Source organism: Ammospiza caudacuta, chromosome 1 (genome assembly GCF_027887145.1).
Source record: "Ammospiza caudacuta isolate bAmmCau1 chromosome 1, bAmmCau1.pri, whole genome shotgun sequence".
In the NCBI taxonomy this organism is placed as follows: domain Eukaryota; kingdom Metazoa; phylum Chordata; class Aves; order Passeriformes; family Passerellidae; genus Ammospiza; species Ammospiza caudacuta.
The window spans coordinates 141271604-141343692 of record NC_080593.1 but is presented as its reverse complement, the minus strand read 5'-3'; the positions used below and the strand labels follow the sequence as shown (position 1 = coordinate 141343692).

The window sequence follows — 72089 nt, the reverse complement described above, 5'->3', positions numbered from 1 at the left end:
TGGACTTGATTATCCTTATGGGTTTCCTTCAGGTCAGGATATTCTATGATTCTATCATTCTAAGATTTATCATTCCATATCACATAATCTATGGAATTACTTGTTTTCTTATGAATTTGTTTCTCTCGAACTAGGTGAAAACAAAAGCAATATTTTTTGTAACACTTAGGCAAAGAACAAAAGACTGCTGGTAGAAGAATGAACATTTTCTTTCAGTTTTATAAACTGAGATGTTGTGAAGCTTAAAATAAAATGTACCATATTGTTATAAAAGCAATCAAATTTGTTTTTCAAATTATCATAGGCTTAAAAGGTACAACCTATATGCAAAATATTCATATAAAAAAAGTCAGTTATAGTCTCCTAGCATAAATCTTTAATTTTAAATAAGTTTGTTAACACTACACTCATTCATCTGCTGGTGCAAATATTTTTAATCTTTCCTGAATTACAAGAAGGGGAGCTTACACTGGAGATTTCCATCAGCTGAAGGTAACCTGCATTTCACTTCAAGTTAGTAAGTGAATTTCTAATTTACAATGGAAATGACTCATCAATGTCTTGGATGAAGGAGCACCTGCCTGCTCAGCAAGTTCACTGATGACACAAAGCTGGGAGGGGTGGCCAATACTGTGCAGCCCTTCAGAGGTACCTTGACAGGCTGGAGAGATCACAGAGAAAAACTGTCTGAAAATCAACAAAGGCACATGCAGGGTCCTGCACCTGGGGAGGAACAGCCCCAGCTGACACACGGACCAGTCCAGGCTGGGGGCTGACCTGCTGGGAAACAGCTCTGTGGAGAAGGACCTGGGGGTCCTGGGGGAAAATAAACCATCCATGAGACAACAGTGTGCCTGTGTGGCCAAGAAGGTCAAAGCAGGTCGAGGCAGGTGATCCTGCCCCTCTACTCAGCCATGGTGTGGCACATCCGGAGTGCTGTGTCCAGTGCTGGGCTCCTCAGTATAAGAGAGCCCTGGAGCTCCTGGACCAGGTCCAGCAGAGAACTACCAAGCTGGCCAAGGGCCTGGAGAATCTCTCTTATGAGGGATTCTGTTCAGTCTTAAGACTTTGGAGAGGGGATCTCATCAACATCTATAAGCATCTGAAGGTAGGGTGTCAGAGGATGATCCAGGCTCTTCTCAGTGATGCCAAGCCATAGGACAAGAGGCAAAGGGTAGAAACTGCCCACCTCCTGTGGGATGCCCAGGAAGTTCCACCTGAACATGAGGAAGAACTTTAATGTGTGGTGACCGTGCACTGGAACAGATTGCCCAGAGAGGCTTTAGAGTCTCCTTCACTGGAAATATTCAAGAACCCTCTGGATGCAATCCTGTGCCATGTGCTCTGGGATGGTGCTTCTTGAGCAGGGAGGTTGGAACAGACAACCACTGTGGTCCTTTCCAACCTGACGCATTCTGTGATTCTGTGAAAGTAGAATACTTGCATACATATTTCTGTGTATATATATGTGTGTATGCATATATGTAGACATAAATTCAATATATTTATGAAATAAACAAAAAATAATAAAAATTGTAATGAAAGAAAAAATAAATCTTAAATAAAATCTTTTAAATTGTGTTTTGACTTTTTAAAAGATATGTGCCTATTAAAGATATTTGTGGTTATTTTGCCCTTTTTTTATAGCATAACCTTGGTTTTGAAAGTTGCATAGCAACTAATCCAAAGCCAAGCAAAAAGAATGTGAACCTGCCTTAAAGTATCTGTGACAGTGTAAAAAAATAATTTAAAATCTCTCACTCTGAAATATTTATTTGGAATTACATGATTCTAATGAAATGTAATGGAAGAAAATCCTATAATGTCTATGTGCTTCATGTACATCCATAAAATAATTTCAGTTCTCTCCTGACCTGACTCTAAATCTGTCTCTTCAGACATGCACATTGATTTTTAAGACATTGTGGCACTAAGCATGAAACATTCTTGATCCTTTGCAGTGCTGTCACTGAGATTGATAAGCCACATTATGGTTTGGTGGCCATTTAACTCTTGTGAACTTGACAGTATTTCCCTGGAGCTGGAGAGCAAGAGAAACAAATGGCAAGACAAATGTGGTGGACTTCAGCTGTGCTCAGGATTGCTCTATGTACGAAATGCAGGTTTTCTGACAGCATGACCAATCTCTTCTTTGTTACCTCCTTGCTAAGGAATAGAGAGGAGGCAAATTTTTCATTTAAAGCTATGCAATTCAGATTTTTTATTCTCTGAAATAAAAAAAAAATAATAAAAAACCCCATAAATTTTCAGAACTTCAGTGTCAGCAATGAAGATCTACTGATTTTGATAACACATAAAATTTCGACATGTTTGACTGACCTGAAAACAGCATCACAGATGCCCAACTGACCTCCTCCCTCTTCCAGGCAGCTGTGAGGGCATAAGGAACTACTTAACTGAAACAAAAAACTTCTATGTGCTCTTCGATCCTTCAGTAGCAGTCCAGATTCTTGAGCTGAGTATAGTTCAGAACATAATTAAATCAAGAAAAAAGACCAGAACTCCCATGAACCAGTTCCTGGAAAATTTACTGTACATATATTGACAGACTTCTGCTAACTGATAAAACTTGACTCGGTCGCCCACAAACAAACTCCCAAGCCATTTTTGATGCTCAAGAGCATTCAAGTCAGCTGCCCAGTGCTGGCAGCTGGGGACACTAAGCTGTGTCCCACTGCAGGTGGAGGCGTGGGAGACACCCTCAGGCATCACAGGTGAAGGCTATGGTTAAGGAACAGGAGCCCTGGATTCTCAAGGGACAGCTTGCTCCATCTGTGGCCCAAAGCTCAGTTTAAGGACAGAAGTTCAATCTCAGTTTTGTGATCCATCCTTATTTCTGTCCTTCATTTGCGCGATTAGCAAATGGATGCCTACAGACCCCTGTACCCCTCTTCATTTTGGTACAAGGGTCTGAAAAACTTTAATGTGTCTGTTGTGTTTGAACTGTCAAAACTGCTACAATGTGGTTGTGAGAGTTTCTGCCTTCAACTTTCAAGTACCTCAGGATCTTTTGTCCTAAAGCTATATAAAATCCAGTGTTTCATATCTTATTTGTCTGGTTTATGTAGCATGAGAGTGGGAGCATTTGTTGTCCTAGGGAAGGATGTGCAACCTTCGCAAAGAAATTGGTATATAATTGTATTTTATAAGTGAATTTGTTGCATAATAAATATTCTGTATAATACTAACTGAAGAGATAAAATTCAATTGTGATGTAATTCAGCATTTGCAAATAGAAGCAACAAAATGTATTAATTAAAAATCTGATTATTTCCTGATGCTAGAGTGTTGTAAAATAGAAATATTATTATGATTCTAATATTTAGAATAATTTAATGATTTAAATCATTAATCATTTAATCAAAATGTTACTTTTCTGAGGTAATTCTATTCAGCCAAAGTCCATCAATACAATTAGCTATCAGTTATATAAATTGTAGTGAGAACAGCTGTATAGAAAACTACTGTAATTGGAAATATTTGAATTTTTTTTCAGGAAACAAGAAACCAATTTTAATTTATTATTTAGTTTAATTTACTGCACCTCTCTAGCTTTGTGTTCTCTTCAAATAGTAATATAGGTATGCTCGACTGTGCTATTATTCTGATGTGACAAAGTGCCACTAATTTCACAACTTTATTACCTGAGGAAAAATTACATAGACACATAAGATTCTGTAAAGATGCAGAATTCCTTCAAGATGTAGAAGTTTAAGTAGGGATTTCAAAACTGAGGTTCAGTAGTATTTAGAAATCTTCAAAATATTTCTTCCTCTTCCATTTGTGAGTTAAAGAATATATTAATCATAATCTTGCAGAATAGTACTGTGCCCAGGTTCCCAGCATCTACAGAGGATGACAAGAAGACTGGCCTGGCTTGCCACCTGCATTAGAACCCAAGCACAGTCTCAGATACTGATGGAGCACACCTTTTAGAACACATGTATTGCATGTGTAAGTGCAATAAAATATGTCATTTTTACTGAGGCAAATCTGTACTTTCCATCTACAGGCTACCTATGAAGCAACAGTAAATAGAGAAGGCAGCTCCAGGCTCCAGCATTTTATTACAGAACAACCACAGGATTTCCCTGAGACTGAGGAAGATTTTCTTATTAGTTAAAAGAAATTTGGTATGTATCTCTCAGACTTCCAATGAGTATAATTTCCTGCCAAAAAGTCACTGTTATATACATCTATAAACTTTTTTTGGATTATATGCTAGGAAAAAAAAAAAGTGTGTTTAGTAAATCACAAGTTAGTTACAGATTCTGTGTCAATGTACCAGATAATTTCCTTTGTAATATCTTTTCATGCTTAAAAAGAATGGCACAGTTAACAAGCCTTTTATATAAGTTAAATATGCAGATAAATATCCTAGGCTGTGGAAGTCCTAGATACAGTTCTTTACTATGCTTGCATGAATATTAAACTCATCATGAATCCCTTCAGTTTCTAGATAGGTGGTTTTCACAGATTTTCCTGCTGACACTGATCCATTTTGTATGAAGTACTTAAACTTGCATGGTAGCAGATACTGCCAAATAGTTTCTCTGTTTAAAAGATGAAACAGATTTTAAGGCAAGTGCATTGAAGGAAATACTTAAGGAAATACTGAACTAGGAAAACATACTTTTTGCAACTGGGCCGTGCATGTGTGCAGTCCTTTGGGAATGTGTTGGACATCTGGCACTTTTGAGAAGCATCAGACCTACTAATGGCAGAATGACTGTGTCATGCATTCATAATAAATCCGGTGTTTCCATATGCAGGGCATAGTCTGGATGGTGTGTGCTGGTACAGTTCACCTCCCTATGGCCCTACCCAGAGATCTGCTATTCCAGTTAAAAATTCTGTACACATATCAGAAAGTTGCCTCTGATAAGTACCCGTCAGATGGCAGATGTAGAACAGCCATCTAAAACCTCCTATTCAAGTTTTTGAGGTAGGGAAAAAACTCAAAAATTAAGTCTTAGAAAAAAAAGTATGATATTAGCACCTTTTACATTCCCTTTCACTAGATTGATGAATATTTAAAATAAATATTTAAATTTAAGCAGCCTCAAGTGAAGAAAATAATGAAATGCCTTCCAAGTACTGTACAATATGATGTTTGAGACAATTCATTTGGATAATAGGAATCTAACAGAGAGACAATATTGTGAATCCAGTCCTACCATACTCTCAGTTTGTGCCTTAATTATTTGCACATAGAGGAACTCTACATAGCCAAACATATCATTTTACTGTGAACTGTGTCAGTTTAACTTGTGTCTCAATTCATAGCTGTTCAAGTTGTAATTGAAAAATCTAAATGAAAACTAATATATGGAAAGCTGCATATTACCACTCATAATGTATGTAGCATTGAAAATATTGCTAATACTGTTCCAGAAATTATGTTTATTGACAATTGATTTAAGGGGAGCATTACCCAATTTAAAGCCTTGATGTGAACAGAACGTGTTTTTGGAGAATTGGAGAATAAAATAAAAAGACCTATGGTAGAACTTGCCATCACTGTGCTAAAGAAAGAACAAAACTGTAGGCAGCTGAGACAAGTAACTGCCTTTGCTGTCATGTCCTGCTGATCCATCAGCACTGACTGCAAAAAGAAAATGATATAAACAGGTTATAGGGGCATGTCTCTCCTTAATTTAGGCAATGTCTTCAATAAATCACAGCATGCTTTGAAACAAACTGCTAGGACTCAGTCTGACTGCCAATGTTTCTCTAATAAACCAAGCCATGACTATTTGATATTAATTTAGGCACAGCTGAGGACCATCAGAGATAACACCAAACCTCAGAAGCCTTTTGCTAAATCAAAGGTCACAGAACATGCTATAAACTGCCTGTAATAGGCCTCAGCTGAAGTAATTACCTGAACAAATGAAAGGACAAAGAATAAAACTGAAAAATAGCTTAAAGTGAAATGTATGTGTATTTATACTAATTGTGAGCAGTTTTCCAATGTTTTCCAGCTGCCAATAAAAAAACAAACCACTAGGTCTACTCAGACATGCAGGATTTGAAAATCATTATGATATACAGATGACAAACTACTGAAACAGGCCGCCTAAGCAGGTTGTAGAATTTCCTTCTATGGAGTTATTTAACAATAATCTGGACACAATTCTGAGTAAAATTATCTAGGGGACCCTGCTTGAGCAGGGACATTGGGGTAGATGACCTCTAGTGGTCCCTTTCAACCTTACTGATTCTGTGATCCAAGTCCAGACGAGAAAATGACAAAATACTGGGCTTAGCTGTAATCTAGAAGGGTACCAAAAATGAAGTAACCATATGAATTGTGAAGTATGAAGATGCAGATGTGTGGGAAAAGGGAAAAACACATAGATTCAGATAACCTAGCAGAAGACACTAACTGTGGAGAAGAAGGGTGAGAAAGAGCTGATATAAAGAAAGATCTTAAATCAAATCATCCAGCAATCTGAAAATTAGTTGGATTTACTTTGGTCTTCTTTTGGGAAGGTGAGAAACCTACAACAGTTAGATATCTCCACAGTTTCTATTCAAAATACATAGGTCATCTGTCTCTAGTTTGCAAGGTTCTCATCCTTGAACTAAATATTTAGTGTAAATTGAGTATCCAGATATTAAACTGCTTACATCTTATTTGACAAAAAATATGCAAGTGTGAAAACTGAATATACCACAATACCAGCATACCTTGTTAATAGTGATATAATGTAATTGTTCTGCTGGTCCAAGAAAATTAATTTGAAATCAATTAAGAAATTAATTAAGTTAGAAAAAGAATTTCAGTGTTAAATAAAATTTAAGACAATTTATTCATAAGTGAATAAATAAGATAAGACAATGTCTTAACTTTTTCAGAAGCTTTTTTTTTTACTTTATAAGCTTAAAAAATATTTGATTTTTGCTGAAAGTAAGAAGTATTCAGCTGAAGATTTATCTTTTATTACATTCATGGACACACTGTGAATGATGAGCAGGGCCAGATTTATTTCATGTTTGTGGGAAGAAAAGAGAGCCCTGATTAGTATGAGCAAGTGCATATTGTCTGTCACAAGCCACCTACGTGGTGATGTGTTGGTTTTATTTAGCAAATCTGGTTCATACTGCTGTGTGTTCAGGTTGTAGTCTAATTGGAAAGCTGGCAAGGAAACATTTGTACTTTTGTGACCTGTTTAGAATATGCCAAAGGCGTGCAGCTTTTCACTCATTTAAAAACAACCATAGTACACCAGAGAATTTCTTCCCTTTAGCAGCCAAAAGTGTTTTTGGTCACCAGAGACCTAATCTGCTGATTAAAGAACACAGATGTCCACAAGCTGTAGATAATTCTGATAAACTTGCCAATATCCCAAACAATGTACTGAATTCAGTGTAGATTGACAAAGTAAAAACCTTAAAATTGTGACAAACACTGATTTAAAAATTGTGACTCTGATAAATCAATGAACGCAAATTGGTGGCTACTGTGATATTGTGTAATGTAATGAGTAGACAGGCTTTCATAATTTTTCATTCACATCACAGAATGAGATACCTGAGATCATTAGGTATGGTAAAGTAAGCTTGAAGATTCTTGTTAGAATTCCTTTCCTACTTGTAGGGAGCTTTTGCCACTTTTATTAAAAGGAAGTGTTATTTATGAATTTAAGAAATAAAATTAAACTCTTCAAGATTAATATAAATCCAGCAGGAATTGTGCAGTAGTAATTCAACTTTAGTGGAAGTTGGAAAACTGTATGGTAGACTTTCTAAAGGTCTAGATAAAAAAGAAAATGTTAAGAGAGTAGGAACTACAGAACTGAAATATAGTTACTTGATTGTCTTTCAGTGAAAGGATAAAATTTAGGTAGAATAAATTCTGGAGTTGTTAATTACTTTTATTTTGGAATTTTTTGTTTGTTTGTTATGTGGTATCCTCTTAGAGATCAAATTTCTTATTTTTTAAATATACAATTTAAAAAAGTAATTGATTTGGAAAAAAAATATCCCCAGGTATAAAAATCCATTATTGCTTGTAAAAAGCTTAGAAGGAGATGATAAAATCTGAAAGTGTTCTAAAAGTTGAAAAAAGAAAGTAATGCGATTATTGAAAGAAAGGTTATTGAAAGAAGGAGTGCAGACGCATTTCATTAAAGTCAGTAAAGAAACTGCACTGGAGGAGGGGAATAGAGATGAGAAAATTGTGTGAGTCACTATTCTTTGACTATGTGCTCCACTCAAGGTAAATAAATTCAGACATTTCTTCTGTGTTAAGGTGAATCAGTTGCACTAGGATGGACAAAATAATTTGAACTTTTTTCCCACACTGAATTACTGATAGAATCTTTTAATCAAAGACATCAGAGCAAATGATTAAGCTTCCTATCAAACAACCATTTACTTACTGAGCAATACATAACATGATGACTGCATTATGTTAGAGAAAATTTACATGATTTTATTGAGCAGTTAAGTTACGCTTAAGTCTAGAATGAAAATAACAGGCATTCACTGCAAGCTGGGATAGAGCTTATCACAGAATCACAGAGTGTTTTATTTTGGAAGAGGCCTTAAAGATTGTACAGTTCCAGCCCTTTGCAATGGGAAAAGACACCTTTGGGTAGAGCAGGTTGTTCTAAGTCCCATCCAGCATGACTTTGGACTCTTCCAGGAACAGAGCATCCACAACATCTCTGAGCAACCTGTTCCAGTATCTCACTAGCTTCACAGTAAAGAATTTCTTACCTAGTCTAAACCTACCTTATTTGAATTTAAAGTTGTTTCACCTCATCTTATCACGACATGCCCTTGCTCTCCAGCTTTGTTGTAGGCTCCCTTCATCTACTGGAAGGCTGCAATTAGGTGACCCCATGGGCCCACCTCTTAAGGCTGTCCAGGTCCCTCCGGATGGCACCCCTTCCCTCCAGCATGTCAACTGCACCACGCCGCTTGGTTCCTTGGAGAACTTAGAGAGGCTAACTGGCACCCAAGCCCAGTGCACAACCAGCTGCCATTTTCTAGAGATGTGAGAAATGACATTCAGTGTCCACGGCCTACTCTTCCATAGTGCCCTTGGTCAGACTGGGGCACCACCGACTGGGCTCAGCACAGTGATACCCTGTGAGTTGCAGTAAGCAGGACACCGGGTACCTTTTTGACAAGTATTTTACAGCATCAAGTTTCTTCTTTATTATAATGTTTTGCAAAATTAATTTTCTGACACCAGAATTTAAGGCACTGCCATGTACTTGTTACTTCTACAAACAATTTTATGCCAAGAGCATAGTGCTGCAGAATTTGCTTACATGAAACATAAATATTCAAATATTATATTCCTGCCTGTTCAGCAGTTTATTGTCTATGGTTGCAATGTTGACAGCAAATCAGAGATATCTATTGTTTCTGACCTTATTACTGAGACAGAATATGTTTTATCAATTTCCTTGTGAAACAGGAAGGCTTTACTACATTAAGCACAACATATTATTTTTATTATCTTTTCTAAAATAAGATATTTTTTCAAGTTTCTTTCATTTTTAAAGGCTTGTTAAAACTAAGGAGTTTTTTCATCTATTAACAGAGAGATTTATATTACCAGATTCATCAGGCATTACTGGTCATATTGTAAAATTGTATGTTTCTATGCTTTACTTACAATTAAGTAATCTTAAAGAAAATAAAACTTGAAGCAAGATTTTTTAAATGGGAGAGAATTATACAAAATAAAAATTCCAAACTCTGTTAATATTTAACATTGTCAATCTTTAACTGAACTTCAAGACAAGTATGATCTGTTTTTTAAGTATTCAAGCACTTTGTTGCACTGCAAAAATTTGTTCAATAAGTCAAAATGTTAAAATGAACATTTCAAGAGTGAAATCATTGCGTCAGAGCTTCTCTATCAAAAGATTTTAAAGCCATTGTACCAAGAGGAAAGAGGACTAGTTTAATAAAGAGGAAAAGTTGTTGAAAACACTTAGAACATCCAGTTCTGTAATTTTTTTCTTCAGCTTTTACACCCATATCTGAGTATGTTTCAAAGTTGGAGGGGGAGGAGTGGGGGTTGGATGGGGAGTTTAGAAATTAGCAAATAATACAGTAGTCCCCTCAAACTTGGTTCAAGTAAAGACTGACTTGTCAGGTTTCCTTTTGTTTTAGGGGGAGTAGCCAAGAGAAGGTCCCTTTAATGGAATCCATAATCTGTAAAATTGAGGAATGATAAATGATGATGTTGACCTTAAACTCCAGCTGAGCTTTGTTAGCTGCCTCCAAAGCTGAGACAAAAAGGAATTCAATTAGGAAAGAGAATTTAAACAGCATTAATGTTTGAACAAGCAGCACACCATTTTAAAAAGGTAACAAAATATTGTAAAGGGCTAAAGTGCAAAATTAACAGATAAATTGTTAGACAGCAGGACTTGATCAGTTTTCCATGAAGACATATCCAATAACATTTAAAGCTTTCTAAGTTATCTAAGATACCCACATGGAGCTGGCTGATGTAAAGCTCATTTGAAAGAACCTGTAAAGAAATCTCTGACAAGACTTTGAAATGTAACTGATTTTTGTGACAAGAAGCATTTCCAATCACACCTTGGGCAATATTTTTATCACTTGCCTTTTCTACAGTAAATGTGAAGAAAGAATATTTATCATTGACAGATTAATACTTATAAACTTGTCATTATGACATACCTTTTCCTTTTGTCAGTAAATTCATGAGAAACCACTGGCTAATTTTTTTCAGACACAGGGAGTTAAGTTGTGAAAGGTATCAATTTAATGCGTTACTTATCTTCAACTGCTACACATCTATTGGTATTTTTCCATGACCAGTTTGTTCATACACAAACATTTGAATCCATATGTCAGGTATGTTCATTTGTTTGCTCTCTATCAAGTTAAACTTTTCTACTGTAGTTTTGTTCCATCAAAGCCTCCAAAAAGATTTCCTGTTATTCTCATCTGATGATGGCAATATTACTAAAAAAAGCTCCATCCAGCCTGAAGAGATCGTCAAAGATGTTCTGGCTACAAAAGCATTATTTGAAAAGTTTGCATCATATCTGTTTGCATCTTGTCTGTGCCTATTTATCACAGATATCAATGAAGTTAGCACAAAAAGAATACAGAAAGAAGCCAGAGTTTACAAGTCATGGCTGCAGCACAGAACTCTATATTTGTGCACAAAGTCCTTGGACACAATGTTGAACTTACTGAGTCAGTGGTGAAACTCACAAAGAAGTGTCTGATTAACAACATTTATACAACAGTGTTTCAATAGCTAATGTTTGAAATAGTGTCATTACTCTCTTTCCTGTAAACTACCAAAATGATGATCTTTGCAAGCTTAAATATTACATACATAATTTTTCTTTACCTGTCTATTGTAAACCTGAAACAGTAAAAATTTAAGAGGTTTAAATTGGTAATAATTTAATTGATAGAGAACTACTAATCAAGCTATAAAAATAAATCAGGACACCTGACTAGCATAAAATAGTACCTAAATTATCCTTCATCAGAGTACATCTGTGTAAGTAAGTCAGGCCAGATATATAACTTCTAACTTTGCCAATGCTAATCAGTAGAGAGAAATGAGTCTTGGCACCCACCATATCACTGAATTGAAGGCTTCAGGTGACATCTGTCATGACCATATTCCACTGCAACTGACACCTTCTGTGGGCACTCCCAGTAGAACCAAAAATAGTGAGGCTGCATCTGGAATTCTGAGTCTGGACCTGCTCTCCTTAGCACAAGAGCCGTGGAACTCCTGGAGCAGGTCCGGCGGAGGGTGACAAAGACCATTAAGGGATGGATCATCCCTCCTGTAAGGAAAGGCTGAGGGAGCTGGGCCTGTTTGGCCTTGAGAACAGGGACTAAGAGGGGACCTCTGCTGTTGAACTGGAACAAGTTTTCTCCTTCTCTGATAATTGAGTGCTGAAAAGCAGCAATATTGATCTTGGAAAAAGAACACTTAAAAGATAGCAGTGCTCTAGCATGGCTCCCAGCTAGCTATCATTATCAGAGAACATGAGATTTTTCATTCAATTACTCTACCAGGATGCCATTGCTCTGTTAGCTTTGTTAAGGGTTAACTTTCAGGGAAAACAAACACGAAACGCTATCTAAAGAGAGACATCTATGCTTGGAAGGCCTTTTGTAATTGCTGGAAAAGTAGAGATATACTGTGGTTTTTCTGAGCTTAATAGACCTCTCCCAATTACACTTTTGAGTCACAGTTAACTGGGTGATGATCTGTCAAGGTGGTGGACATCTGACTTCTCTTCCAGATGACATGAACAGTAAAGATGCCTTTTGAACAATTGGTGTGAAGGGGGCTTTTGGTAAAGTTTTCACAGAGTCACAGTCTTCTATGGCAATGCATATTCAAGAGAAGAAGTCTGAGATAATGGAAAAAATTGAGCAGATTCATTGTTACAGGGGTCGTATGCAGTCTGTCTGTTTTAACTGTTTTGTTTCTTTATGCAGCCTATCAAAACATCTTTCAAATGTTGAGTTATGATTATACTTTTTTCCAAGTAAAGTTTCAATTGAGGTTTAAATGACTGATGAGCATTAGTAAACTTGGAATCACTAAACCGTGAAAAACATTTGCTTTGACAGAAATGTATGGTGATAAAATGTTCATTTAGACTGATAAACTAGTTTTTATGTTTCAAATTCAGAAGAACACAGCAAAGGATGAAAATAAATGAAATATAAAATGAAAATAAATCACAACATCTACTGAAGAAGTAAAGCTGAAAATTTGATATCAGATCAAACTATTTGAATTGAGAATGACTTAAACAAGCAGCAGACTGAATATATTGAATTACATTTCTGTGTATCTTTTTATAGTTTTTAATTAAATAAAAGTAGATTCTAATTATATCTGAAGACAGCAGCTTAGAAAAGACCAAAAATCTCACCCAGCAAAGGAGTGATAAAAGCAATTTGAAAGTGCAAAGGATTGCATATGCTTCAGATCTCCCTTCTTGTATTCTATGAGCTTGGAGCTGCAACTTTCCTTATTTCTTATGTCACTGTCTTGGACATTAGGATGGGCTGCAATTCTCATAATATTAAAAACAATTGCTGGAATCAGTGAAAACTGTGCTGCAGAAAAATTTGGTCCAATTGTCCAGAAACAATTTTTTTCTTCTTTTTCTTTCTCCTATACTCATCTCTCTCATTTTTGAGATTAGTATCTTCTTAATAATTAAAATAATCTTGATTATTTTATTCTCGTCTGCTTCAGACTCAATTTTAATCCACTGAAAGTATAGTTTCAGTGCTGATAACTTTCAAAGTATTATTACTTATAGAGTCTTTCTGTTTCTTTTGGCATTTCCTGTATCTAGTGTCTCCAGGTAATTTAACTTCTATATTATTTTATTATGCTGCTTTTCATATTTCTTCTTCTTTTATTAAATATAAAACTTGCTTAGACTCAGTGAAAGCTGCCTCATTCATCACAAGAAAATGCTGTTTGAAAAATCAGATTTGGAGAATATTGATATTACTAAACTTCCTAGGTAGTAAGTTGTTGGAAATTTGTCTGTTAATGGAATCATGTTGCCATTTCATTTATTATAGTACCAATAGTATTGATTTCTCCTTTAGGAGTTTTGTGTCTTCATCCTCTTTTTCATACAATTTATATTTGCAGTACAGTTGTTTTTGTTTGGTAAGAGGGTAATTGTTATTTCAATATTTTCAGGCCTGTCCTTAAGAAATTAAAATTTAGTTTCAGTCCAAACATATATGTATGCATGAGAATTAAATAAAAATATTGTCATATAAAAATATATGTATTTAATTACCATATTTAGTAAGGTCTATTTTTATCCACATTACTGTAAATTTTTATGTGTTACAGAAAGATATGAGTTCAGGTATGAGATTTGGCATTCATTGTATATTCCCTGTGTCATGCTCCTGTGGTATCTTGATGCTGTGACACTCATTTTGAAGTTTTCTCTATTTGCCCATGTACCACTTCTGCCTTCCTCAAGGGGATGTCCAAATGATTAATGTATAGCCAATTACAATAATAGTAAATAATCCAAAAAACTGTTGCATAAAAATTATGAACATGATGTGCTTCAACACATATAGAAACTATTTATGTGGGTTTAACATGTCCAAATACTCATTAGTTTCTACTTGAAAGTATTTAAGCCTTTTCAAATTTCAAAATTCATTTAATCACATAAAATAAAATAATAAACTAAAATAGAACATAAAATCAAACAAAATCAAATGTTGGGGTTTTTTTTTTCATTCACATAAATCCATGACTGTATATTTATGTGATTTTGATTTGGGCTAAAATTTAATGTTCATTCAGATTAAAGTGTTTTGAATTCTCACAATACTGATGAGATAACTAAGTGAAAACTGTTCATGTTTATGTACATTAACATTTGTCAATTTTAGCAAAATATCCTCACAGACTATCCATGGTAAAGGGATACTGAGGCTGTATAAGAAAACTAATACTAATTTAATTTAAAAATATAACCAACAAAAATAATTACCATGTATTTTCCATGTCTAAAATCAGACTTAACATTTCAGTCCTAAAATATTGCATGAGTTAAATGGCTTCCATAATCACATTCATCTAGGAAAGTGATGCAGATGTCAGAGGAGATTTACCAAGGGAAGTGGAGAAGGTGGCTATAATGGTCCTCTAGTCAGCACTAAATAGTAAGATAGATGTCCATGCCAAATATAGAAAAAGTTTATTCTTATCTCAGAATTTTCTCAGGGCATATCTATTTCCTACATAATACTACTGTGTATATAAACAGCTTAAAAGCAAAGCTGTTCAGGAATTTACATTAAAGTTTTCTTTTTTTAGAGAATATTGATTTATTGAAAGTAAGATTCTGAGGAAGACTCAGAGGTGCTCTTATGCTAGCTTACTGCAGAAAGATTAAGAACATGTGGAAAAATACTGAACATCATATGAGAAATACAGATAAAAACTAGTCCTCTTGTAAGAGTTTTTCATTTTTCAGGCAGCTGTCTTGGGGGTGTAAACTTTTGGACAGCCTATTCCATTCACTCTAAGTGTTGGCTTATTCCACACTTTCAGCTCTGCTTGAGTGCCATATCCTACTTGTGATATTCTTATCCAGGCGGCCAGTGACAGATATTATAAAACTATCTACTGAACAGTTGCTGCTTTGGTGGAATTGTGGTGCCAGACATCACAATTGTTTGCTTGTTTGTTTGCTTGTTGTATGTGAGAAACCTGTAAAGTTAAGAGTGCAATGTCAATGTCTTTGTCTGTGCTCTCTGCATCACAGAAATGCTCCTCTGAGGACTACTTTGGGAAAGTATGCTCTCACTAGACTATATTAAGACTCAAAAAACATTTCCTGAATTTAGCAGATATGTGAAAAAGAATTGTTTTATTGGTTATGTTAATTCAATGCAAAAAGTTTAGAAGATTTGCTGTATAATGCTGTCCTTATGTCTTTCTGAGCATTCTTATTATCCACAGTACTTCTTTACAGAATCTGATTTTGTATTACTTCTCCCCAGATGTATTACCTTGTACATTTCCAAGCTGAAACATCTTTCTTTTTTTCCTGACTGTGTTTCTTCCATCACTTATTAAATTGGTCCCACTGTTTCTCTCAAAAATAGGTGGTTTCTTAACATGCTATTCTTTCAGAATGTAGAATTTAAATAAAGGATATGTAAAACTGAGTAATGATTTTGTGATGATATAGTAAAATATGTCTCTATTAGAGAAGTATAGAAAAATGCTTTGAAGTACTAAACTTTTTAACAATACATGACCCATAAACTAAAATAAAATTTTAGAGCTTTTTAAACTGTCTCCTTGCAATAAGGAATTCTAAACACATTTTGTCACTTAGTTTTTAAAAAATGCAGAGTACAAATTCTCTACAAGTGCAATCTGCAAAACAGAAAACTGCCATGGGAAGATGACTGAGGACAAAATTAGAGAAATCTGGGAAGTTATATTCACATTCTAACATAATGTGAATATAATGTTACCAATAATAGGATGGAAAGGTGAACAGCAGTTGCTATTTTCTGGATGGAATGCATTTGGCACGCATGAAATTCCAAAATGATTCCCCATGCAACACAACTTGCACCCTTAAGCACATCCTAAGAAGGATGGAACAGAAGGTGGAGCAGAGAGGAGAAATTGCAATCATGCTCTGTTGAAATCCTTGCAGGGATGGGAACTCAATGGCATCATGTGGCTGATAAACTGCACAGCACCTGCCAACCAAGGCACATAGAAGATGTCCTGCTGAATCAGCAACTGTGGCAAAATATTTTTCTGCAAATGAAATCGCTTCATTATAATCCAATTTTAATATTAATTGATGCCTCTATCCCAACACTACCCACCTCCAAGGTACAACCACTCCTCACTGAGTGTGTGCTCTATATTTTATTAACTATATCTTTAACAGAGAAGTGACAGAATTTTCCACCTATCAGTAACACAGGTCACTCAAGCTAAAGTGACTACACCTAAGCATAAAGACATGGTATAAAAGTAAGTCAAGGATGGGGAAAATTTAAAGACTCCATTCTAGCTTCTGGGGTCAGATTGAGCCTCTCTTTTCCCTTATAGGGATGCATATGAGGTAAGAAATTTACTCTATGTATGTTCTATTATTATCTCTAGCTAACTTTCATTGGTGATTTGAGCCTGTCTGTATATTGCTTTAAGTACATTTTTGCAATCAGTTACTATCAATGGAAATTTTTGAACCTTAACCTGACACAACTTTCTTTTATCACAGTCTCTATTAATTAAGTGGGTTGTTCTGTAAACTGTCTTGCCTAAGTCCTGCAAGGCTCCTAGCAGTCAATAACATACTCAACACAAGTGGAAGATCCACTAAGGAGTCCCTCTTTCAAAATTGTAATAAAAGATTAGGTTCTGATGTACTATCTGCACATATGCCTGAAAAAGTCAATCAAGTGCCCCCAGACACAGTGGACTATCAGAGTCCCCATATCAGGATGCTGACAGGTGGGTAAGTCACAAGGGCTTTGGCTTTCCTGGGGCATTAGCAGACTGAGCAAACATAAAGGGTTCAGAAAGGATTCATTACCCCAGCCACCACCTTCATGAGAAAGCTGGGATAATTAATAATATCACAATTGTGTTCCTCTATACAGGGATATGACGTTCCCAGTTTAATAGACATAAATGGCAACATTTAAGATCATATATTCAGAACAAAGACTACTAATTTTATTTTGAAGAGAGGTACCAAATTATTATTGTAGGTCTGCCACTTACCTCTTAGTGTAAGCGTGGATCTTGTACCTTACAATGTTGAACAGCAAGGATACCATGGCATGCTACTGGGTAGCTCACAACCTTGAATACAGGGAGTAATAAGACACATAGGCAGCATAGGTTAACATCTTTGAGTGTCCAGTATGTGACAAATGCCTGGCACCTTCTGGATATATAAAAAATATGTAGCTCATCATATCAGAGAGACTGGCCACCTGTGGTCTAATGGTTGGAAGCATATCTTGAAACATCTAAAAATTTATTTTAGAATGCATACATTTCTTTGCTTCTTTATGAAGCTCAGGTAAGACCAACTGGAATGTTAAAGATTCATGTTCTGTTACCTATGGAAGAAAGCAGACTTTATTACCACTGAGCTGGAAAATGAGCCTATGACATATGGCTTACATAGCTAATGTAAATTTGAATGAGGAATTAACTGATCTCTGACTTGATAATTACACATCCATAGCTAAACATGGAAGAGATACAATAGTGCTGAGCTTCCTGCTAAAGTAATAAGTTATAACAGCCTGCTGTGGATAGCCAAGTGCAATAATGAAAAAAGACACATTCTTAGCAGTGGGATTAGAATGATTAATATTTATACATTATTAGTATTTATGATAAAGTCTAAAAATACAATTTTGTTGCTGCTGTTTATTATTTCAAAAGTCATTCTACTAGATGCTGAAGGCAGTCTCTCCTGGATGGGGAGCTTATGTAGCTCTGAATATGCCCTTTCACAGCAGACTAGTAACAGGATGTTTTTTTTTCATAGTATCTGCAATATATCACAATAGCTTCAGTTCTTTCTGCCTGCTGATTTAGTAATGAAATATATTCTTCAGCACTTCATTGTCAGGCATTTGGAAAGTGTTATGCAACGTTCTTTATTTTCTTTCTTGCTTGTTTGTTTTCCTTATTTATTACCTAGCAGAGAGAGATGGTGTTAAGAATTTAGAATGAGTGACCCTGTAACCCTGTGTGGGTGAAGAAACTTTTATCATGAATGTCAGTGTGTTTAACTATAGGCTGAACAAGAGACACAGAAATGGAAAGTTTTCCTTGAGATTTACTATGCCTTTGAGAGAGTGTTACATCCATTCCAGAAAGTAATGGTGAGAAAATTTAATGTCTGTTTGCTGAAATGAAGTATTCACTTTTCCCCCAAGATAATGCTGTTTGCTTTTCAGTATTTGAACACTAATCCTTCTCCATTTTATTGTTTATATTGTTGAGGTGTTTAAAAAATAGAACACTCAAACATGCAGACCTTTTTCTCAGAAGCTTCTCCACAGAAGTTATAAATAAAATAAAATTGTCTGGATGTCACATTAAAAGATCCTGCACCAGAAGTAAAACACATAGTTCTTCTTCAGCTGTACAGGAATAAGTGTCAAGTACACTTTCAAAGATTAATGGTTTTTACATTCAAGATCTCAGATATCAAATCAGTTATTTGTTTCCCAGTACTGCTGTCTTGTAATTACACTTACTTTCACTGTGAAGAGTGAACAAAAATTGCTTTTACTTGTACCTTTTCAGTTTGATAACATCTACCTCCCCCCTCAGCTATATCGTATCTATTCCATTATGTTTCAAAACACTTTCCTTCAAAAACTGTACATACTTAATCCATACTTAGGTCCAACCACTAATTTTTGATGCACTGGTAGACATTATTATTTCTGTAAGGATTTATTCATTAAGTCATATGTACTGCTGTCAACCTAATCAATGTGAAAGCTATATTTAAAACAAACAAGAAAACAAACCCACCATGTTTTTTGCTCTATTCTCAGTTTATGGATTTTTACCGGTCAGTCCAATACAGACAGATCATTGTTTTTGTGGAATAATATGATCTGGCAGTTAATCATGAAAGGAAATATATGCTTTCAATTGAATCAATGTCATGAATAAATGTCTGAATAATTTAGATGATAAATACTTCTTTTGGTTTTCAACAAGAAAAAAAAGTCCTCAAACATTGAGTGGATTTGAAAAAAACATCATCAAATAGGATCATCAAATCATCAAGGTTGAAAGTGGCCCTTAAGATAATTAAGCCCAAACATCAATCCAGCACTAGCACTGTAATCCCTAAACTACTAAACCACAACACCCAGAGCCAAAAGCAGACGGATCAAACACTTCCAGGGATGGTGACTCCACTACATCTCTGGCAAACCCGTTCCAGTTCCTGACCACCCTAACAATAAAGACTTTTTTCTGATATCTAACCTGAATCTCCCCTATCTCATTTTAAGGCTATTTCATGGTCCTCTCACTGCAGGCACAGCAGAAGATACCGGCCCCCACATAACTACAAACTTTTCTCTGGTACTTGAAGAGTGATGAGCTTTCTCCTGAGCATCCTCTTCTTGAGACTAATCAAACCCCTTTCCTGCAGCCATTCCTCATAAGATGTGTCTCCTAGATCATCCAGGAGCCTTTTACCCCTTTGCTGAATAGGCTCCAGTATCTCCATGTCTTTTTTAGACTGAGGGCCCCGGAGCTGAATGCAGCACTGGCAGATGCACTGGTGTGTCCTCACCAGTCCCGAGTACAGAGGGTGATCACTTCCCTGGTCCTGCTGGCTGCTCTGTTCCTGCCATTGGGCTTCTTGGCCAGCTGGGCACACTGCTGGCTCTTGCTGAGCCAGCTGTCAAACAGCATCCCCAAGTCCCTTTCTGCAAACAGCTCTCAAGCCACTCTCCCCAGCCCGTAGCGCTTCGTGGGCTTGCTGTAACCCAAGTGCAGCACTCGGCACTGGGCCGTACTGAACCTCCTGCAATTCTCCTCAGCCCACTGATTCTGTCCAGTTCTCCCTGTCAAGCCTTCTTACCCTTGAGGAACTACCCTCACAACTCAAATTAATTACTTATATTATAATATTACAGTATAAGGAATTTGAAAAATTTGAAAAAAAATGCACTGGAAACTAATTAGATCATTATTTTCTAATTCTCATATGGCTTTTATACTTATGCTTTCATCATAAGAAGAAATACTAAGGAGGAAACATCTGTGCAAAGAGTGGTTAACACTATGAAATATTAGGAAAAAGGAATGTCATGAAGAATTATTTTTTTATCCCTTATTAACTTTTTTATAAAAAGGATTAATTCAAAAGCATATTCATTATTCATAACTGACAACAAAAGTTTTATGCTAATCCATTCCAGTCTATAGATGGTTACACTTTGTTTCAAGAGGGGTCATATTCTCATGTCACAAAGTAATATGGTGAACCATCACCTTTTTTAAGTGTGTGCATTATTAATGTAGCTTTGGGTCAAAAAATTATCTTGGGATTACCGGGCTATTTATTTACCAGCAGGGAAAGTGCATTATAGAGAAGTATTTCTTCTCCCTTCTCTCATCACCATGTAATTTATAAATAAGAAAGAAATCAAAGTAACTTTAAGATGTTTACACTGTATTTTCTGATATAGTGTAAAGAATCTCTGAACAAATACATTTTCAAAAGTTTGTAGAACTTTCAGACAGCATTCTTACAAAAAAATAGCTGAGAAGTAATTTTGGAAACAAATAACAATGGTTATAAATAATGTCAAAATAAGTTTTTCATTCAAAATCCAGCACACACACAAAGATACTTTTGTAAGAGCTGTTAAGTTTCGACAGTCATTTATCACATCAGCATTCCTGCAAATGTTAGGAGGAATTGTTGTCTGTTCTTTGTATCTTCGCAATGTTTGTAAAGATCTGCAAGAATTTATGCTGCTAGAGCACAACCTTTGGAGGAAGGTTAACTAACATGGTGTTGTTCAAAACTTTTAAAGCAGTGTGGGCAAGGACAAAACTGAATTTACAATGTTATCAACTAACAGTCATCCACAAATAAAAATGCTAAGGTGTGGTATGTATAGCTGACTGATTTTTATAGTTAGAGAAACCCAGAAGAATTCAACACAGAAGTTCAAATGAAAATTAATTAATCAGTGCTTTGGATATAATTTTGTAAAATATTTCTCCCAGCTAAGGAGGAGTTATTTTCTAAACACTCTACAGAATTGCATTATTGCTAGAACACTCAGACAGTGCACAAACAAATGAAAAGAATGAGTTAACCAGAAGTTTTGCTTCATTATTATTTTTGGTTTTTTTCCCCAGCTAAAATGGCACTGATGTAAAAAATAAAATTGAAATCCCCATTTATCCTTCATGTAAAGATGCTCAATGAGAAAAGGACTGAATGAGGACTGCAATATCCCAACCTGCTAATTTGAGCACCGGTTCGCTTGTTGCCCACAAATACAGTGTATGACATGAATCCTGAAAGATAAATTTCTGTATAACGTAGGCAGAATACATTCGAGTAAACTATATTTGATGTCTAGAAGTCCATTTAATTTAAGACCTGTTTTCTGTCAAACAATTGCAGCCATTGAAAAAGACTGCTCTAACAGCTACTTTACCAGAAGTCTTGCTTTGAGAAGTATTTTAATTATTCCATCATTTGCTGTTCTTAATAGTATTCTTAATGGGTGCTACAAAGGTGGCTGACCAACCAACTACAATTTGTATCATTTGAAAACTGTAAAAATTTTAGGAAATCTGTTTGGTAAGTGCAGTATATGGCTTCCATACATGTCAAGAAATTGTTCTGATTGACAAAAAAATCCCTTTACCTTGATAAAAAGAGAATTAAAAAAAAAATTTAAGTATTTGAGAGCTGTCTTTTTTAATATACTAAAATCTATTGAAAGTAAAACTGCTTTTGTTGAAAAAATGTTCATACACACATGCATGTGTATAAATAAACCTATGTATGCATAGAAAGTAAAAAAAAGAGTGAGAGAAAGATAATTATATTTTCCTTCAGAATTAAACCAGTTTCTAAAAAGCAAATTCTCAGAAGCAGGGTCAGTATGCTGTGATGGTCACACAGCTCTGAAATAAGCTGGAGCAATGTTGTGGGAATGAGGGCTAAATCCATGAGAGATGTGGTGAAGGGAGTACCATGGGCACGATGGCACCGTGGGGGGATGGCAGGTTTTCAGGCTGAAGGCCAGATGACAAATCACTGCAATCAATTAGCCAGGTGAAAGAATGAGGGATACCAACACCTTCCTGTTCCATTCCTTGCGCTAGATCCACAGCCTTTCTAATCTCTCTTTGTAACTCTCCCTATTCCTCACTATCTGTCCTTACAACCATTTATGATGGCAAAACCAGGAAATTTGACAACAGTCTCATCTCCACTTCTTCTAAAAGTATAAATTTGGTGTTTGAAATCCTTTGTGGCACTGGAAGAGAATGCAATCACCTTGCAGACAAAGTTGATGGGCTTGCTCCTCTCTCCTCCCCTAAGCAGTGGCACCTCTTTTGCAAAGTTTGCACCTCTGACTGTGTCAGAGTATACCCTTCCACATAGCACCATGCACTTATATTTTGTAGGTCTAGTTATTCATATGGCAATCTAACAAGAATCTATAGACTGTTGCTTCAATAAATTGCATGCTGCAACTTTTCAGGAGTCTGTGATCATGAAAGTACTTACTGAACCTGACCATGCTTACAGGGCCAAATTGATTCCAAACAGAAATTAGGTCCAGACGCATCTAGCCCCTCTGCTCTCTGAGGACCAGCCAAAACACTAGAAAATTTATTTTCTGCCAAATATCTATACTCTCAATGCAACAGTTGTACAGGCAAAAACTGACGTGACTTGAGAGTCTGAACAACTTTGCAGACAGATCCTGTGAGAAAAATCTTCATGTGGTGGGGCTGCAGTCACACTCTCTAGTGGCCCTAGTGTGAATGAGCTCTACCTGCTATGGCGAGAGGAGGAGTCAGCTGAGTCAGCTGTTAGCGCTGTGTGAGTTGGGGAAACACATAGCAGGGAAGAAGCGGAGGTCTTATTGGCATCTAAGTAATATATCCCCATCTGTCTTCTGACAGTTTTAATAACTATTGTTTTGCATACTCCAAAATCAATCTCCTACACTTCAGGTTCAGTGGGATGCTTAGGGACTTTCAATTGTCATATATAATTTCTGAACAAAGAATTGGCACCAGATGTTAATAAATTTTAAAGTGTCTATAACCACTAAAATGACAGAAATAGAACACCCTTAATTTCAAAACAGCCAAAAAACATGATGAAATGACACTTTTTTTCAGAAGAAAACTTATAAAAGCTAATTCATCAAAATAATTGAAAACAGCTTCAAAAACATTCCAGCAGATACAGGTAGGTCATCAAACTCTAAGGACCTGAATGAAGGTTTTCTCAGTTCTGCCTGAGCAAAAAATGAAATTCAGCCCTTCCAGGGCATTTAAAATGACTTCTAGTACGTAGTACTTTAGAAAACAACACGTATCTTTTGAATTTACAGCTAAAATTATGTCAGAATACTTGGAGATTTTCTCTGATAACCAGTTTCAGTGGTATAGCATTTTCATAATCTCATTAACTTAATGTCTATATCTCCTTCTGCAGGCTATTTTAATCTTTTCTGTGGCTGTTGAGTAGACTTTTCCTCAGGACCTGGAGTAATGTCCTATAAGGTCTTGAGAAGTGCATTGTCATTGCTGGATTTTGGGTTCAATTAAGAGCTTTATCTTTGCTCTTATTCAGCAGACTTCTGAGACCTTTTAGTGAAACTGTTCCTTATGTATCTTTTCAATGCTCTCTAGAACTTCATCTGCTTACACTTATCTACTATTCTCTCTTTGCATAGTTTCTATCTACTGCTTTAACAAGGATGCTGAAGATGATTTCCTGGCCATCGTTTGCCACCAAAACAGTTAAAGTGACTTCCACTCATTCTGGTCAAAATTACCTTCTAACTTAAATCATTTGCAGAATAAGGTAGCCAATAAAGTCCCATGAGTATTACTTCTAGTACAGTCTAGTCTATAAAAAAGAAATTAACTTTGCTCCTTCAGCTCACAAGTAGTAATGATACAGATAATTGGTAGTGGTTTTGTCATTTGTCCTGTATTGTCAGCATTAATTATGAATCTTTTCTCTCTATGTCTTGATTATTTTAACTGTAACTCTGTTAAAATAGGCTATTTTTTGGAGAATAAATTCATTTCCACATTTAGTACTTCCATGATGATATCCTCCTGTTTGAGATGGGTTAGTTCTTTTAATATCTTGTACCATCATAAGGTGACTGCAAACCAGCACACCCCTTTTCCCGCCCTTGAGGCAGCTGAGTATCATTTGCCTGAGTGCAGAGATACCCAGGTATAAGTAGGGCCCATGAAAGATGTTATCCATGGATAGGCTGTTGCTGCTACCAGATCTGCTGTGTTTGTCCCCTGGCTCCTGGGCTATTCCTGAGGAGTATTTAAAAAGCAGGCACAACAGGTCACAGACAATCTACAATTTCTGGCTGAAAGCTCCTCATGTAGAACAAGAAAGATATGCAGGGATAAATTTACCCATCCTCCAAGATACCATTCATTGTCATTTTTCTCAGATGAAATTATCAACCCTTATGAGAAAGATGCAATCAATAAGGTCTTAGGTATCTGGCATAGACACTAATAAGCATTAGCAGAACTATAACCAGTTAACTGTGTGCATGTTAGCTGTCACAGAAATTTGCAAGAAAATGTAGCTACTTGTATATTAATGATTCATACGCAAATTAGTACATTCCACCTCATTTTTGTTCAGAGCCAACCCTTAGAAACATGCAGCTAACCTAAGCTTATTCAGCTGTGTGCCAGAGTCCTTAAACAGAATATTACAAAATAGGGGGAAAAAAAGAAAAAAAAAAAAAATGGAGTTCATCAGTCTCAACAAACCCTACAGTGTTTGTGAGTATATCTCTCCGTTCTCGGCTGTGCTCCCGGCCTGGTTAGGCTCAGGATGAGCAGCCCACGCTGGAAAGGACGAAAGCAGTCTTCAGGTTTTTCAGTTCTTCAGTATTGTTTATTAATTCTTATCTACAATGTTGTCTCCCAGCCCGACAGAGGTCCACACAGCAAGTCAGCCATGGGCACACTGACCTCCCTCTGGGCGGTCGTCTATTTTTATACTAAAAACTACGTGTAAGATATTTACCTTTTCCTCCCAATACCTTTTACTCTTATTGGCAAGTGCAGATTCAGTATAAGCCAATCCCAAAGTGCCACCATCACCATCAAAGATGGATGACAAGAAGAAGAAGAAGAAGGACAGGACACACCCTAATTCCTCCATCTTGTCTCCTGAAAACCCCCCTGTAGCGAGATTCCAAGACCTGTGTTTTCAGCCTGTAATTAACCAATCCCTTCACCACTTATCCCCAAGTGATCCTCTCACCCTCATACAGGTGCCACATCCCATGCAGGATCAAAGTCTAACCACCAAGCACTTCTGGCAACGTTCCAGGACTTCCGAGCCCCCCAAGGGTTGTCTCGGCAACTCTGGACATCAGGAGTGATGTGCTGAGTTCCCACATATATCAGCAACTTCCTTCAAAGCTCCATGAGCTTAACTGAGGTTAATCTGAGAAGACTGAGGTTTCTGTACTAGAACAGGTTTTTGGAATGGAAAAATGAACTATTCATTATAGTTCAGTTATTTTAAGCCAAAATTTTTATTTGGAAGTGTTGCATATACGGCCAGAAGATTAGGGTCTCTAAGTTGCCTGTGCTTATTGGAAGGGACACATGAATACATTTTCTTTGCATAAGTCTTTCACATGGCTTCCTGCTCAGAGTAAGCTCTTTCTAACAAATGACCTTTTATTGATTTATTCTGGAACTGCATCCTTGCTTTCAGCTGAATGCAGTATGATAAAGCTGAGGTTTAGCTCATAGAATGAAACCACACACGAATCCATTTAATTCACCAAGGTCATAAGCTCACCATATGTGGCTGCACAGTGGATGTTTTTTTTCAAATCTAATTGGGCTTAGAGCTAGGCTAGTGATTACACAACCTCTTAATCATGAGTAAAGGAGCATTTCAAGCTGGGAATCGTGCCTTTACACATACTCTTGCATACTGTTTTTCCTGCCAGGGCTGCTACTCATCTCCTGGACTGGTATGGTGCCTTCTTGCAAATTAATTAAGAACTTGCTCAATAACAGAGATACCAGTCAGTTACGTGTTTACAAAGAAAAAAAATAAATAAAAATCTGCATTTTAGTACAGGTGCTGATTCATCCTAAAGAGCTATTCTGTGGATGTCGTACCAAAGCAGACACTGTGACCTTTTTGAGTTTCAAACCTTGACATTACCTTTAAAAATGCCACTTTGAATACCTTATGAAAAACTAAATTTGAGGGAAATATGTATTTGCAATCAAGTTCTATTTTGCTCTTGGTTTTGAGTTTACAATAAAATGCCAATGGAGAGATTTTTAAAAGTCACTGCTATTTGCAAGAAAAAGATTTTGTCATTATGATGACAACTGGAAGTTAGCATGACTTAAACAGATGGGCAGGTCTACCACCCCAGTCATTAATTTTGTTAAAAAGAAGTGATATACCGACTTTTTTGCCCAAGTGACCTCTGAACTTTTTATTCAGCATGAAAAGCGATTTGAGTACATTGAGAAATTTAATAAAACATTTTGCAGAGCTAATATTTAGCCCATTTTGGAGTGCTTCATAACAGGAATGGTGGAAAATATTATGATCTAATTTTAAGAACATTTTAATATTTATAAGTATCATAAAAGGTAAGACCTACTATGATATAACATGTGACAATTTCCTTAGTAACCAGCTTCAATATTTACATTATCTGTGAATTACAGTTAATGTAAATCACATGGGAAGAAATGGGCTGCAGCTGATATATGGTCTATTACACTGTAGCAGCTGAATAAACATTTTGATGGTTTTGGTAAGAAAGCAGTCTTGGAGAAAAGGTGTAGAAAATGTTTGTGGATTTTTAATTGGACCATTTTATTAATGGAATTAATCTTTATGAAGTTTTTAAATATTTGAATATTGACTACTAAGTCTGTGGCAGTAATTCTTCTTTGGCATGAAAATAATTTCTATCATTGAAAGGACTCTTGTTTTCTTGTAAAGTGAACCAAGTTATTGGCTGAGCTTTTTCAGCAAGTCTACTGCTGAGAAGCAGGGTAAGACTTCCTGGCACCAATTCTGCATTCCTGAGTTGGTATACCATTTCTTGCTTACAGTACTAAAAAACGTCTTAGAGGTCCCCAATGATAGTGTTATGGCTAATGAAAAATAGTATATTTCTCCTCAATCCTATGCTTCTGTAACAGTGAATCTTCATTACAAGGGCCAGCTTCATGCCCTATTTTTGCCCCATATTTTTGTCCAGTAAAATATTTTAGTACCCAAATGCCAAAGACTTAGATAAATGATGCTCAAAACCAGCATTATAATGTCAAAAACCTCTGCTTATCTGTTAAGTAATTTATGTGTCTGTTTTGAAGTTAAAAATAAATCAGAGTCTTCAGAGTTGTGATTTTGCATATACTTAAAGCTATCACTGAAAACCATCATGCAAGACCAAGTGATTGATGCTTAGCTGAGTCTGAACTCTGTCTCAGGTCTAAAAGGATAATGTAGCATAAAATCATAGAAGAGCTTGATTTTGGAGACCTGCCTAGAAAAGGAAAAGAGGTGCTAGCAAAATCAGACCTTTCACATCAGACATTGAGGTGTCCTTGCTGTGGTTAACCTTTATTTAGGAATATGCTTGTTGAGATGCTTACTCAGACACAGGAGATGTAGCTCTGGCCATCAGCAAAGAGATTGGTTTAAATCTCTTTGCAAGATTATGCCTTATACAACAAGATGGATAATAGCCTATTTGTATCTAGGTATTTCTTACCTTATGAAGAAGGTCTTTATACATCCTGGACTAAAAACGGAGTTTAAAAAAATCAAAAAATAGCAATCTGAGCAAAAAGAGCTCAGATTTAAAAATAATTCTGGGGTTCTGAAGAGTTTGATAACTGATTTTTTTTGGATAACACATGAACACAACAGAAGGGTTTAGTAAGAAATGAATTAGTATTATTTTAGAATGTTCCTAAGTAAGATCCAAAAAATAACTGCTAAAATTTTTCCAAACAGATGGAAAACATATGCAAGTAAGATAGCATATCTTGTTGAATTTAAGGAAAAAAGATCAAATGGCATTCTAAATTATATGATTTCAGGTTTTGATAAATGATACTATTCTGAGAATAAAATTATATGTACTGTTTGTTAAATGGTAAATTATAAAATCTTGATATTTTAAGATCCATGTGTATTGGTTTTGCATGGCCTGGTTTTTTAGTAGCAGGGAGGCCACAGAGGTGGCTCCTCTGGGAAGCTGCTGGAAGATTCCCCCATGTCCAGCAGTGCCAATGAGATGGCTCTGAAGATGGACATGCTGCTGGCCAAAACTGGGCCCATGAGAGAGGCTGGTAACAGCTCTGTGATGACATTTCTAAGAAAGAAATCACAACAAAGTCAGGTTTTTCTCCTAGTCAGAGAAGAAGAGGAGGTGAGAACATGTGAAGGAAAACAACATGGTCACAGCAAGGTCAGTGGAGAAGGAGAGGCAGGAGGTGCTCCAGGTGCCAGAGCCGAGACTCCTCTGCAGGCTGTGGTGCAGACCATGGTGAAGCGGCTGTGCCCCTGCAGCCTGTGGGGATCCACGGGGGATGCAGAGATCCACCCACAGCCCGTGGGGATCCATGGGCGATGCAGAGATCCACCCACAGCCTGTGGGGATCCACGGGGGATGCAGAGATCCACCACAGCCTGTGGGGATCCATGGGGGATGCAGAGATCCACCCACAGCCCATAGGGATCCACGGGGGATGCAGAGATCCACCACAGCCTGTGGGGATCCACGGGGGATGCAGAGATCCACCCACAGCCCATAGGGATCCACGGGGGATGCAGAGATCCACCCACAGCCCATGGGGATCCACGGGGGATGCAGAGATCCAGGGACCCAGTGGAGGGGGAGAGTCCTTGTTCCCGGGCTGGAGCAGCCTGTCCTTGGAGGACTGCACCCCATGAAGAGTGACCCACAGCACAGCAGTTTTGAGAGGAGTGTCTGCCTATGGGAGAGACTCACGCTTGCAGCAGCAGTGGTGTGAGTGGACCCATTCTGTAGAAGTTCCCAGATAACTGTCTCCCGTGGGAGGGACCCCATGGCCTCACAGGGAAGGACTCCTCTCTCAGAACAGCGGATAAAAATCTCAGTGATGAATTGACCAAACCCCCTCGCCCTGTCTCTCTGCACTGTCAGCGGGAAGGAGGGAGGGGCTGAGGGGAAAAGGTGTTTTAATATACAAGGAGTCCTAGTAAAATATCTGTATTGTATTTGAATATCTGTATATAGGCCTTGCCCTGATAAGCCCTGGTTGTTTCTGATGGGCTGCAGCTGTGATGTCCTTAATTGGGCTGCAGCTGTAGCTCGTGAAGATAACTGTGATAAAAGGGGCTGGGCTTGGCCTGTTAGGGACAGTCTGGAAAGAGCCCTGACTAAGAAGCAGCCACAAGCAGAAGTCTGTGCTGTGAAGAACTGCCCCCAAGAAAGTACCGAGAAGGTATGGGACTTTAGAAATATGATTGCGACAGTATGGGACTCTAGAAATATGAAATATGAGATAACAACATTTTAAGGGCTTATTTTACTTCTCATTATCCTCCTCTGATTCTGTTAGTCATAAGCTTCACTTTACAACCTTAAATTGAGCCTGTTTTGCCCTTGAAGTGTTTCTCACGGTCCTTAACTCAGGAACCTTTTGTCAATATTTTTTTCCTTTTCTTTCTGCTGCCCAGCTGTGGCCAGGAATGGTGGGTGAGCAGCTCTTGTGGGTGCCTAGTGATGGGCCAGTGTCAAACCATGACAGGCTGCCATCAGTCACTTGTACTTTTCATTAGTTTACTGCTGCCTATGGTTATGCCTGATTTCTGGTGGGTCCAAAGAAACTTTGAGTTCACAAAGAGGAAAGAGCTTGTTAAAACCTCAAACTGCAGCATCCTTCTTTCTACTTTTCTTCCTTGCAAAACAGACTAAAGTGGCCCAAAGCTGAGGCTAATACTGATTTCCCAAAAGCATTCATGATATTTTGGAGAGCACATGAAATAAGTTTTGGGTTTAAAAAAAATGGTGTTTATAGAACTTATCCCAAAAATATTAAATGTCCTACCATCCTGAAGTGAGTAAGTGACAGCCTGAAGGGTGTCATTCACCATTCAGGAAAGCAAACAAATATACAGCCAGCCATCTCTTGGAATCTGAGCACACAGTAATTATTTTTAGGATTGATCTGATGAAATTTTAGATTTTTCATTTTATAAAGTGACAAGATATGCTAATTCAAAAATAATACATCTCAAAAGTAAGGCTTACTTTCATGTCTGTATTTAATTTTTTTTTTTTCTTAGAGACATTGATGTGAGCTGTACACCTGATTGACTTTGAAGTTCTGATGCACTAAAATATATTTACCTTACAGATGACTTTTGAACTTTTTAAAGAGAAAACAAAGGCAGTTGTGGCGCATAAAAAATTGGTGACAATCTATATTTCTATACCATGGATGCACTTTTTAATTGAAGCTGGATTTTTTCTCTGTGTTTTCAACAAGTAGCAATTTGAATTTTTTCACTTTTTTCACTTACTACTTCTCTCAAAGGGAAGACATGAAGTCCATTTTTTGAGTGTTTTTAATTTCTTGACCCTAGGAGAAAATCTAGTAATGTCAGAATTTTGCATATTAAATATATCTGTATCTCCACATGAATACTGTTTTGTAGGTTGTCATAGGGCTAAAAGCTTTCAGGGACATAAAGTTTTTGTTACTAAAAGGTAATGCAAGTATGACCATTGCTTTAGGAGCAGAAATGCTAATATGATGTAAAACTAGGAAATCTAGGGTAATTTCAGTCTTCTGGTAATAGATCTGCAACCTCTACTCTTCACTTAGCCTTTTTGCTTCTCGGCCTGCAACAAGGAGCTCTGAAAACTTTAAGTTCTCCAAACTGATCCAGTTTAGGGATTTTAGATTATCAGTTTTTATTCTTGGAGCCTTGTGTACTAAGGAGAACTGCACTCCTTGGCTCTGACTTGTGTGACAACTTTGCAAGTCAAAATCTTCTGATGATTAGAAATTTTTATTCCATTGGAATTTCAAAAATAGTACATATCTTATTTTTCTTATTTTTTTGCAGCTTCTCTTCTGAGGAAGTTATTTTTTAATGTGTTCTACAAAAAACAAGTCTTTATAAAACAAGCAGAAATATGTTCAACCAGTGACATACTCACTTAGCATTTCAAAACCTGGTGATAGTTGAGGAACCAAGGTACGCCCTGATTTATAGGAACAGAAACAAAGAAATTGTGTTTAGTGTAGTAAAACAATTGCAACAACCTCAAATTAAAGTATAATAACCAGAATATAAAATTTTTACTTTATAATTTCTGTCATAGTTTGTCATAGCTTTATCTAAATGCTACTTATTTGATTACTTGTGCTGTCAGCAATCACATTAATGAATATCTTCTACTAGAACTGGTGCAAGTTAGAAGAAATGGTTAACATATATTGAGAAAAGGGCCTAGGACACAAAGATGTCACAGACAGATTTGCTGAAGTTACTGATGAAACCTGTTCCTGCAGCCATTTCCGATCAGATTTATTTTTCAGAGTTCTTTGGTCTGTGGAAAATGCAGAATCTCTTAATCCAGCATTAACTACGAGAGAAGTCACTTGATTCATCGCAGCATCTTGCACTGAACATGAGGATTGATATAGTCAGGGACTGCTTCAGCTACCCAGCTTATATTCCTGAATCCCAGCTCAATGCAGGTATTTCTCTTCTGTGGATAGGTGCAATTCTGGGGACTTGTTCAACAGAGAGAGATTAACTCTTATAGCTATTCTGAAATAATTATATTCTATGGCAGTTTTCTCAATAATTTCCTCTAAATAACTGCTCTTTTCTGTGTTGTCAATACACACTAATGAGGGTGACCTGTAACTGCAATTGAATCTCTCCTTTGGCCACTGAATTGCTGCACCACAAGAGAGAAAAATGCCACTGCTACACTGGAAAAGAAAGTTATTCTAAAATAACTATGACCGAACATTTTGCACAGGTATTCAACCATTCAGGAACAATTATCTGAGGAAGACCAAAGTTTTAAAACAATTAAGACATACCAACCTTAATTTCTTACAGAACACACACCAAGTGTGACAATTGTGAATAATGTTCTCTTATCACATGCAAATCATAGAAATAAGGGAACAAATGACTATTGAGATAATTTGTTTTCCACTACACTGATTAAGCATTTTGACTTCTATCTCATGCCACCTTAAAACAGCAGGTTTCTGAAAGCTTCTTAAACATTTTTCTAATCTTAACCAAGCTCTTAGTAGACAAATGAGTTCAAAATTGCCATAGATGTGTATGACATGCTTCAACTTAACAAAAACCACATTAATATGTGGGTGAAGTTTCTGTGGGGTGCAGCCCAGATAATGATATGAGAACACTGTAAGTAATGAATAGTCCCTAAAGCAGTTAACTTCCCATAAGAAAACAAATATTTTAGAGTAAGGGAATATATGTATAAAATTAATCATTACATATGTTTTACATGACTGAACAATATATTAAAGAGCACATATTTATATCTATCTATATATTTATGTATAATCAAGACCAGAAACTATTCAATGAAGCAAATGAAAATTATTGTAAAGAATCAAAAACCGTAGAAGTTATAGTACAATGTCATTCTTAGAATAGAAAAATGAATGGGATAGGTTTTTAAAGTCATTTCAACAATCCTATAATTCTATTGAAATAAGCAAATTAATAGAATTAACAAGCAAATTAATAGAATCTTAACTACTGGATGTTCACTGTATGTTAGTAACCGGCCGGAATCAAGTAAAAAGAACTGTAATGTATAAGTAAAATAAAAGCTTCAGCAATGAAAACAGGGAAACCAATTGTAGCATGTGTCATGTTACTGACTATGTAATTTTTTTATGTCTGCAAGAGGAATTATTTCTCCTAGTTCATAAAAATGATATGTGGTGGGCGTAGAGAGAGATTGATCATAACGTTCCAGAAACTCCTTTTACGAAGAGTTAATTCAATGCCATTCCAGTATTTTCAGGAGTCAGATATTGAATGCAGTAGGGCTAATATCTCCATGATACAGATTAAAATTGAACCAAGTAAAAATTAAATGCCTTGCTCTTAACCCCTGACATTATTTGTTACTGTGAGTACAGCTGTTTCCTTGGGATCAAAGCCAGTACAGTATGAAGTAATACCCATTTCTTTACCCATTTGTCTCTGCTGTGGATGATCGATTTCCTAATGGCTCTTCAGAGCACAGACCAGACTGTAAGCCAGCCTAACCATGCAGAGCTTTCACCGCGGTTCACAGACATTCTATGAAATTCAGGAGGTTTTTGGTTGGATGCTGTTCTGTACAGAAGAGGTGTTAAATCGGCAGAGCCAAGTTTTGTCTATCTTTAGCATAACAATTAGTTTTTGGATAAGCTTGGGAGTTATAAACATTTCCAGGAACTCCTTAAAGGTCATCTTTACCCAGCTAGATTATGAAGCTCACCAGGTATCCAAAAAACTTGTTATTGATGAATAGTTAATATAACACAATAAGTTACTTATACATCCCCAACTTCCAACTGGTGAGAGAGCAAATATATGTGACTTGCACAATTTGTGATGCCATTAGGTCATATTATATAATGAATTCCAGTAAGAGTCTCAGAATATTCATCAAAAGAAGGCATAACAAATGCACTTTTTATGCCTCATTCATTATAATATAATTCTCTAGCACCTACCATATAAGAGTAGCTAATAAAGGAGTGTGGATGTTTCCTCTTTGTTTCACCAGTCTATTTGGGAATCACAGGTAAAATCTGGGTTTTAATTCACACTCATTACATAAGAAAGAAGACTTTGACCTTGCAATGAATCCATTCTTGCCATTAGAAGATTTGCTTCACATTTCACTTGCTCATTGTCTATCTGCAGTTTGTTCTATCTACTTTTTCTTTTGCTTCTGTTCCAGAAACCAGGATTTGCTTAGGTGCTATGCAGCTCAAACAGAGGAGTATGAAATGACCAAAGGGTTATTCACATAATTTTTTTTCTCATGCACACTGCACTCTTGCACAAAGATTATATGTAGAACAAGAAACTTTACCACTCTGCTATTATTTGGCAATATTTTCCTTAACAAATGGGAATATTTTCCCATTTTTGGAAAATATTTTGGCATATGTTTTCCTTAGCAAAGTCTCCTTTGAAATATTTGAGAGGTACCGCGAAGAGAATTTTGGATGGCTTTTTTGTTTCAATAATAATAAATATTATACAAAAAGCTGGTGTACCCTGTGGCCATGAAGGCCCATGGTGTCCTGGGGAGTGTCAGGGAGAACTTTGCCAGCAGTTCAAGGCAGGTTGTCCTGCCCCTCTGCTCAGCCCTAGAGAGGCACATCTGGAGTGCTGGGTCCAGGTCTGGTCCTCAGTACGAAAGACCTGCAGGTAATGGAGAGGGTCCAGAGGAGGGTCACAAAGATGCTGAAGGGACTGGGTAAGAGAAATCCATGATTTCTCCTACAAGGACAGTCTGAGGGAGCTGGGCCTGTTCATCTTCAAGGAGAGACAGCTGAAAGGGATCTTTATCACTGTACAGAGGCATCTGAAGGGAGGGTGTCAGAGGATGGATCCGGGCTCTTCATGGTGGTGCCAAGCAATAGCACAGGAGGCAATGGGCAGAAATTGATGCACAGGAAGTTCCACCTGAATATGAGGAAGAACTATGTGCAGGTGACCATGAACTAGAACAGATTGTCCAAAGAGCTTGCATGGTCTCCCTCACTGGAGATGTTCAAGAGCCATCTGGATGCAATTCTGTGCCAGGTGCTCTGGCATGACCCTACTTGTGCAGGGATGTTAAACCACATGACCCACTGTGGTCCCTCCCAGCCTTACTCATTCTGTAATATATATTTACATTCATAAATAAATTATCATTTGTTTGGAGGTTTTTTGCAACATCTTAACTCACTGAGCTGGAAGCAGGTTGATCAACAGACTTTTAATTATCTTCTTTCAAACTTGTTTACTTTCTAACATATCAGGGAGATTGTTTTGTTTGGTGTTTGTTTTTTTTCCTTATAGTATTTTTTCCTCACCAAAATAAGGTTAATACAAGTCCTTTCTCTGTTTGCATAAATAAACATTTCCAGGTTAGGTCTACAATGTATAAATTTTATGATGGAATACATATTTTAATTATTCTTGTATGTACCCTTTAGGGGTCAGATCTAGGGAGAGAACCCAATAGGATTGCATGCTGACAAAAAAATCTGTAATTACTATTCAACATATCATTTATGGGTCAGTGATAAAGAAAGATGCCTAGGGAATATATTCTGCATATCCTTGTGTTTATTGGTTGAAATGTTTTGCTAGTTTTAAACTAAACCTTTTCAATTAATCTTTTTAAATAATGTAGTTGAGATATTTATACCTGGGAAAATTGAGCATTCTGCACATCTTAAGGCCACGTATCTATGACCATTTGTGAAAAAAATTAAATGAACTTGTCTAAACATATTGTTTATGTTAATAGGCTTCTAAGTCTTCATTGAATCCATGATATCTACTATAGAGAGACTAGGCAATTTGCATTCTCTGCAGCAGATATTTGATGCTGCAGCTTCTTTCCTCCATCAGATTACTACTGCTGTACTTGATACATCTCTTTGTTGTGTTGCCTAGCCCAACATTGAGCCGGTAAATATATCATGATTATAAGTTTAAAATGTATTCAATGGATTACCATATGAATATGTTTCTGATGTAGTGAAGAATGAATATTATTAGACTACACTGCTGTGCAGTGAAGAGAGATGATGGAATTTTACCTTGCACAAAAAAAAAATTTAAAAAGATTATGAACTATAAAGGGAAACAATAAAGAAATGAATAATCAATTTTTGCATTTCAATTAAGAATTTACTTACAGCATGAAGGATTCCCACTAACTCTCATTTTATCTGTACAATCTCAGAGAGATTTGCATGGCTTCAGACTATACAGCATTGACAGCAGGTTCCTGTGGCCTAATCCAGCATGGATCTCATCACTCTGCAATTCCCTTACAGAAAGTTGTAGCAAGGTGGGGGTCACTGTCGCCTCCCAAGTAACAAGAAAAGACAAGAGGAAATGGCCTCAGGTTACACCATCACAGGTTTAGGTGGGATAATAGGAAAAATATCCTTATTGAATGAGTTGTTAAACACGGGAACAGGCTGCTTGGGGAAGTGGTTGAGTCACCATTTCTGGAGGTATTTGGAAGAGGTGTAGATGTGGCACTTACAGTGTAGTGGTGGACTTGGGGGTGCTGGGTTAACAGCTGGACTCAATGAATTTAGAGGTCTTTCCCAGCCTAAATTTTTTCTATAATTCTATGATGAGGAAGGGACATTGTAGAAAAAAGTAATGCAGGTAACTAATTTCTTCAGACAGAATTCTTAGTATGCAGCTTTGTGTTTATTATATAGACTACAGTCGCATAGCAGGTAAATGAAGCATGAAGTGTGATGCATTTAACTCAGTGTATGTAATACAAAAACCAATTGCACCAAGTTTTAGAAACTGAGATTAGCCTGAAAGAAAATTTTGTAATAGACCTGTTGTTAGCAAAAATTATTGATTCAGAATGGATCCTGTGGCTTTTGTTTTTTCTTCCTGTTAGAGATTTCTTATGAGTCCAATAGAATACAAATAATTGAACTGAATCATAATACAAATATTTTCCTACTTCTATGTGGGCTGATGAGTTCCCTATCGATTGCTAGTCCTGGGTAAAATAAATAAACAAGCAAACAAAGATGACACTATGGACAGAGACAAATGTTATTTAAGTATTTTTAGATGGGGTAAAAAGTTCCCTGTGAACAGTTGTTAGACAAAATAAACACAGCTGCAAAGCAAAAATTATCCTTTCTTAAAAAGAAATGAATACACTTGAAGGTGATTATTTTAAATGTTGCATCATATGGTTGTCACTTGATTATTGAAAACTAATAAAACTAAATAATAATTTATGCATATTTATATATATCAGGTGTGGAAATAAAGACCTGTGTTTTTGAGAGTGTTTAGAAGACTGAAAAATCAAGACAGTTTTAAATTTTAAAATTAAATTTTGCTAATTTAGTTCAACAATGTCACAAATTACACTGATGGTTAATTATTTCCTGTTAGAAATCATCACTATTACACCTAAAAAACTGGAAGACTATTTTCTTTCTTCCAGTGCCTGTATCTGATGAATGAATGTGAATGGGCTGAAGATTTATCTAAATGGAATTTGACTATATATTGCCAGTCTCTTTGACAGCAGCTTTGGTGAAAATATTTCTTTTTAATAATGCTGGCATTAGGAGATTATTTCAAGTGAATTACTGTTCTGTGTGCTGACAGTTAATGACAATGTCTTTTCTTTCTCTAAAAAATGCAATTATTTTAAATTCTTACATTGAATTTCAGTCTTCTTGCTTTGACCCATATCTTTCTTACTTAGCATTAGATGTTTTAAAGATTGGAAGCAACACTTGTATTTTGTCTAGTTAATTCCACCTCTACCATATTTATCTATGACCAAATATGTTAGCTTTATCAGCAATTTTATTAGTAGTTATTCAGATGACAGTTGTTGAACACTGTGTAGCTTTGTAAGCCCTACGATGCAAGAAGTGGATCTTTAATTAGTATGTAGAAATTTAAGTGAGCTTGATGTTCTCCAAATGTCGGTTTCCGGCTGTTCCTACTTTGTGATCAGGATGAAGGTATTTAGAAGAAATAGGTGTCACCCTAGACCATGTTAAAAAAAAAAAAACAAACAAAAACAAGCAATCATTCTTTGACTTCAGACAAAGTCAAAACAGCTTAAAAACAATTCTAGGTGACTTTGTTTGAATTACCATGGGGCTTTTTTAAGGTCAAGTAGGGTTATGCAAATGATTCTTTTGAGATTAAATGATACATAAAAGACTAGAGTTCACTATCAAGAGAAAAATGGTCAATCAGCTAATTCAGAAGGTTTGTTGTACTAATGGCCTATGATTTTTTGAACTATGATTTTTTTTTTATTTTTGTGAAAGAAAAAAGTCTCAGAGGAATGGAATAATTTTCAAATTTTTGCTGTAGCTCCCACTGTTTCATTTGTGTAGAAGAATTAGGTTTTATTAGAATAACTTAACAGCCATAATTTTATTGCAGATGTCTGAATTTTACACCTGTAAATAAAGTACCAACATAAACTCTTGCTGATTATGTATTGATGATGATCAGCATTTTTTACTGCATTAAGATAGCTTGAACATTTGAACTTTTACTATTCTTCTTTATTTTTTTTTTTACTATTTATGGTTCCACTATGGCACAGCTATTGCTATCTGAGTATACTACATCTAAATTATTGATATTTAGTTTTACCTAGCATAGCAATTAATATTTTGATATTGAAATATACTAATATGCAAAAAAGTTGAATGAATAGTTATCTGATATAAGTTATCTGTATAATAGTTATCTGATATATTTCAGAATGGGAAAGTTAGTTAAAATATTTTAAAATTAATTTCCATTTATGTAACATCTGTGCTGAAAAAAACCATGATTCCTTAACTTCCACAGCTAATCTTAAATCCAGAGAACATGCCCAACTGTCAAAGTCAGATAGAAAATGCAATGCTTGGGTAAAACATTTCCAATTAGCAATGCATTGGTATCTAATTGGATAGCAATCTAACTCATTAGCTGAAAATCTTGGCAGAAATCGTCTTGGATGCACATTAATATTGCATGAGGATTGAGATCTTGAGTTCAATATTGGCATTGAATTACTCTGCGCTTTTCCTTCCATCACTTTGTTCTTTCACTTGCATGAAGTGACCTGATATCAATCTACACCTGTCCATACCCATCCATACGCTTTAAACTTTGATTGCATTGTTGCTTTCTAAGTTATTAGAAGGGAACTTTTAAGTAATAAGTTAAATAATAAGGGAAGACATAAATGTTGTTTGTTAAAGTATGGATCACAGTGGTGGAAAATCCCTGTAGCTTTCTTGGTTTTTAATGAATCTGGAAATGGTTGGTTGACACATCTTGTTCATCATGTATTGCCATTGTCATGTACCCCAAATTATCCCTCAGCCTTTTTTCTGGAGTAATTTCTGGTCGTCAGCAGTAAACCTAAAAGATTTAAAGTCCATGTTTTCCTAAGGTCCAGAAACATGAGAGCAAAATCCCAAAATGTATTTAAAATAGCAAGAAAAAAGAAAAAGAAAGAAAAAGAAATTTTACTTTATTCTTTTCTTTAGTTTCTGTAGTGGACATCAGTGTTGGTGACTGATACAGACAATTTTTTTTTTTTTTTGAGAACATTTTAATGAAACTAATCAAAGGAGAATCCTGATTGTTGAATTTGAGCATTGTTACTTATCTTCTGCTGAGAGAAATTATTCAGCAGATGCAAGACATAAAATGTCATCATTTAATAACATGAAGTTCTCCTGCTTCAAAGCTTTCCTTCTGTACTGTTTCCTCCTCTGACAAAAGGATCCCTCAAGCAATGTTTGAAGTATAAACTCACATTTTCTTTGGGTTGAGTTTTAGAATGCCTTCTGGTTGAAAAACAAATTTAAATCAGCATGTAAAAAGAAAATTAAAAAGGAGTGTTTAAAATTTTGTATTTGTCTACAGGGCAATTCAGCCAGCAGTACTGGAAGCATGTAAGTATGAAGAATGCTTAGAAGCTTATGGGATAAAGAAGATTTCAGTTGCAAGATAAATTATTTATCAGAATATTGGCAAGTTAAAGATGTTCTTCCCCAAGTTATATATATAATTTAGAAAACATCAAAAAATATCTGATCTGCAGGCCTATGTTCATCATCCAAAAGTAACTCATCTGGATTTTTTGGCAGGTTTCTTATCTCCGTAAATAAACCAAACTCAGTATGCAGACCACTCTTCATCCTCATCTGTCTTTGGAACGCTCATGGGGTTTTATCTCAGCACAAATTAAGCCTCAGGGAAGCTATGACACACAAATCTGTGAGCAGTATCACCATGTTTAAGGTTTGAGAGTAATTTTCTCACCTCAGAGTTAATAACTAGTAAAAGTAGTTAACATGACCCTTGAATTTTATTTTTAAATTAAAAATTACAAAACCACATAAGATTATGCATTTCTAAAAATCTATATTTAGAGATATGCAAAAAATAAACCCTTTTGTGACATTATGTAGCTTTGATGGATGTTTGAAAAAAGGATGCAAACTGGATTTCTGGATCATTCACATCACAAATTTGCAGAGCCAGAGGTCTCCATTGGCCTGTCAAATTTACTTGTATCTTACAATCTTAGTTACAGAAAAACAGCTTTAGTTTGCTAACAATATAATTTTTACAAGAACATCTGACAGTTTCAAATACCTGTGTGTGAATGATACATTATTAGGTACTGAGAAACTTAAAAACACACTACAACATATAATGATTTTAAATAGAGTAATTTTTAAGATATAAACCTAGTATATCTTAGTGGGACACTTCACATGAAACTGCTTGAGAATAACACAGGTCATGCATTGACAAGTTTCAGCAATGAATAATTCTTGCAAGAGTGTGCCATTCACTCTTGGTAACTAGAATTGCTAAGGTACAAATAATTCCCCTTACCTGTTCGGTTTTGTTTCTTTTTTTTCTTTCATGGAAAGCTGAAGCACAAAAAATTTGTCTTATCCTAAATGAAGTGACAGCTGGTCAAAAAGATACATTTATTTTGTACATGGTAAGAGAAAATGCCTGAGAGTAGACAGTTGAATATAGGTTTTATCAGCATAAGCACAGAATGGCTACATCAGTCACAAGTGACAAACCTTGTAGTCAGCCTTACAGGTCATCCCATGCATCTGTCAATAACCTGGAAAAGAACCTTACCCAGGCAGTTTTTAACTACTGCATATGCTGCACGTTGTCTAAGACAGCTTCAGAATAGCTGAATGAGGAACACAGGTATGCGAAAAAAATGCCTGAAAATTGTTGGATTTATAAAACATGTTTGAATTAGAAGATTTTAAACTTACAGAAATTTGGGAATTATAATTTCACCTCTCCCAATAATTGATATAATCTTCTTCAGACACTTCTGTAATATTGCCATCATTAGAAGAATGCCTTATGCTCTCTTCTATGACATGAACTTTAATTTTGATAAACTATGTTTTTAGAAACTTCTGCTAAGAACTAATGAGAAGCTATGACATAAAGGATATTACTTTATATTACTGCATATATTTAAATCTTTGTTACTGGTTATGTGTGGCGGAGTGTATGCGGCCCCTAGGGCGATGTCTGGCTAGCAGAGGGTCTGCGGCCGACACCCAGCTGCATAAACTGCCAGCCCCGCTTGGCGTCTACAGGCCTCGGGCTGGGCTGGCTTGCGGACTGGTCTCGCTGCTGAAGGGACGAGAATAAGGAGTAGCACACTGGCTGGGGGTGAAGGTTGGTTTATTGATGGCACTGGAGCACCAACCAGTGAATGGCACCAACCAGGGAATGGTCCCAAGGGGCGGGAGAAGCAGGGTTTTAAAGAGAGGGGGGGTGTAAAAGGGAGGGATCCACAGTGAGCCAGTGGGGAAAGGTAAAGGGAGGAACTTAACATAACTGACATACAGACAACCCCAATAAACACAAAGTAAAGGAGGAGCCCCGGGACCACAACCAACCACAACCCCCAGAGAGAAGAAGGTTCTCGAAAGCTAGGAGGAGTGGGGGGTGATTGACTGGGCCCAGGGAGGAGGAAAAGTTTACTTATAAGGAGATAAGAGGGAGGGGAAATTATATAACTTAAGTAACTGACACAGCCAAGGGCAGGGGTAACCATGGTAACATAACTGACAGTAAGGCTATGGCGGGAAAACTGGGGAGGGCAGAACCATTTACATGGAACAGGGGGAAACAACACATAAAATGGGGGAGTAATACAAGAAACTTAACAACACACTACAACAGTTATGTTTGGCTTTTGGTTTTCATACATTGACACTATGTTTCTAACTAAGGATATGCAGAGATCTAGTAACATGCATATTACAAAAGGTCATTCATATCTCAGAGAAAATAATGTTTTATTAGTTTCACACAGTTGGTAATTTGAAGATAGGCAACACATTTTGGGTGATTATCTTTTCTAATTAGAGTCTGAAGTAAATAAGCTAACCAGCACAGTTTTATAGGATTTTGCAGAGAGAATATTTGCATAGTCGAAAGCATACCATGAAACATATTGTGCTAGGAGAAATCTCTAAATTCAAACTTTTTTACTTTAGTAGGCAAGGACAAATACAAACAACAGTAAACTATACTTGTCAAAGTTATGTGTATACACAAAATTGAATCAGCCTATCTTTTGCTTATATATATTGCAAAAAATAATAAATAGACTTTTGGGTAGTTGGAAAACTATCCTATAGAATTAACTACATCAGATGATGATAATGTCAAATATTATAGCTGAAACATTTAAAAGTATAATAATTTTATGACCAGTGCTAATATTTTCAATGAGGCAAGTGATAATAAGATATAACCATGCCTCTATGCAAAGTGACAGCTTAGAGCATGCATTAAATAATTATTTTAATGGATATTATATAGTTTTACTATTGTGTTTTCTTATAATTTCCTAGCCATCACATAAATGTGTTTGAAATTGTTATTCTGCTTCCATAGATCATCCATTCAATAGAAGAGGCAAATGTAACATTCCATCACCCACAATCTACCTACTGAATTTCTAGGAGATGGAATTGCTTGTGAATTTTTGAAATAAAGTTATTTCCCCTGTTTTTATTCACAACATGCTTAACATAAGTATAATGTATTTCAATCCAGGATGTTCAGCTCTTTGAATCATTTCACAGGGTACGAGGAATGGGAAAGCACAATTATACCCCTGTCGTGGTTTAACACCAGCAGGCAACTAAGCCCTGTACAGCTGCCTGCTCATCCAGGGTTGCTTTTGAGATAGTTAGTATTCTTTTCTAGAGCAGAAACCTGACATGATGTAGGCTGGTAACTAAAATTTTTTGTTATTATCAGTATAGGCCCCCTAGCTCTGTGTTGACTTGACAGTGCAGGAGCTCATTCTTGGCTTGACTTATTTTAGTTTGCTTAGCTGTAACAGCTAATGCCTATGTGGGTTTGATCTACTTTTTTTCTTATAATGTTATTACTTTATGTTGTAATGCCTACTATAAATAATTTGCATATCGATAGGAGTAACAATTAATTACTGTATGTAGAATGAACTCAGAAAGCTTGTTCAACATATAACCGGAAAATAATTAAATAATACCTGAGGCATCAAGGCTTTCAGCAACTCACCAGTGGTGAGTTATGGCTACAAAACCAAATTAATAAAATCCTCTCCGATTTGGGTGTAACACAAAAGATACATAACCAGCATCTAACTCATATTTAACATATGGTACCTAACAAAGTCAAAAGTAAGATGAGTTATGGTCTAGTGCAGACAGAGCACAGGGCATGTTAGAAGAAAAATAGGACCTCAAGTGAACATTAGGGTGATGAGAAGAAAGCACGAACATCTTGCTAATCCTCACAAAGTGAAAAAGGAACACCCACAGCTAATCTCCTTGTGAAGGCTTCCAGCTGATGACAGCTCACTGTTATCCCTCCCTGGCATTCCAAGACAGAAGCCCTCAGCCTTAGGACTTGAGGGAGCAGTGTAAACATAATGCTAAACACAGCAGAGGAAAAGGAGAGTTGTCAAACACCCCAGTTTTTATTGTATAACAACTTTTAAATAGAACCTTGTTACGGAAATACATACTGACTAAATTATTTCCTCCGTGAGTGTTAGTATCTCTGTACCTGACCTAATAATAAATTTTTTGTGTTTTAGTTATGCCATAAAAATTTTGATTAGATAGTAATACATTCTTGACATCACTTGCATGTAGTTACTTTTCTGCTTGTCCATTACAATATTTTGACCGTACCATGTTTTCAGAAAATATAAACTGAAAGCAATATGGAGGTGGATGGAGTTGGTCCAAATCTGGGGAATCCATATGAGAAAACATTTCATTTCTAAGAATGTCTATTATCTAGTTCTATTATTTTTTCTGAGGATCTGGAAATGATTATTCACAACCTTTCTCTAATTGATATTATTAATATCATAGGCTTTTAGATTTATTTTATAATCATCTATTCAACCCATGTAGCTGCCACATGGAAGGAAGGTACCTTCTAGGACACAAGAATGAATGATAAAAAAAAAGAAATATTTCCTTGAGGCTAGAGAAGACAAAAGAACTCTCAGCTGTATAAGCAGATGACTGACCAAAGCAGCTCCAGATCTACTGTTAAAAACTGCTGAAGGATCTTGTCAGCCAGTCAAAGAGTACTGCTGGGAAAATCTTTTTTGTCTAGGTAGCTGTACCCTGTGTTTCAAAGAAACAGGGCAAAATTTTGCTTCAGTTTGGTAAGAAAAGCATTATATGTTTAAGATGCTTCATCTAATTAAGAAAAAAAATGTAAAATAAGTCTGAAAATATTACTGTTCAGAGAACTAGTGGTGCAACAGTTTTCAAGTGTTGATAGAAGTCTCTCTTTAGGAGTCTGGAATGAATGTGTTTTTCTCATGTGGCAGATGTTATACAACACAAGATGAGAGTGAAAAAAAATCCCATTACTAAAGGGAGTAGATTCTTTAAAAAGGTACTTCAAAGCTATTATTTTTTAGTTTGTATACTGTCACTTTATTTCTGGATTTTAAGGTGATATAAGTAGATAAAACCCTTCCATTCCAAACCTTTCCAGCCAAGGTGTTTTCATATCCTGACATAAGCTATTGAACTATTCACAGGTCATGAAACAGGGTGACATGGCTGATAACACTCAACAAGACCAGCTGTAATTCAAAAGCTCACACTAAATAAAAGACAAAAAAATATTCTCTTCTCACAACCTATATTAAATTGCTGTTTGTAGAATTGGTTTAATGCTTCTTAAGAATGCATACAGTACAAATCACATAAATTACCATATATAAACTGTCCCTATTCAGATTTACTAATTGGTTCCGAATTTAATTAATTTAGATTTAAACATCCAGCTAAAAGCGCAAACAGCCTTTTCTATGTTGATTTCTCAGATGTAATGGGTTCAACTTGGCTGGTTGACAGGTGTCCTCCAGGCTGCTCCCTCAGTCTTCCTCAGCAGAGCACAGGGAGAAAATAAGATGGAAAGCTCATGGGTAAGGATAAGGACAGGGAGATCACTCACAAACCAGACTCAGCTTGGGAAATTAATTTATTGGCAATTAAAATCAGAATAGGACAGTGAAAAATCCCCAAACTAAAACCTGCTTTCCTCCATCTCTCCCTTCTTTTCAGGCTCGGTTTCACTCCTTACTCTTTTGCCTCTTCCCACCAAGAGATGTAATGGGTTCCATTTCAGAGAGATGGAAAATGGAAGTTATGGTCACTTCATGATGTGCTGTCTCTGTTGCTCATGTTTTATCATGCTCCAGCATGGGGTCCTACCCACAGGAGACAGTCCCTCACAGAATCTTAAAATATTAATTTTGTTCCCTCACAGTTTTTCTACTCTCTCACAGCTGTTGTGCCGTATTTTTTACAGGTTACCACAAAGGTTCCAACAGCTTCATTGATTGACTCAGTGCATCCATTTTGGAGCTGGCTGAAACTGGCCCTGTCCCATATGGGGGGCAAGTCATGGTGTCTCCTCACAGAGGCCATCCCTGAAGCCCATCAAACCCCTTCCATCTAAACCAAATACAGTAAGTATTTTAAGTCTATGTCCCATATAGATTCTAGTTGAAATGGTTAATTCAAATTTTCTTATTGACCAAGAAATATATTTTGCCTTGAAAGGTGTCACAAGTAATTTGTAAGCTCAAGGATCAGAGAAAAGAGCAGCAATGGTGATGCCTTGGTTTTCTGTACACTACTTGTTAAAGGTAAAGAATCAGATTAAACCATTTTAAACTTACTGGAGAAAGTTTCATGATCACATGGCATCATTCACATAGGATATGCTAAGTACTCCAACATCTGCTGGATAAACAGTGTAACAGGTGTAAAGACTCTAGGGAGCTTCTGAAAAATACTGAAGGACAGTTTGTTCATGCATACAGTATATGGGAGAGCATGTGCTCATGAATAAGGAAGAACCCACTGGTGACGTGCTTACTGGTAGCAGCCTTAACTATAGGATTTTGAGACACAATGGTTTAAGATCCAAAGATAAATTAATAAAAAGAAAAAAAAATAGCAGAATTAGACTCTCTGGAAACCTCTGGAGAACAGAATCTGGCTTGTTAAAATTTTGCTTGTTGAGATGTCATGAAAGTCTGGCCTGAAGAGAAGAGGCCATGAAGAGCTGGTTGATTTTCAAGGTTTACATTCTCAAAGCATAGAATGATTCACGCAGATATGGTAGAAAGTTTATTAGGAGAGCTGAGCAGGGAGCCCCTGACTGAGCTGTAATGCAGGAAGAAAGTGTAAGGAGTGTGGAGATAAGGGCTGGCCACCTGGAGGACCACAGAGATAATGCTCAGGTGTGCTGGATTGATTGGAGAGAGAAAAGCAACAGTTGAGGAGGAGGTAGAACTCATGAGGGATGTGAAGTGCAGCCTTCTGGAAGTACATTGGCAATGAGAAGGGTAAGGTTGAGAGAAATGGTTGAGAGGAAGGCTAAGGGAGATCCTGGTGGATTCTATTACTGGATGGGAGGCTGTAGTGAAGACAAAGCTAGACTGTTCTCAAAGGCCTACAGTCCTATGACAGGAGGCAATGACCCTCAATAGAACAAGCAAAAAAAAGAGAAATTATGATTATCTATGAAAAAGCCTTACTATCAGAGTGATAAAACACACCAAGGAGTTGCACAGAAAGGCTGAGAAATCTCAGTCCTTGGAGACAGTAAAAACTTGAGCAAAATCATCTTAAGCGGAGACCTGATTAAAGACAGGGATTACGCCTGATGACTTCAGGAGGACCATTACAATTTGTTTCATTAAATTAAATCATATAATTAAATTGCAATTGTACAGAACTGTGAGGTCATGAGTGTCCAAAAATACTCTTCCCAATTTAGACTCTGTGTTGGCATTACTACATCTCACAATTAAGCAGTAACTTGAGGTAGGAACATATTGAGGCAGGTTATCCCTTGACATTTCTTGTAATTCATGTTTTTTATATTTGAGCTCTTGTATATATACATTTTTCCTTGTGATTAAAACTTGATAAAAGTTAAGGCTTCTTTAAATTGTATGTGGTCAAAAAGTAAACTGTCCCTGTCTAATTAAATTATTCTAAGCCTTTGTTGCCCAGTAAGTGCAGTCACTCAACAGGGAAAAGACTTGTAGTCACAAAGATGGCCATATTCACATATGTCTGTGTCTCCTGTTGTTGAAAATGTCATTCTACACATGTTAGTTCTTCCTTATTTGCAAAACTGATGCCCAAACTCTTCCCTACTGTGATTGACAACTGTTTTTATTTTTATTTTTCTCTCTTTTTATTTATTTTTTCTTTTTCTTTCCCAATACAGGCAAGAACAAATGCCACTGCAATTGCCACTACCATTTTTTGGTGTGATTTTGTCACTCTGTCAGGTCTTGCTTCTCTGTTTTCCTGTTTTGACTTCCTCTTGACAAGTCATTTTTCATTTCCTGCTGCTGGATGTCCAGCCTTGGGTCACTTGAGGGATCCTTCTACCTGGAAATACATAAACACTGCACTGGCATCCTCTAGAGAACCTTGTCACTGTGCTTGGTCATTCTGATTGATGACTACGGATGCAACTGTCATCACAGAACTGTTGTTTGCAATTAGGAAATAAAATTACCTTCATTCTCACCTGTAATTACGTAGAAATACACTATGTTTAGGTCGTTTATCTTCTATGGTTATTGATTAGGTGGAAGTTTAGCACAATTCTTACAGTTTAGTTTATTCCTCATTTTCCTTCACACAGTCACTGAAAATAAGAATTTAGACTGCTGGAAGTGTTCTATTCATTAGAAGGTTTGGTTTTTTGTTTTGTTTGTTTTCATTTCAGTCCTTTTTTATCTGAGCTTTTTATGTCAGATTTTGAAAGAAATTGAGTATTACTTTTGTTCTGTAACTCTTACATGACTTTGTGATTCCAGCTTTTTGGAGAGTGATACTTTTGAAATAGCAAGCTGTCATGTTCACTAGAGGGAAACTTTGAAACAAGGAACACAAGATAGATTTCTTTGGAATTGTGTTTAAATTCTTTTCTCCATGGTTATACTGCTGTCTACCACAATTCTTGTGTTTCACATTCACAGAGTTGGTTTGGGTCAAGAACTTTTTAATTACTTCAATCTAATTGTGATCATCATGCATCCTTTCATGAAAAATGTTTTAAAGAAAGACCAAACCAGTGCCAGTATTTCAATTGCAGTTATACTGACCCGAGATATATAAAAAGTTTACAAATGCTAGATTTTAATAACTATAGACAGGATATTTATTTCTTATTTCCTAATGGGTTTAGGAATCCCTGGTGCACTGTACTTTATCTCTTAAACACACAACCATACCTTTCCAGTTTCATAATGAAATCAGATAACATAACTGTAAAGGCTTTATTAATATTTACATGTAAGGATTTTTGGAGATAATCCATCAACATTAAATGAAAACTCAAAGATTCTCAAGTAATCAAATACTCAAATCACTGTGATTTTAAAATCTGCAAATAAAAATGATAATAATAATACCTGAAGTGGAAATTAGGTTGCGAAAATTATAGGCTTTATTCCTATTGCCAAGTGTAAGAGAATCAATGGCAACCTTGAGACCCAGTTTCTGGAGCATTTTATGAAAACTTATGAATATTTTCAGTGCAATTAAAAAGGGTCATTGACCTCAGGCTTGCAAAACTGATATGTGTTGTTATGTGGGCTTTAAATTAAGGATAAAAGAGGGAAAGGAATCTGTCAAACAGCACAAAAGAACTCACACGATCTTCCAAACCACAAAATAAGGAAACAGTGAATGCATTAACTATTCTTTGTTTTAGAACAAAAAGATGAATATTAATAATGTAAAATGACTAGATGAAGAGAAAAACAAGAAATGTCATTATACAATCAGCCCATTTTAACATTATTAATAGCTTTGTGATAGTTTTGCATAAATGAATCATCTGTATGTAGACATAAAAGCAACTATATTGTAATGATGGCATATATAAAAAAAAGAGTAAGAAAAATTATGGAATCTTATTGGAAGTTCTTCAGACTAATATCAAGAAAAGAAAAATAGAACTGAGGGAGAGTAATTTTGTTCTCCAGCCAATCAGAAATTAGCAGTTTCCAATGTAGCTGATTGATTAGCTGCCAAAAAAGAGAGTCAAACAAACCAAGAAGATATATTTCTGAATAGATGCAGTTTTCTTACTCAGGGAGAAAATAATTAAAATGTAACTTAAGTCATCACAATGATATAAAAATGCTTTTAAAAGCAATCATTTTTTTATTACGACAGATTTTGTAGAAGTCCTGGAAAAGATGACTGTTTATTACCATAGAAATTAACTTTTTAAAGAAATAATACTGTGTTCCCCTGAGCATCATGAGCTAATGGCTTTAATTGGAAAAAATTTAGCTATTCCAAAAGAAACTATAATTGAGATTAAACATGCTTGAAAACCTTCCACACAATCTATATAAAAATCAACTTTGTTCTGACAGTGATAGCTTTCTGCCCCAAAGCAAAACTTAGTTCCAGAAGGTTTAAGCTCTTCAGAGGGATTTTTTTTTCATGTTTGATTAAATTCAATTTTAATTATTTACTCCAATTTTATATGTGTGTGTACATGTATGTCTGTGTCTACAAATCTTAATATGTTCATTGAGACAGCTATAGAGAACTCTCATCTTAAACAGGGCTTGCTAATTAACTTGCCCTCAAACGGGTTAAAAATGAACAGTGAGTTTCGCTTCTGTGACACAATCCAAATTAGTCACAGAAGACACCCCGATAGTCATCTACCTCTAAGTATTTTCAATCTATCTCTCACTGCAATCATTACAAAGTTTAGGAGAAAAATATGTGCCATTCCACTACGATCATCTTTGTTGCACTTACCAACTAGTTGTGTTTGTATAAAAGATCATGGAAGTGTCACTTTCTAGGTATGTTTAATTGGCTATTTTTCTCTTAATACTTTTTGTTATCAGCTGAGGAAGGAGCTACCATTGAAATCTTGATTATTTTTTAGACTAAGTTAACATATTTTTGAGATATTAGTGCCTGATTCATAGTATCAATATATGCATTTGGGGCAGATGTTTTTTTCCAGCTGCAGAAGCATGCTTTCTGGGTGTAAATTCTAGCCAGACAAGACAGTTTGTTCAAGGTCACTTATGTATTTTAGAATTTGGCATTTTGTAGCTCAATCAGCGTCACAGTGAGTGATGCTGATAAAGCCTGATACAAGGTGTCCCTTGTGTATGGAAGCTTTGCCTGGATTAGTTTTGTTTCTGTATATTTCCTAGCTAATTATCACTTCACTTAGGTACAGCAAACAAATGGAGAATGAGATTGTTCAAACACCCTCAGACTCACATTAGCAAGGCTCATTTTAATTATGGCAATCGGATGTCTTTTTATAACTTTTTGTTGTGACAAAAGCTGATTTTTCTTTTTTTGACAGCCAAACCTTGCTAAAGAGAGGTGATTCTTTGTACAGCAACTAAAATTAAGTAGAAACTGTCATTTCATTGGAAAAGATGCAGCTCTTATAGTTATCTTCATTAGCCGAGTGTATTTCCTAAATCTGTGATTATAATATGGAGTTAAGCAAACTGCTGAATACCCACCATTAGGACTGATTCAGATTCTGGTTTAATGGAGATTTTCATTTTGAATTGCTCAGTTTTTCTATATTACATAGATAAGAAAATATTTAAAAATTATTTGAATACTCAACAAATTGTGCTACTTGCTCTGGTGTAAACATCAAATATTTCAGTGTAAAACCTGATGCCTTGAAAATAGGCAAATGTTGACTGAATTGATCTGGAAGACACATGTCTCTTCAGCTGCAGTTTATCCAGATCTTTTCACTGAACTGCAGACACCGTAGGTCTTTATCAAGAGCACATTTCTGATGTCATGTAAAATCAGTGGCAGAGCCTTTAACAACTTTAATGGGAGCATGACACTTGCTGTGGTGCCATGGTCACTGCCAGGGCCAGATCCCCTCTGGAGATGGGCTACCTCAATGCTCCACACATAAATTACTTGCAAGTAAGGTCTTCACATGGAAAAGGTTAAATTTAACTGGAGTGCTGTTTCCTTTCTCTCAGTAACTTCAAAACTGGGATGTGGAGTCGGGATGTGCTTGCTGGTGGTTGAGTATCGTGCACAATGGGCAGAGGTTTATCAGCTTTTGGTGTCCAGGTGACACAGGTCTGAGTTTAGCCAAAGAAGGTTGTGCAGACTGACAGGTGGCTGTATGTTCATCCCACAGTGTGAGGGCATTTGGGGTGAGAAGCTCAGCTGTTCAGGGACCTGTGTCTGTTTTCACTAATTAAAGGCTTGTTCCTCAGGTCACCTCTCATGGGTGTTTATAGTTCCAGTGTTCCCCCATGCCTCCTCTTTAATTTTGGCTGAAGGAATGTTTTAAAGGACTCTGGAATGTGCTTTTGGGAAATTGAAAGCTCATTGTCTTGTAAGTAGGTTAAAGAAACTGTTACCTTTCCTAGTTATATATTCTCTATATACAGAGAACATCTCTGAGAGAAAGATGGGCCTGTCTGGGGGCTGAAAGAATAAAGTTTTTGTGATAAAGATACTTCTAAACTATGTTCACTGGGGCATTTCACCCTTCAGTTATGCATACTTATGTAATTTTTTCTAACTGGAAATCTGAATTCCTTAGATATTATTTTCTTAAAATGTACGTGCTTTCTCATGCAGTTTCTGTGACCATCTCATGAGAATTTCAGGGATAATTTGAGGGAAATAATCACTAATCGTTCAAGAATATTCCACTGATTATTTTGAGCTCGTAGGTTTTTTGCATATAGTATCCTTTTGTTTCAAAAACCATTTCTATTTAAAAATAGTTTTAAGTGTGAGAATAATTTTCTGTTTTAGAGACATTTATGTTTTTATAATATTAAATTTAAAGCTTCATCTCTTAATGCAGCTCTTAGGAGAATATACTGCAGAAACATATTCAATATTTTTAAAAGAACCTTTTAGAATTACAGATGTATAGAACAATTATTCATTTTTGCAAATGATAGTGTATGAAAATATGAAGCTTCAAAATGACTGATGACAATACTGAATTACTTAAAACAGTGCACTTGACTAGGTAAAAAGGTCAACATTACCCATTCAAATTATGTATTAAAAATATTTTTAATTCCTTTTCTTACTTTTAATTCTCACTGTGTATGTGTTGCTTGGTAACCTTGGAAAAGTTAGTTAAATGGAAGTATTTTTAGTTCCCTGTGTAAGATGCCATGGTGAGAAACTATTGCCAGAGCAATACACTAAGGACTACCACCAGAGGCATGAATGCCAAGGAACAGAAGTTATTAATAAAAAACTATTAATGAAAGCTTTTCACCACTGTAAGGGAAGACAACATAGACTCCAGAAAAGAGAGATCTTTCCCTTTTCTCTTTACCACTACTCTGTGCACTTGGGCCACCATTTGCTAAATCTCAGTATTTTTCCAGAAGAGATTCCGTGTCCGTATTACAGGGAAACATTTTTTGGCACCTCACAAACTCAATTGCCATGTACTTTTAAAAAAATATTTTTTTATTTATCCTACTTGATGTGCATAAAACTATTTTCAGGTTTCTTGAAATGTAAATTCCTCCTTGAACCTGTATCACTTGATCCTGAAGAAGGAATTCCCAACCTAGTCATATTTGGTGATGGTGTTGAATGGATCACTCTGTGCCCTATCTGGCTATACAAAGATGACAAGACCTCTATGTGTCACTATGTGACAGGAACCTGTTTGGCCCTACCTCCCATTCTGGAACTTGTGGAAGTGAGATGAGCATTTAAATTATCTCCAGGACCTCAGTAAGTTAATGCTTTCTGTCTACTCTCCTCATTTGTGTTAAATTTCTTAGAAGTCTTTCACATTGTTCAAATCTCTCAAGATCAATTCTTTTTTCTCTCATCAGGCTGCTCCATGAGGCTTAAAGTGGTCTGGGAATGGTTGCAAGACAAGCTCCAAGTGATATTTATATTGGTCTGGAATGAGACAAACTGCAGATCTAGCTACAGGCAGTGCATGAACTTCAGGTGATCTGAAATCCCATTTTTACATTTCTTGTGCCATTTCTTTCACTTCAGATGTTTCCACTGAATAGTTGATGCTCTCAGGTTTTTTCTACAATTCCACTTTATTTTTTGCCTTTGCAAATGTGGCAAAGAGTAAGTCTGAGAGAATTGTGCTCGTTCAGCCTGGAAAACAGAAGACTTAGGCATCACCTTAATGCAAGGAGACAGTCAATTGAAAAAAATGATTTTGGTCAGAACACTTCATTGGTCATTACAAGTTGCATCTCTAATAAATTTGCATAATGTGATTCATACAAGTCATTAAAATAAAATATGGGCAGAAATATGGTGCAAGATAATGTTGTTAATATGGAGAGAGTTTAATTAAAAGTTGCAATCATAGGTCACACAAAGTTATTCTCAGTAATGACTCAGACTTTCTAATACTTGGCAATATTTATTAAGATACTTTATAGCTGCTATTAGAAATAAATTGCTTCTTCCAGATTATTAAAATAATTTTACTGGTAGAGCAGTCCTGAGGACAGAAACAAATATAAAGATGGATATACAAACCAAATTATCTTACCAAGCCTCACTGCCAAGTTGCTGTGGTTTTGCCACCAAGGCATGGCTGACCGCATCCTAATGCATATGATCATAAAATATTTAAGCAGGCTTTGAGGCAGGGTTTACTACAGATCCAAATCCAGTTCCAGAGTCTTACTGCAGATTGTCTGTAACTTTTTTCCTAAGAATAAAAAGAAATTTTAGTATGAGTTTATCATTCTTTTACATGTCAATGACTGAACTGTAGTGTAAGATAAACATCTCAGTTCTGTGTCAAGTCCCCTGGGCAAGATTTTCCAAAGAAAGGACTGCTGGATCTAGCTTTCAAAGGGAGATAATTTTATTGGCTTATTGGTTCAACCTAAAATTTCTAAAAATTCAAGATACTTACAGGTTTTTTTTAAAAAAGTATCTGCATATTTGACCTTATTCTCTTCTGCTTGTAGAGACATATATATCTACCGTTTACCAGGAGGCTCAATCTGTTGCATGCAAGAAATCTTTCTCAATGCTGCTGTGCAGTCTCCAGAGTCCAGAAAATAATCTCTAAGCCCATTTCTACTGTCTGCCCCTCACCCTCCTGCCCTTACTGCCTGACATTAATGCTGGAACGCCCAGATCCGCTACTTTGCCAATGACAGATTATGAAGGGTTTGTTTCACACTTTTCACCCTTTTTTAAATCATTTGCTGGAAGTATAGGTTCTCAATCTTTCTGTATGGGTATATAATTTTTAACTCTTTAATAACAACATCAGCAGAGTTTTAGGGTACCATGACAATATGTTTTCTTCTTCGATTGATTTACTTGTGTTTTCTGGACAAGCAAAGACATCCTCACATGATTTCTGCTCCAGAGGATGTGAAAGTTTATTATTGCTTCCATTTGGTAAATACATGAATAGTGATTTCTGGTTTCATTTTTACATGAGATGAAAAATCTCCATGAAATGCCACTCTGGCTGTTTTCCTGGTTACTGAAGTGCTGATACACTTACTGTGCTCAGTACCAAGAGAATATTATGTTTTTATATGTATATTAGCAATCTATAATGCCTTTCTGAACACTGAGCTGCAAGAAATCCATTATAGTGAAAAGTGTTTACATGTATTTATAAGATATCATTTATATAATTTATACTCATGTGAAGAAGTTTGATTGGCAATGCTTTTTTTCCTCATATTTTGGATCAGCTGTTCCTGGTTCCTTTTCTCAAAGTGTTCCTTAGAAAGTTTACTCACTGGAAAAGTAAATTTTTTGTTTTGTTTCATTTTTGATATTTCTTTTATATAATTTTAGAGTACTAAAGCAGTAGTGTAACAAATATAACTTCAAATTAATTCATTACACGGTAGAGTTTTTGTATCCTTGGAAAGTTTTCTTTCTTGCTGTGAATTCATTTAACATATATGTCATTCTTATCTGACACTCACCCATTTAATCAGTGATGTCTCATCATTCTCTGTACTAGCAAAAGAAAGGCAGTAGACTTTAAGTTTTAACTAAACCTAACTAATTGGTCACAATGGATTTCTCTGAAAGTCCTCTTGAATTTTAATTGAAATATTGACTTTTGTGAAGTGAAAAGCTTATTTTGCATACTTGAGATCTCAGCAACTCATAAAAAAATCTCCAGATATGTCTTAACTACAATGTAGATACATATTGGTTCCATATAAATGATAAAGTGAGTTATCCTGGGTTTTCCATTACTTTTTGCTCTCAATTTTATGACTTCTGAGATATTCAGGTGCTGCATGCAGAAGACAAGACATTGGGGTAAATATGCACATGAAATTATACCAAAAAGTTTCTTCCCACTCCCACGTTTATTGTTCTCTTTTCTTACATTTCTATATATAGAATGGGAACCCAAGTCAATTTGCAGTTTAACTACTGTGCATGGAATAATATTCTGGAAAGCTCAGTATCTTTGTCAATATGGTCCTTTCTGGGAGTTATTGCAGTCACGCTGAATGGGTCTGCACTGTACCACCTCAGCAGCATTTTGTCCTGTGGTTCAGCATGAGGACTGAGACCCATAATTTTTTGTGACACGAAAATATCATTAAGGAGGGAAGCAGAACACTAAAAACTTTGATTATCTTTTGTATTTTTTAATGAAAGTCTCAAATTCAATTAATTTGAAAAATAAAGTGAATTTTCCAATTAATCATACTTTCTGAATAAGCAAATAACAAATAACTGTAATAACCAAAAGAAGTTCCTTATATTATTTTTACTTAAAAAGAGTTATTTGCAGTCAGTGTTAGTCCACATGTATGGATATAGCTATAAATTAAGGTACTTTTATACACTTTTTATTGAGAATAAAAATACAATGAGCATTCATTTATTCCATTCATCTTTTTGAAGTTCTGTGGAAATAATTGTTCTTTTACTTATTGTTAAAATACAATATTAGGATACGGTATGTGTACAGTATTTTTACATGTATAATGTAAAAAAAGAAGAAAAAAGTAGACTCAAATTAAGTCATCTCAAATTTTGATAGGTAACCTGAGACGCTGCAATGAAGCTGCTAAAAGAGTTAAGAAATTTTCATCATAGATCTTTGACAAAAAAGGGCAAAAAAGAAAAAAAGAATTGAATAGCACTTTTGGGTCAAGCCAAAGATCATTCAGGCCTTCTCCCTGAAAGCCATTTGAAGACATTTAGGAAAAAATGCAATGGTAAAATATGTAAAATAAAAACTTTCATCATTTTCTTAAAGGTCTCAGCAATGGCAGGACTTGGACTGTCCTGTTAAATAACAGGAGAAAAAGCTTTTCTGTTTAAGATTTTGATTGATTTTGGACATATTTACACTTTTGATCTCCAGAATATTTTATGTCCAATGAATTCCATAATTAATTAGATGTCTTTTGGAAAATGTTTCCTTTTGTGCCAGTGCTCTGCCTGATCTTACTGACTGCCTGATAATCCTTGAATTATGAAAAAATGGGTCATCACTGCCTATTTTTTTTTATTCAATGTACAGACCCATGCTTCTTATGTTTGCCAAAGAAAAAAATCATAGACTACTAATCTGTATTCACATGAAAAATATTGCATATTTTCTTGTCCTTCTTTATGCATTCTTTACTTTTCAAGACTGTAGAAAAGTTTTTAATTTTTTAGGTCATGTTTAACATTTCTGTATATTAAATTGTTGTTTTTGAAAACTAACTGTTATGTTTCCAAGATTTATTCTCTGAATGTTAATATTTTAAATTGAACTCTTTTCTGTAGGAATAGAAATTTCATTTTGTGTAAAATTTTATATTGCTATTCTGTTAATTCTCCTAATCACTCAGTACTGTGTTGTTTTTGGGGTTTTTTTTCCTAGCTTTTTACAGTGAGCACTGACATTTCACATCACCTGTAAGCTTTTTGTGGTTCAGTATTTATTGTATTTTACAGGTCATGCATACAATCCAAAAAAAAAGAAAGAAAGAATATTGAAAATTAGTTTTCCTGTTGGCTTTAAAGAACAGGTCTATAGTAGATAAAATAGTAGATAAAGCTTTCATCTTATCTTCTTCGGTGATTTCTTGCACAAAAATTTCTCCTCAAAACCCAAGAACATTTGAAATGTTGAAATATATTCTTCAAAATATATATATAATTCACTCCTTTGCAGCTTTTGTTACTGGTGGCAAATTTGTCTTCTTGAATTTATGACTTTCAACAGAGAAACTATTAAAAGACTGTGAAAATATGGGAATCATTAGACAACCAAAAGTTTTCTGGCTATATAATATATTTTAAGATATTCTTGGTTGCAAATTAAACAAGTGGTTCACAGGATTCCAATGCTTTAAGAGGAAAACACCACGAGAGAATGCATAAGGGGGAATCTTTTTTTTTTTAATAAATTGGAAAAGATTTAGGGAAAATAGCTGGATATAAATCAGTACATTTCAATTATTACTTGCCCTAAAAGCAGTATTGAAAAGTATTAAAAAGTAATTTAAAGGATTTCACTTTGAATCAGTTGGAAGTATTTACACACCTTGACAGCATCATGGAATGGTTTGGGTCAGGAGGGACTTTAAAGATCATCCAGATCCAACTGCCCTGCCATAGTCAGGGAACCTCCCACTGGACCAGGCTGCATCTTCACTTGAAATGTATCCAAGACTCCCATCCTAGTCCAACCTTTTGGATAAACACAAGTCAGGAAGCAAGACATGCATTTCTCATACCTTGGCGTAGAAAAATTTACAAGACAATGATGTATCATTTTTTGTATTTATTTATTTTCATTCAATAAATGATGGAAATGTAAGAAAAAAATAAGTACTACCTTTTATTTTAAAATATTTTAAAATTAATACAATTTTTACTTCCTTCTCTTAATGAAACTTTCCATTTAAAGTGATTTATGTGGTCACTAAGGCCGGTATTTATCCAGAGCCCATAACACGTTTACAGATAGATAAAACTAATGCAGTCCTAGTGCTGCTAGAGGCACTTTATTTTTCCAAGAAAAAAAGCAGTGTTCCTAATGTTAAGACCTAGTAGAAAAATTTCCTGAACTGCTTTAAGAATGTGAGATGAGTATGCAGATATATGTGTATGTGCATATATTTATGAAAAGCATTATAGAAAATGTAAAGATAACATGGCTGAAAAAAGTCTATCAAGACAGGCCTTTAGGTTAGTGAAGTGTTATCCCTGTCCCATCTGCAAGGCTGTGTGTGCTCCAAACATCAGTACAGGACAGCAGAAGCACGAGAAAAAGAAAAGTGGTGGAAAAGAGCTTTGCTTGCTCTTTCCTCAGATGTGAAACATATGTATGATACCTCAGAAAGTGTCTGCTGAACTGACTCCTCACATGCTGCAGAAATGGTTTGCAGACCTCACAGAGACTGCTTAAGGAGACAAGGTGCAAATAAGGTTAAACACTGCAACAGGACTGTCTGAGCAAGATGAACAGCCTGCTTGCTTTGGTAAGTATGCAGTAAACACTCATGCAACATCAAAACATGTGCACTCAGAATTTCTGTGTTTCCCTGGAGCTTCTGGTACTGTATGTTAAAGGAAATAAAACTTAAGAGGTTACCTGCTTGTGATCCTGCACTTACAAATATTTAGGAACTTCAAATATGGCACATCCTCCAAAAAAGTCTTCCTTTCTGATAGTGATCAATATTTGCTGTATCTTTGGTGTTTTCCCTGCCTGTTGTGCACCTTTTATCAGGTATTTAAAGACAGAAACAGTGGAACATTAAGTATGTTATCAAAACCAATTTTTTGAGTCTCATCCTTCAGCTGCAAACTAATTTTTTATCAGTAATTTTTCCCAGATCTTTAGCATCTTTAATCATGTTTTATAAAATGGTGTAGGATAATTTCATTCTGAAAATGTGAGACAAAATTTTATATTCCTAAGACTCCATGAGCACTGTTTTCATGCTCTTTCTTGCTTTTAATTTTTCATTTTTTTTTCTGAAATTTTTCAGTACAATGATGTCTTTAGTAAATATCTGAAAGAACCCAACAGTATCTCTTACTCCATTATCATTTGCTAGTAATTTATTGTTTTTCAGCAGCAGATATTAGATATGCTTTTGTGTTGGATGTCTTTAGAATCTATTCTTTTAGACAACTATTTTTTTCCTAATAATTTGTAGTTTAGAGAATTCAGTGTCGCAATTTAAGATTAACTTTATTCTGGCCATATAAATTGGAGAAGGGTTTCCCTTTTTTGTTAAAATAGGGATGGACTTAAAAAAAAAAAAATAGTAACAGGTCCATGAATGTGAGCTGCACCAGATCAGTGTCACTAAGGTCCTATTGTTTGCTCTAAAGAAAAGTGTTTTGTCTTGTGCTATACATCTGTGCCTACCTACTCAATCAATTTCTTTCAACTGCTGTTTGAAGGTCCTTGCCAGAAAAAAATGCTGATGAAGTTTAATTTTGTTCTCCTAGTGGCAATAATAAAGGTCAAATTTGTAAAATGCAAAATTCTTTAGAATTTTTTGAAACAAATTGTCATTTAAAGAGAAAAATGCTGTGTACAAGAACAATATTGTTGCAAAAGAGATGAAACAGCAAACCTGAAAGCACAAAACTGTTTTCTTTATATATAGCTAAAACAGCCATGAATTCCAGCCAATTTCTGAACACAGAAGGAAAAAAAAAGTGATTATTTTGTTAATCACTGAATGATTCAACTTTGAAGGTACCTCTGCAGATTTTTGAGACAGAACTTTACTCATCTGTGAAGCAAAATTGTACATAAGAAATAAACACAGACCACTCAATATTCTTAAATTAATATGTCTGTTACTTCAGGTTTTTTGGAGAAGATGGTGTTCTGCCAAATCTTGTACCTAATTTGGTATACTTATATTTCAAATAAACTCACACTGTAAAGAAATACCTTTTTTGCACCATGAACTAACTAGCAAATAGGAAGTAAGTAAAAAGGCAGAAGGTTTGAGCTGTAACTCAATTTCTACTAGGCAATAGTTGAAACTGCTTGCCTTTTCCCTTTAGAATTAGACCTCTGAGTCAAGGTACACCACCCACTAGGTATGATGAAAATATGCCAAGGTCAACCCACCACATTCTAATTGGATGTTTTCTTGGTAAATTACATTTTGTTTTATTATTGTAGTAAACAATAAGTATAAGTATTCTCTTGTTAAAAGTTCTCTATAGATTTTAAAGGCACATAGTCTGGCCTGTTTAGGGAAAGTGGAAGATGCCTTTTGTATCAAATATGAAAGTAATGAGATCTTTGAAGTACTTTCTTCATGGATACATGCTTCTCTCTCTTATTAATATCCAATTAAAATTAATCAATTTTCAGAGAAAAAGGAATGTATAAACTTTAATTGTAAAATCTTGTATCCACTTTGGGTTAACCAGTGGATGAGGTGCTACTTTAAAGCATTTTGGCATTTTATTTATTATTAAGTTAGCTAGTGCTATTTGAGATAGCTATATCTTGAACCTCTGTATCTAGTATTGTTAATAAGAACGCTTTTTATAATCTTTTAATTTACTTAGGTACTAACTAAAGGAAGAAACAATTAAATAATGAAACCAGAATTGTATCCCTTGGTACATTCCCTTGCTCATTGCACAATGTTTGAGTACTTAGAGTAATTGGGTTAAGCTATATGATTTCTCTTGCCTTTAATAAAGATGTTGGCAAAAAACTTCCTGCTGTCTTTTTAATCCATTTAGCAATTCCCTACAGACTAGCACACTCACTATGATAGGAATAGTAGATTCCTTTGAAAAACAGATAATGATTTCTCTTGTGCCATTACTTTATATTCAAATATGCAAGACAAAATACAAGAATTTTTTTTACATGTATTTTGAACACATATTGGAAGAAACAAGATAGCTGCTGTACATTTTAATTGGAGGAAAACACAGTTTATCTGGGAAGTAAAACAATTCCCAGGGCACAGGTCACCATTTTGCCCTCAGATATCATCCTATAGTGAAGAATTAGCTACCATAGGTCACTCAAACTTGTTTTCTACCCACTGCTGATACCATTATTTAATGGCTGATTAATTGGACATGCTGTATTGCAACTTAAAAATATATTAAATATTTAATAGAGCAACAGATAAACTAAGAAAGATCATGTCAGAAAGGTCTTGTGAGGGTGAAATTGGGCCTGCAAGTCCTACACACACAGTGAAATATATAAAGAAATTATTTTTAAAATAATGTAACTTTTTACTGTATTTGTTTCCAAATGCTTTTAGGGATCACTTACCCTACCATATTTTCATATGCTAGGTTGGCCTTCACTGACTGCCAGGCATTCATCCAGTGACTCTCTTAATCCCTTTCTGTAGTAGGACAAGGGGAGAAAATAAAATGAAAAAACTCAGTAACTAAGTAAAGATATGGAGAACAATCAATGCTTCTGTCATTAAGAGAAAAACAGACTAGACATCATGGAAATTAATTAAATTTTATGACAAATAGATTTGGAAGGTGAAGGCACCTTCCCCTAGACGTTTTTTCTTCCCCAGGCTTTTCTTCACCTTTTCATTTCTTATTCTTTGCCACCTCATCCTCCCCAAGGGGTGCAGGGTGGTTGGGGAATGGGCACTGCATTGAGTTCATAACAATTCATCTCTCCTTCCTCAGGCTCTTATCCTGTTCGTGTATGGGGGCCCCTCTTAGGACAAACCTGCTGCAAAATGGGTCCTTCACCAGCTGTGGTACTTTAGTGACATCTGCTCCAGCATGGATTCTTCATGGGAGCTGTTTTTACAGGAAAGATCCACCTGCTCTGGTACTGACCTCCATGGGCTACAGCTGCCCCAATGTCATCCTGCCCATGGACCAGAGGGGACCCACTGCCCTTGTGCCGGAACCACCTCCACCTCCTCCTTCATGTATGAACTTGGTGGGCACAGGATCATTTCTTGTGTTTGTTGTTTTCCTCCCCTAGTCCTTTCTGCTTTCTGACATTTTGCCTTTTTAAAAATGTCTTACCACAGAATCACCACCAGCTTGGCTGAAGGGCTCAGCTGTGTTCATCATGGCAGGTGGGACCAGCCACACTTTGCTGTGTGCAGCCCCTGCCCTCTGCTCACACAGGAGCACTGCCCCAAACCCTCTTCTAGTTATATTTAAAATATATCCTTCCTTTCATTTCCACAGTGTCTGCATGTACCCTCATATCTAATCATGAATTTAGGCAAATGATGAAATAATTATTCATTAGGAATCTAAATTTTTTCTGGTGAACATATATTTAGAACTGTTTACTCACAACTAAACACCTGGTCATCTGAGACATAAACTAGTTCAGGTTTGTGTTGGGCTGTTGTTTTTCCAGTGACTCAAAAAACCTATTTTTCTCCATCTATTACATGCACCAAGCTTTGTACCAATCTCACAAGAAATTTTTTGTGTTTGAGTGCTGCCCATGGCAGTAGCTGAGTTTCAGTAAGCACAGACACAAAGAGCTACAAAATTAAAACAAACAGTAAACCATAAGATAAAAAAGAATTCTAAAATTCCTGCCATGAACAAAGTTATTTTTCTTAATTACTCCTGTAAAAGTCTGAACACTAATACTTATTGGGTAACAGTTATTCCATGATAATAACTCCAACACTTTTCTGACAGGTTAAGTCACTCTGAATTTATTATTGTAATGGTACTGGTATGCAAGACAAGACTCTTCATTCTTCACTAAAGTCATTCTTCCTGCATAAAATTTCTACTATATTAATTTAATGTCTGCCCATGATAACATTGTCATGACAGTGTTTTTCCAGAGTGCTGCATTTAGATAATGGTGTAGTCTAGATGATTGCCATCTCTTTTACTGAAGTCAGTCTTAAAATTCTCACTCATGATTAATCTATACTTTTCTCTCCAAAAATTTGCCTTTATGAATAAGATCTATGGTAGCACAATTCTTGTGGGAGAGAAGATTCATATATTCTTCCAGGGAAGCTGAATCAGGCTTTTACTGTTATTATAAGCATATATGGTCTTTACTGATATTGCAAAGACAACCTCTTCACAAGTTGTCTGCCCACACCCCACGTTTATGCTATAGTCATCTGGCCTCTACATACCTAGTAGAGCATCAAAATCTACTCAAAGGGTAGATATCCCAGATATCCTAGGGATATCCCAGACCATCTGCTGTCACGCTCAAAGTTTACAACATAAATCTGGGAGTCGAAGAAGTAAGAGGGAGGACATTTGCAGCTATGACATTCCTCTTGTGGAGGAATAAGTGACCCTATTGCTCTCTACAACTACCTGAAAGGAGGTCAGCCTCTTCTCCCAGGAAACAAGCAATAGGACAAAAGCACACAAGCAGCACCAGGGGAAGTTTCAGGAAGAATTTTTCACAGAAGGAATAATTAGATATTGAGATGAACTCCCCAGGGAGGTGGTGGAGTCACTGTGCCTGGAGGTGTTTAAGGAAAGACTAGGCTTGGCACTAAGTGACGTGGTCTAGTGCACAGGGTGGTGTTGGGTGATGGGCTGGACCTGATTTTGTGATTTTGCTTTCCTGGGGATGCCTGGACCCCTGCTTGCCCACAGGAAGGGGTGAATTAATTCCCTTGCTTACACACACAGCTTTTGTTATACTGGTTAAACTGTCTCCACCCACAAGTTCTCACACCATTGCCCCCTGACTGTCTCTTGCATCCTACTCATGTTTCCAAGCTTTTTCCAAGAAATACCTTATCTTTTCCAGTTCTGTCAGGCAACTCATTTACATGGTAGCTCCATATTTAATTGCATAGTTTTAAATACGAACTTTGTCTCCCATCTAAAGAGATTTATTATTCTCATCAAGAACACCATTTGTGAGCAAAGAAAGCTAAGTTGTGCTTTGGAACAAAAGATAAACATTTATTCTAGCCATTTATTTCCTTAATATCCTGTTCTAAGGCTCAGCAGACATTTTCATAAACTAAGGTCATGTTAGAGGTTAAAAAAATACTAATACTTACCAACAATTATTTATAGTTGACCAATAAATTGTATAATAGCTGCTCATTCTTTCAGTAAAATACCTCCCCTTTTCTCTATATAAATTACGGTACTGTATTTTTTTCTCAAGGTTTTGCATCATTCCAGATTAGCGAGAGCACAAGGCAGTTTCATTTATTGGTCTATATATCTTGACAGAATTCACAAATTATTTTAAAAAATGAAACTTGACTTGGTGTCTAGCTTGAAAAATATTAGTTTCCTTAATCTCTTTTCCTCCATTTTGGAAGATGAATATTTTTAGGTGTGCAACTTTTAAAATTCAACAGCAATGCATATTCTTTTTCACAGCATCTATTTACATCACCTTGAATAACAAGCTGCTCTACAATGTATTTTTTCACATCCTTCCTTGTCTCTTGCTCAGTAAAATTCTAAATGATCACAAGCTTTTAAAATGTCTAACAGAGAGAAAGGAGCTCTCATACTAAACATGATAGGTCAGGTCACTACATTCTTGTGTGTTATTACTAGAAGGCCAACATGTATCCCACAGACCAACCCACATGCTGTGTGTGAACAGGCCAAGAATAAACTTTGTGCATTTCATTAATCTGCAGCATTGTGGTTTTGATGCTGAAATCGCTTTCAAACCATTGGTTTGAAAAAGAGAATGCTTAACAAGTTAGGCTTAAATAATCTTTATAGATAAGAAAGTGCTCAAAGCAGGCAGGAACAGAGAGGCAGCAGAGCATTACAGAAGGGGTCAGCAACCAGTTCAGACTTCTACAAGATGAAGTTTCTGTCAACAGAGTGCAAATACACACAGGCACCACCAACATTTGTTGTTGTTGATGTATCTTCCGAGACACATCATTAAACTGTACCCAGAGAGCTCTGTATTTAAAGAAAATTCAAGGCCAGATATGTAACCAAACACCATAAGTCGCAGGTTGGTCAGCAAATGGAGTTCTGACACTAGAAAATGGCAGCAGGTATCGGTTTGGGCTGCCAGGACTGTGCTTAGCCTGTGGCAGAGCTGCTGCCAGCTTTCTCTAAGAGCAAACTGTTGGCCATGGGACCATTGTCTGGCCCGAGCTCAACCTCCGTGATGGCCACAGACAAACAAGGTCAGATAAACTTGGCAGTCACCATAGGACAGGCTGTCACCCACGATGTGCCCTGCAGCTGGGCAAGGTGGCACCAGAAGCAGGGCTGGGAACCAGTAAGAAGGAAGCAAGGCATGGGACACTAAAAAAAGCCAAAACTGAGGAGGAACCATGAACTTAGTACATTTCCTGACAAGAATCCTGGGAAGGTCCTGCCTGCTCCGGCTATGTGCTGTGCTTCTTTTTGTCCACAAGGTAGTTTTGGGACTAACAAAATGTTCAGTTTGAACAATTCTACAACTTCACCTCTGTCACTTGCAATAAACTTGATTTCTTCCACAAAATTTTTAAGGTCTAAACTGTTTCTGCCTTTTTCAAATAATTTCCTTATTGGAATCTTCTGTATCTTGGGGATGGGATATAGAGAATTTCACTGAGATTATTTTTTAAATTACAACCTAATTGCCTGAAGTTAGATTTTTAAAATCTAAAAATCTGTTCTCCTGAGGAGAGAGACACTAACACTCTTCTAAGAGTTCTCCAAAGGAAAGCATTTTTTTCCCCAAGGAAGCAAGTATATAAGTCACAGTGCTGATGCATATGAAATGGAACGCAGAAGAGAATATGTTTTCAACACAAATCTGGTGAAGTTTTGTATATAAAGCTGATGTAATAAAAAAGGAATAGTATTTATATTTTAATTTGGAGACTCAGAATCTGGGGGACAGTGTGCATATCAAAGACCACTGAGCTTGATTTACAAGGCATGCAATTAAGCATTAGGGACTTGATTCACTTGCCTGACTGGAAACATTTATCCTGCTTGGAGATGACCCACGTATCCTGTTTAATCTCTGAAATTTAATGTCTGAATCTTTCAAATATGTCCCATATATCAGTCCCATGCAGCTGTTTCAGATATTTAGGGGAACTCAAAAAGCATAGGAATTTTCCTTTAGGCAGTTGAGTGTATCCCTGACTGAATCATCAACTGTGACAAATCTTTCTGAAGCTTGAACTATTGCAGTTTTACAATTTACTCTTTACTTTTTACTTCAGGCAGATGGACAAGACATAGAATCATTGGAGTTGGAAAAGACCTCCAAGATCATCAAGTACAATCTTTGACTTAATAGCACCATGCTCATTAGCAGTGTAGACATTTCACCTTTGTTACTTAGCTCCTTTCCAACAGAGCTGGACTGGACGATTTTTTGGCTGTCAAGACCATCTGAGAGACAGAGGTTCTCTTTTTCTAACAGACTAAATCACAATATCCTCATTATCTCTCCTCTTCCCATAAATGACAATGTCCCCTCCAAGACAAACCTAGCCACCTTCTTCCCCATATCTACTCATGGCATAAATAAAATAGATGTTATCTGCCAAAGAGGTAACACAAAAAAAAAGAAAAAATCCCTATTCCTATTTCTATAATCCATGAGGAAAGCAAGAAAGGGAGGCATTACCTTGACTTATCTAATATAATTATTTTCCTTCATTAATTTAATTCTGCCTTTTCTGTTCCTTTCAAAATTGTGGCCTGGAAAGAGGCTATCCCTGATTTACCTAGCTGAGATAATCTGTTTTCTACAGTCATTGGTAATATTTGGGGCTGCCAACATTGAGCATTAGCTTGTGTTTTATACAGGAACCTAAGCACTACAGTACTACTCATGTAAATAAGCATATTGGAAGATAATAAACTTGTGATTATATGGAAATGTGTAAATCAGCATATCTTAATTTCACATCATATATAGGAAAAATGTAAACAGATTTTGTAGCAGGGGATATAGTGCTAAAATTTGGCATGCACTTTAATATTACTTTAAAAACTGATTAATGATAGGACTTTTTCAAAATAAGAGAGATACAACAATCAAGATATATTGTTGGTCTGGGATTTTATATCAGCATGTGTGTACATACAGTGCAGCAATAAACAATTAAGAAAACCACAGTGTTTTCCATAACAATCCATTATATTCAGTATTAACTTTTCCAGAATTATTCAACTGGTTGTCCTTAATGTACAGATATTCTGAAACTACTGCATGAAATGAGACTTTTCTTTTTATCCTTTTTCAATCTTTTTTTTTTTTAAAGGAAAATTGAGTTCCCCAGAAAACTAGTAGAACATTGATTAGTTGCTCTGGAGACTGAAATCCTGTAATTATCTTCAGAGAAGTGAAAGAGCTCCTCTGCATTCCCTGTGATAGCAGGAGGCAGCATTGTAACAGCAGGACATCGTGCAGAGCCAGGAAGATAAATCACTGCAAAAGCTGGAGGCCTACCTAAAGGCAAGGTAACTAAAAGAGCAGGTTAAATATCATTAGTTCATTAGCAAGTGAAGTTTGGATATGTGGGATGCATACAAATACCTGATGTTTCGTAGGATTCACTTTCTAAGTATTTTTTTTATTTTGCTAAACAAGTAAGGAAAAGAAAATTAATGAAGGTATACAAGTAATTCTATTAACACCTTGGTTTTAATGCACTATATTATTCTATATTAATATTTTATGTCTATAGACAATATTAACCTGATTAACATGGTTTTGTCCATACACAAACTTATTACTCTGCACTGTAAATACTAATTTTCTATAAAGAGGGCTTCCTTTGGTCTTCCATTGTTTTGTAAGCAGAGAAAATAGAAAAACAAGAAAGTCAGAAAACATTTCAGGAGTTTTGATGGCAATATTAAAGTTTAAGAGATTTTATATTTAGAGGTGAAATCTCATGTAGAACTCTTTCTAGTGCAGCTTACCCTTTTTATATAATATTTATTTCTATTTACTGTCTTTCACTGAATTGACTGTTGTTCTCTGAAGTCAGTAATTATTTAAGTCTAGCAGAATTTGCCTAAAACAAAGAACCCCATGCCATTTGTGTTTAATTTTTAAAATAGCAAAAAACCTAAAATTACAAATTTTCTTTGAATGCAAGCACTAGGATTTAAAAACATCTCAAAAAAAAATCTTCTTTGTGGTTTAATAGTGTTTTTATATGATCTAGCTAATGTTATTTTAATTCCATTTTCCGCTCTCTCACCTTGGGCTGCAGACATTCTTCAACACTTAGATTGGATGCAAGCAAAGATACATTTTCCTCCCCCCCAGGTTATTTTTTCTCCCCCTAGATTATTTAATACATCTTTCAGAATAAGTGAGAGGTAGGTAAAACTGAGGCCAATTATGTAAAGAACATGTACATCACATTTGGTAATTCTCTATAACATAACAAATTTAAAACCCAGGCAATCAAATAAAGAAAAACCTCCATACCTGTACGTTCTGTTGATTTTAGCTGTGCACAGCTTACTTTTTCTACAAAAGACAGAGCAGTAAACTTGGGGTTATAAGGTATGATCTACAAAAATGTAAACATTACAGATAATTACTTTATAGTATTCACACTGGTAACAGCTACCACTACTTCCTTAAAACCTTTCTATTTTCTGAAATGAGTTTGTTTGTTGTTCATAAACTCTTTCTTTTTTCATCATTGAAACAATATGACTGTTTCATACAGGGGCTTCATAAGACCTCCCAGAGCTATATGACTTACCAGCTATGCCTAATGTTCAAAAAGCCCATAAAAGTTACATTTAAAGAGTGAAACAATTCCAGAGGTTACACAACTGTGCAGTCAATTGTTCTTATAATGCATAATACTATATTGGATTATTTGTTTAGGTTTATTCAATTTAGTCAGAGTAATAGTTATTTTAAAATTTTTTTCAGAGGATAGAACAAAGTAGAATTTAAACACACTTTTTCCTTGAAGGACTTGGAATGTTGATCACACTGTTTGACCTTCTTAATGACTAAATTTGCTGTTATATCATAAAAATTAAATAGCCTTTAAATCAGATAAATTCAACTTCTCAAGAAACTAATGCTTCTCAAACTGTTGCTTGAGTAAAATGCTTGAAACATATACATCATCTTTCAGTCTTAAAAGAAAATTATTTGCTGAACACAGAGGTGTTGAACTTCTCCAAGCAAGACAGCCAAGTAAGATTCACCAGAAGGGTAAACAACACTTCCCATAGATGTCAAATATGTGATTTAAGGATTAACCCTCTCAGATTTCCTGGAGGGTTTTCAGGCAGTGCATCAAATTCCTAGTAGATTGTCAGGAGAATGGATGATGGTAGCAGACACATCATTCAATATTTATTCAGCAATTGAGTGTCTGTTGTTAGAGCTGCTGTTCTTCATGGTATTGCTCGTTTTGAGGGAAAATGTTGATGAATATTTTGCCTGGCTCTAGAAATGCCCTGCAGAAGCTTCATATGTGGGTTTTCAACATACCTATTTTTGTTTTCACATCAATACCTGTGCATTTCCCAAAAGTCTTGATAGGGTCCTGCACTCATGAGTAGGCCTTTATAATAACGTTCTGATACAGCAAAGTCATCTAATTTTGAACAGTTTTGGAGATAAATATCTGTGAATCACCTGGGAAAACAAAGTAGATGAGAATAAAATTATACGGTAGGCCCATTAATAGATGAGGTCAAGGAGAATTGTGAAATTATTGACTTTCTTTGTAAAACAGTCTCTAAGATAGGCTAAATGAAGAAGCAAGGGGAGGGAAATGTCTAAGCATGAAACAATAATGCAAAAATAAATACAAAGATGACTCTAGTAATTACTGATCAGACCTGCATGATAGTCAAAGCCAGTGGAAGTATTCCATTCATAAAATTGAATTGGATTAAACATTATTATTAATAGGAGCTATAACAGTAATAGTGCCTTGTATACGCACAGTCATAAACAAGTGACCTTTTGAAATAATGGAGTAGTGGACACAATCTTAAATCACTATGCGCATATTGATTAAAGTATTTCACAGAATAGTTTGGAAAATGTGCCCATTAAAAAAAAAAAAAAACCAAAAACACACACATACAAATCTAAGTTACCTGTAAACACGGGGAATTGCTGTGAAGATAATTTGTTACTCAAATTAGCTTCTCTGAGAACATGAGCCAGGAACATAGCCAATTTATTTTAACGTAAGAAATTCAAATAAATGGCAGCAATTAAGGATCATGTTGCACCTTTTACTGCCATAGTCCATCTGAGTAAGAAAAGGTGAATTATTTAGGTAAAGACTGTGCATTGCATTTTGAGAAGATCTGTGAAAAGTTTTGGAATTAGAATGTTAGCTTTCGTATTTTGTATACACACCTTGTGTTTTTAATATATATATATATACAGAATTAAAGATTTTTCTTGTCTTTTTATTTGAACTTTCTTCTCTCAGCCTTTTTACTTGGACTATTTTTTTTCCCTCCTTTAATTTCTTCTTTTGGAAGTAACAGACCCTGAGACACTGGAATTTCTGAGAAATTCTGAAAGTGTTTATACAAAATCTTATTAGTTGAATGCATTTGTTTTATAAGTATACCTAAGTGTTTCATATTTGTGAACATTATGATCATAATAATAAAACATCTATGTGTCTATGTGTTTAGCAAAGTATACAAAAGTACAAGAAAAAAATGTTCTAAATGCACTTAACAGAAATACTTAATGTGTAGACAAAAGAAATGTTGATGTCATATTACTAATATTTAAAGAATGAATGAAAACATGATTTTCATGAGGAAGTTTGAGGCTGGAAATACCAAGGCAGTGGCAGAGCTGACCTAGTAGGACATAGGGCATGAGACCTTGCGCTTGGAGAGGGAAAGGGATTTCTTTTTTTTTTTTTTTTTTAATACCTAAGGGAGGCCAGAGGAGATGTAGAAATTAGGAATCCCGGTGCTCATTATTTTGGTCCTATTTCTTTTACAGCAATAATCTTTTTTGGGCAAACAATGTCTTCTATTCTTAATAGAAATGAAGTTCCCAGTTTTTCCAAAATAGATTATATGAGATGCTACAAGTCAGATCTAAGTGGTGTTCTCAGTTACATTTCACAGCAGCATAGAATCACAGAATATCCTGAGTTAGAAAGGGCCCATCAGGATGACTGAATCCAACTCCCGGCCCTGCAGATCACATCCCTGAGACACACCATGTATCTGAGAGCTCTGTCAGGCTTGGTGCTGTGATCCCTTCCCTGGGGAGCTGTTCCAGTGCCCAAGCACTGGAACAGGTTCCTCTGGGTGGGGAACCTTCCTCTGATGCCCAACCTAAACCTCCCCTGACTCACCTTCATGCCCCAGATCATTGGTCACAACAGTGAAGACATTTGTG

At 35.9% G+C, this 72089-nt stretch overlaps 1 long non-coding RNA gene across 1 annotated transcript; it reads left to right on the top strand.

The window, feature by feature from the left end:
• The first annotated feature begins 29772 nt into the window (after positions 1–29772).
• Positions 29773–40547, top strand: LOC131566824 (uncharacterized). Its single transcript, XR_009275597.1, has 5 exons — positions 29773–29842; positions 31473–31604; positions 31949–32110; positions 40080–40108; positions 40304–40547. It is a non-coding gene; the product is annotated as an uncharacterized LOC131566824 (long non-coding RNA).
• Positions 40548–72089: the final 31542 nt, after the last annotated feature.